General features: G+C 32.1%; 1 protein-coding gene across 1 annotated transcript; it reads right to left on the bottom strand.

Annotated features, from left to right (window-relative positions):
* Positions 1-9342: 9342 nt before the first annotated feature.
* On the bottom strand, positions 9343-18121 carry LOC105777142 (importin beta-like SAD2). Its single transcript, XM_012600226.2, has 22 exons — positions 17831-18121; positions 17602-17737; positions 17409-17496; positions 17141-17290; positions 16674-16836; positions 15943-16127; positions 15678-15851; positions 14815-14960; positions 14612-14735; positions 14344-14524; positions 14076-14235; positions 13859-13900; positions 13531-13649; positions 13252-13450; positions 12719-12850; positions 12035-12138; positions 11698-11877; positions 11094-11233; positions 10814-10953; positions 10455-10618; positions 10241-10373; positions 9343-10123 (listed from the first exon to the last, which is right to left on the bottom strand). Exons 1-22 carry the CDS (start codon positions 17918-17920, stop codon positions 9960-9962), a joined length of 3114 nt encoding a protein of 1037 aa, XP_012455680.2. The 5' UTR covers positions 17921-18121; the 3' UTR covers positions 9343-9959.
* Between the last annotated feature and the right edge of the window lie 53968 nt (positions 18122-72089).

Genomic DNA, 72089 nt, shown 5'->3' on the forward strand with positions numbered 1-72089 from the left:
ACGGCAAGTCTTTCCATAACAGCTTCTAGAGATGTGCTCGACTTGGGTGGCAGTTACGGAGGTCTTGGTTGGTACGATGGATTATATCGGGGGTTAGTTCTATAATTCAAGTTGGAATGATCCTTCCACCCGGGATTGTAAGTGTTGGAGAAAGGATCATAGCGTCTTTGTGGAGGTCCCGGAAAACCTCCGACAGCGTCGACATGTACCGTTGAATTTTCGTTAAGGATTGGGAACAAATCCATCGGATGTTCAGACGTAGTACATATTCCACACAGTTGGGTCCGATTATTCTTTTCTGTAAGCATAGATTGAACAATATTAGTAAGCTTATCCAATTTATCTTCTAAGGATAAAACGTTTACCCCATTAACCCGTCTTGTGGGTTCTGAATTCGGCCGATACCGTTGAGAATTTACCGCCATGGTGGATATTAGTTCTCTTTCCCTTTGAGGAGCCATATTGACAAGCGCCCCTCCACTAGCAGCGTCAATCATCTTCATCTCCATAGGGAGCAAACCCTCGTAGAAATATTGAAGAAGTGATTGTTCGGTCAAACCGTGTTGAGGACAACTTGCACACAGTTTTTTGTACCGCTCCCAATAGTCGTAGAGCGATTCACTCTCCATTTGGCGAATTCCCACTATGTCTCTCCTAAGTTCAGTTGCTCGCGATGCTGGGAAAAATCTGTCAAGAAAAACACGAGATAAGTCATCCCACGTTGTAATAGAACCGGGGGTAAGTAAATAATCATTCTCTTGCTGTATCAACTAAAGAAAAAGGAAAGGCCCGGAGTTTGATTTCATCTTCGATTACTCCCTGTGGTTTCATGCTTGAGCAAACCATGTGGAATTCTCTCAAGTGGGTATGTGGATTTTCGTTCTTCAAGCCTCGAAAAGTGGGCAAAAGATGAATCAGGCCTGAATTCAACTCGAACGAGGTTTCTCCGGCTGGATAATTGATGCATAACGGTGTTTGCTCATTGGCAGCAATGGCTAGCTGACGAATGGTTCGATTCGCCATCCTTTCTGGTTCACCGAGGTTGTCTTCTGCCTCTTTTGTTTCACAAAGTGGTTTGGTCTCAGGTTCAACCACTTCGACTTGTTTTCCATGTTCAATTGCTTCTACACGTTTAAGAACTTTCATCTCTTTACGTCGCGCTCGTGCTAATTTTTCGATCTCTGGGTCGTATTCGAGATCTCCGGATGAAGATATGGTCATGAAGATAATCTAAACAATTTGTAAGTGTTACCAGTCCCCGGCAACGGCGCCAAAACTGATGGGTGTCGAATCCACCAATATAAACCTACGCCTTAGTTTGCAAATTATGCAGTATAGGGAGTAGGGTCGATCCTCGAGACCGGTTTATCAGTAAATTGTTGCTCGCTAACAGATTTATGTCGGGCAAATTGTCGTGCCTAAGACGTTCGGGGGGATAAAAATTTGAAAACCTGAAATAAACAGAAAAATAACATCAAAAGTAAAAGTTGAAAACAGAATAATAAAAACCGTGAAATAAATATTAAGAAAAATTAATTAGAATGGGCTTAGCTTTAGGCACGAATTTTCCTCGTCTTTGAACCGATCCTCGAAATTGGATGAACTCCTCTTTTCCAATAAGCTAGTTATAGCTACCAAGGACGCCTCGGACACCAACTCTTCCTTGTGTAAATTAGTTATGGAACGTCCAATAACTAATTCTTACCGATCGAACAACCACGAAACGTTCGTGATTTAGAACTCTGTCAGCTTTGCGTTCTAGAAGAGCCTAGCTCGAACCAATGCCCTCAACCGCGTGGGAGATTTTAATCCGGTTACTACTTCCCTTGACGGAACCAAAAAGCAATCTCCACTTGGCATGCCAATGTGTTCACAGAAAACCGATTAGAAACGTTCCTTTCAGAATTCCAACTGTACGTCTAACCACACTAAATCAAACGACGTCTTTTTTGACTTAGTGTTGATCTGACTTTAAAGTTGACAAAATCATACTCTTAATTCGGAGAAGTAATAAGTACTGGAATTTTAGGAGTTAAATGGCTCGGGTTCATAACCCATGTGTTTTGACGAGGCTAATTTTTACCAAAGTGAAAATGGGTTTAGTTGGCTAAGGTTTGGGGCATGTTGGTATTTGATAAATTAAATAAGGTAGAAAGGGTGAAAATATGGGTGATGTGATTGAGTATGGAGGGTGGAAAAAAAATATTAAAGTGGGGTGGTTGAAAAAGGGAATTTGAAAAAAAAGTTGTAAATGGTAAGTAGTAACAAGCTGGAAGTTTTAGGAATTGAAAGTTAAAGAAACTAAAGACAATAAATAAATTTGTGAAAAGTTGAAAATAAAGGTGAAATGGATGGTAGGCTACTGGAACTAATAAATTGAAGGAAAACAAACTAAAGAAACAACAAAGGCTACGTGAGAAAGGAGAGAATTGACAGATAAAAGCTTAATATTTTTGATTGATGAATAAATGAACAATACAAGCTCTATTTATACTGGTGGATTTACTAAATTAGGAGCCAACTAGTCATAGGAAATTAAAGAAAAAAACATCCCATAATAAAATAAATCCCAAAATAATCCCCCACTAAGTCAAAATTTCAGCTAATTAATCTTGGAAAAATTTTGCTTTGGCCCTCTTTTTTCGCTTCTTTCTTCAATCCAGCCCAATTGTTTCCTTTTTCTTCTATTTAGCCCCAAATTACATTCCTGCACAAAATTCAATAAATATGGCAAAATTAGTGGTGCATTCTCATAAATTAACCAATTTAGTTACATAAAATATGTAACTTTAGCATTTAATCACTACTGCATGGGAATCTAAAACTATATAATATAAAATTTATTGAGAAGGTCGTAATAAATATAAATTTCCAGTTTCTAGAAATCATTTACTATACAATTTATTCAAATTTTCTAGGTTCGAGTGTTAGTTTGTCTTTGGTGATAGTCTACTTTTACTTCCACGGGTTTTTTACAAATAAGAATCATTTGGATTGTATAGTACCATATTCAGGGTAAAGTTTTGCTAGTTACTGCTTGATTTTGTGTATGTGTGTGTGTTTTTCCCTACCAAAACAATTTCTTTCTTCTGTTGGTAGAGGTGGCCTTTTTTATCATTTATAAAGCGTCATTATGACTGGAATCTAGTCTCCTTTGAGTAGTAGATAACATTTTCTGTTTTCTTTCAGGATGAAGACGAAGAGGATGAGGAGCAAGGAGGACTGAGTAAGTCCGGGAAAGAGTTGAAGAAGCTATTAGGGAAAGCTAGTGGGCTTAATGATATTTGTTTTCTTAGACATTTGTTTTCTTATCGTAAGAATATTTTTAACATTGTAACTTTTAACATTATTGTAAGAATATTTTGAATTATACTTTAGTTATCAATTTATATCATATATCTTTCGTTGAATTTGAAGTATCATTTAGATTATTTGTTTTTGGTTGGATTTCATGTTACAGGAAGGGTTGTATATGGATGAAAATTGAATGTTATAAATCTGCCAAAGTTAATGGCGTTTTTTCATAAACGTCGCTAAAGAACGGTACTTTTAGCGGCGTTTGTGATAAAAGTGCCGCTAAAGGTCATGTTCTATAGCGGATAAAAGCGTCGCTAAAGGTCATGCTCTTTAGCGGCGTTTGTGATAAAAGTGTTGTTAAAGGTCATGTTCTATAGCGGTATTTTTGTCACATAAACGCCGCAAAATTTAGAGGCGTTGTCTATAGTGGCACTTTTTTGCGGCGCTTTTTGCTGCAGTGATTGTGTTAATCGGGATCTTAGGTTAGCCTAAACACCTATCCTAAGTTTCGAGAGTAAGCATTCCTATTCCTTTTGCCTCATTTTGCAAAATGGTGATTATGTGTTATGAGGTGTGGTAATTGATGCAGCAAAACATGTGATACGTGATTTGCGTTAGTAAGTGTTATGTGATTTACTGGTTTTAATGCACTTATATGTGATCTAATGAGATTGTGGCTTATTGAGCATTGCGTTAGCATTTGTAAGTGCATCAAATGTGAGTATGATAAGCATGTTATGTGAAAGTGATAGTGTTGCGTATATGATGATCAATAAAAGAGGAATTGTGTAATAAAATAATAGATAATTATGTGTTAATGTGGATATGTTGGCCTTGTGATCTCTTGAAACTGTTGGATATACTTGGCATGTAATAGGATTGTGAGACATGTCAGACATTTTGAGGCATTAGTGTGTTGGAGATTCATTTATTCAATTTGTGCGATGGGGTTCACTTATGTTTCATAGTCTCAAGGAGCCAATAAATCAAAATGGAAATGTATAATTTTTTACTCAAGTGTCTTGTGAAAGAATATATATTTGTCCTATGTGAGAAAATGAAACATTAAAATGATGATTTGGCATGACGAGAAAGTGTTTGTGTACTTACTTTTAGTATGCTCTTGCTTAATTTATGTTATTGTGTATGCTCGGTGTTACTTTTTAACATTCACTGAGCTTGTTTAAGCTCACACCCTTTATTTAAATTCTACATAAAAATAGTGCATTCGGGGAGTGTGAAGTGGGCAAGGAAGTGATCCGCGCAAGGAATCGTGGTTGAGTATTTTTTATGGTTTTGAACACTTTGAATAAAGGCAACGTGGATTGTTATTTTGGGACTAGACTCATGGATTGTTGATAATGTTTTTGGACTTTTATTGTGGATATTTTGATGCTTAAGAATGATATTGATGATACATGCTATGTTTTCTTGATGAATATTGTTGACACCATTTTTTTGATAAAAAGGGGTCGACTTGGATTTTGAAAATAAAAACAAAAATGGGAGTCGCCACCAATCCTTTTTGATGAGGTGTGATCGTATCACCTCAAAAAGTAGTTGTCTTTAATAAACGATTTGATTTTATTAAAACAACGATTTTGGTCCACGAAATTCAGAAAAACAGGTTTGGGAGTCGATTACATACGAGAAAGGATTAGCACCATCGTAACGCCCAAGATTGGTACCTAGTTGATTAATTAGTGTCTTAGTGTCGAAAATTGAAAACTTTAAAGAGATTTAAAATACGGTCCTCGAAAAACTCGAATGACATGGATTAAGATTTAGGAGGATATTTGGCTATCTGGTCGAACGAGAAATCGAAACCCTGCACATTAGGGCACGTTTTCTCGAATTTTCAAACGCAAAACATTGCCTTATTTTGAAATTTTTTAAAAGGATATTTGCCTATTTGGTCGAACGAGAAAAATCGAAACCCAGCACATTAGGGCACGTTTTCTCGAATTTCCAAACGCAAAACATTGCCTTATTTTGAAATTTTTGAAAGGATATTTGGCCATTTGGTCGAACGAGAAAAAATCGAAACCCAGCACATTAGGGCACGTTTTCTCGAATTTCCAAACGCAAAACATTGCCTTATTTTGAAATTTTTAAAAGGATATTTGGTCATTTGGTCGAACGAGAAAAATCGAAACCCAGCATATTAGGGCACGTTTTTCTCGAATTTCCAAACGCAAAATATTCCCTTATTTAGAAAATTTTTTCTTTTTGAAGTATGGTGTTAATATGCATAATGGAATAATAAACATGATAATGTGAATAAAGATAATATGAGCAAAAACAAAAATAAATAAAAGAAAAATCCAATCAATTATGTATATACAATAACAAGGGAATAAAAAACTAAAACATTTAAAAAAAGGACATATAAATAAATAAATAAATGAACAACAAGTAAAACAATAATATCAATGACGAAAATAGATAAAATTATAAAATGTAAAAATATGTATGTATATATGAAGGAAATATACATGTATATAGATACATAAAATTATGAAAATATGAGAAAGATATGTATATATATACATTTTAAAATTATTAAATATAAAAGTTTATGTAAGTATGTATATATATGTATATGAAAATATGGTACGTATGTAGATATGTATAGATTATAAAATATATATAAAAATACAAGTAGGTATATACGTATATATATAGATAAATTATAAAAATATGTACACATATATCTATGTATGTATATATATTATAAAAATGTATATAACGATATATATAAATTATAAAGTATATAAAATACAGAAGTATGTAAGCATATAAATAAAATGTGCATAATTATCTATAATTAAATCTAAGATTTAAAATGAGCAAATAATAATAATAATAATAATAATAATAATTTGAAAATACGAAGAGCTAGAAATAAATAATGATTAATAAAATGATACGATGAGATAAATATGCATATATATAACAAAAATAAACAAATAAAATAAAAATAAAAAGTAATCCAAAACTAAGTTATATAATAAAATAATAATAATGAATAAATAAATAAATAAAAGGGAAAATAAAAACTAATAATAAATAATATCATATTTATTGATAATAAAACAAACAAAATACAAAAGGACTAAATTAAACCTTAAAACAACATTCGGGGTTTAAATCTGTAAATAAAGAAAAGTAAAGGCCCGGGACTGAAATAAAGCGTGCTGGAAGGACGAGGGACCAATTGGGAAATATCCCCAGTCCCAATACGCAATATTTCGACGAGGACCAAAATGGAATACGAAGAAAATTACATGGCAAAATTTAAAAAAACAAAAGGGACCACATTGCTCAATGGTGCGAAAACAGAAGGGCCTAACGCATGAATATACCCTTCACCGCAGAAACACGCGGATCCTAAGGGCGGACGGGTCGGGTCACGGGCCAGGGCCAAAACGATGTCGTTTTGGCATCTGCGCCCCACTTGCAAAACGGCGTCGTTTGGTGTCCTTATTTAAACCAAAATTTTCTTTAAAAAATCATTTTCACACCTTTTTAAAAAAAATTCAAACCCCTGTTCTCTCAAACTGTCTATCTGGCCTATGGCGCCGGCGAGCTCGTGTGGTGGCTTAAATTAGTATTTTGGAAATTTGAGCATGTTTAAAATGACCAAATGGTTCAAAATGGACATTTAGGCTCATTAGGAAACCTTAAGATGCTGGTTTGTTATATTGAGTAATGATTTGTTGGAGTAAAAGTATGGTTGCTAGCATGATGGTTACATAATATGTCAAATTTCGCTATGATATGTTATGGTGTATGTGAGCATGTTCCAGTTGTTGTTTGAAGGTAATATAACACATTTGAAGTGAGAAATAGCGTCAAATGCATGAAATGATATGTGTAGTAGTGTTTAAACTTGAAAAATACAAGTTTTAAATTGGAATTGTAATTGATGTCTCGACGTCATTCAGATGACATCCCAACGTGGGATCGACGTTGTGACCCCTTCCAGAGCTCGTCCCAACGTGCTGCGTCACATCTTCTCGACGTGGCGTCTGGCTTGTCCATGACATGTCTTCACAGCTTTGCAATTTAGTCCTTAGATTTTGGTGACATAATTGGAGTCCCAAACGTTTACGTAATGCTTTGAAAATTCATATACCAAGGTATTAGATGCTTAATTTTGTAAATCTACTGATAATTATTTAATTAGATTATCTTTAATACTTTTTCATTATTTCGATTTAGTCCCTAAGATACTTGTTTTTTAAAATTAACTAAGAATTGCTAATCGAATTAAACCGATTCTTTGCCAAATGTTCCTAAAAATATTTTAGAATTAAAATGTACCTTTAAATCGATGAAACACGTGTGTTTGCATAATTTAGACATGTAATGACGTTTTTGCCCTTATGCCTCGTTTGAGTAAATTTTGTTAGAAAAAGCATGCAACTAGGTTTCAATTGTTTATTCATGTCTTATATATATGAGTTGAATGCATGCATGCGACTTACATTGCAGTTTGAAAAAGAAAACAAACAGTTAATGATGTGTGAAATGTTATGTTGTGTTTTGGGCCACTTCGGTGACTAATGTGTCGTGTCGGATTCAGGTCGGATTGTCCCGGTCAGGTTTGGGGCGCCACAATCTTACTAAACGGTTGCTCTAAAGATAATATTCTCATAACCCTTTATCAATTAATTATTAATGTTAATCAGTTCTCACATACTTAGCACAATCCTAAACATCTCTTACTGAATGGTTGCTCCTTACATACTTCGCGTAATTCTAAAAGGTGGTTCACCTTATATCATCAGCGTAATCCCAAATGGTTGCTCTGCCTTCAAGGCAAGCCTAATTTCAAATGGTTTCTTCAGTTTCAAGGTTAGCATGATTCTAAATACTAGTGAATTCTTGTTATGATGTTATTCCAAATACTTGCGAATTACCACAATTTTTTGTGACAAGAAATACAAACGATTGTTATGATTTAATTTTAAGTAATACGCCAAACAAATTTTATAACTTAAATTCAATATTTATTTTGTAATACTTAATTTTTAGTTTATCAAATAATGACCTAAATCATATATTATATAAAACAATGTTCTCTTGCTTTTTTTATTGGAAACTCTTCCATTAACACAATTGCTTTACAGAAGTTATAATTACCAATTCCAATGAAATTTCTTGCAATATTATTCCAAATTAATAATTCAATATAAAGCCAAAGTAATTCAAGATATTCCAAGTATTTTTTAAAGAGACTTTCTCAAACAACCTTAATATTTTGAATTTATTTTTAATTCCAGTTTTTATAACGTCTCTACAAGAGCTTAATTTAAAATTTATATTTCTATAGAAGATACTTTATTTAAATTAGAATTGAATATGTTTTGTAGTGATCAATTCCGCACATTGTTTCAATGTTAAATTAGAATACCTAATATTTTCATATCAGTAAAAATTTTAATCCGTACCAATCATTTCAGTTCGTTCCGGACAATTCGAAACATAATACATCATTCAATATATGAATAATATTAAAAATATATAAAATTTTTATTATTTTGCTATAAAAACTTGACTAAATAAAAAACTGCATCAAAATATAATTTTAAAACAAATTTAAAAACTGGACATTTTCAATATTAAAATATAATTAAGAAAACTCATTCACTCGATCATCAGAAAAAACATTTCACCTTGACAAATTTTTATTATTAATTTTAAATTTATTTGAATGATAATTTTTATTTATTGATTATATAATTGATGAATATTTTAATTTATTTATATCCATATATAAAATACATTTAAAAATAATGATAAATTCAAAACCGAGCTACCAATTTCAGTAGAAAACAATCTTTTACCAATGCGATACTGTCCTTGATTTGTTCGCCTAACACCATAGTTAGAATCTTCAAACTTTTATTCAAAATAATTGTATGAATTTAACCATGTTTGCATTTTAGTAAATTCTGACAAAATGTAAAACCAGTATGGGAAATACATGAGACATGATTCTCAATACTTATTGTATTTAGTAAAAATCTGACAAACATGTAAAATCTAAATTTCTTTTCATGAAAAATAATATATTCCACAATATAAAGAATAAATGTCATTATATCTTCCTTACAAATCATCAACCTATAAACCCTCTGAAACCAAAACTCTCCGTAACCCAAACCAAAATAATAATAATATTTTATGATATTGGTAAAACTATACCTAACAAGGAAAATCAGAAAGGATTTTTTTTTTTTTTTGGGGGGGGGGGGTAGACTACCAGTTGACCAATATCATCAAAAAGAAAAATGAAAAAGAAAAACCATCTGATATACTACGCAATTGACACTCCCTGAAAGAAGATCGGCCTCCCAGAAACAACAAATCTGGGAAAACCTTAACCAATAAATTGACAAAACGTGAAGAAATAATGGAAAAGAGCGGCTGGTGAAAAGAAATGAACAAGAAAGTGGTTGAGACGGGCATCTTCTGCCCAAGAATCTGCCAGTCTCACCAAACCAAAATCACAAACTATGTGCACTTGAACCTCAACCTTATGAGGTTCAATCAACTCTACGACCATATGAACCAATGAATGCTGTAAATGAAATGAGACTTTCATCAAACCACTTCTAAATGAATGAAACTCAAATTTTAATCCAAAACTCAACTCATGATGCAACAGTGGCAGCAGATGCCTTCTCCATTTTCTCCTTTCCAATCTCTGCTCTCCTCTGTTCAGCATGCTGAGCAACACCGTTCGCAAGAGCTTGATAATGAAAATCCAGTGTCTGTGTAAGGTTCTGGAACCTCATAGGATCCGATACTTGCAAAACTAGATTTAAAATTGGGGGTAAGTGAAGAAAAAGGTCCTCTTTTCAGACAACGAAAAGAAAAAATCAAAAGAAATAGAAGTTGCATTTAAGAAAATTTAGGCTAATCAAACATTTACCTTTGACTGTATCCACAAAGAAAACAAAAGGGTCCACTTCATCAATTGGAGACTGTAACTCCTCATCATCACTAAAATCATCATCGGAGTAGTCATCATCGTCATCATCATCATTTTCATGGAAAGCCTTAGCCTATAGAAAACAAAGTCAGCTGAACTTCAATATTGAAAGTCCAGGAATCCTTTTTCCAGAAGGATCAAAATAAGGAAATACCTGTGCAGCTAATTTTTGAAGCCTGATGCTATCCGCTTCATCGCCCTCCTCTGCATCAACTCCCATTTCCTTGTCAGAACCATCAGCATCGTCGTCGTCGTCATCATCAGACTCAAAACCATCCATACCATCATCATCTTCAGCCTCTTCCTCCTTTGCAGCTTCTGCTCAAATATATAAGAGGAAAATCCAATATTATGGCAAAAGATGGAAAACGAAAACCTCCAAAAGACAGCAATGCCAAAGTCAAAAGAACACAGTTCGCAAATGAAGTTCACACACAACAGCTACTCATAAGTGCAGGTGCGCCTGTCCATGCACACCTAAACACAGAGAGAGAGAGAGAGAGAGAGAAAGACCTGCAACTTGATCCTTGTATGCAACAAGGAGATCAAGGGTGGCCCTGAACACACGTCCAAGAGCCTCCCCATCTAACTGTTCACCAGGAAGTGCAAGCAGTGAAGTAAGGCCCAGGCAGCAAACTTTCTTATCATGTTCCCTATAGAGCCCAGTTAACTTGTAAAGTCAGAGCCAGACAATACCAAATGTAAAAGATTCATTATAAGATTAATAATGTTACACGCAAGGCTTGTAAGGGGATTGATGGAAGATGCTCAAAGCAAAAACAAGACTACCGACCGCTTAAAATTAACCCGTCGACCACTCCTCCTAACTTGCTGCAACAACTGAAACCAAAGGTTGAACACTTCCAATGTAACACAAAACTTGTTCAATATGCTGAGTGTCAAAACCGCATTATAATATACTGCATTGGCAATCTGGGTTAAAGAAAACCAGCATTGTGTTAGAAAATCACAGGAAAATGCTGTTCCCGGGAACAAAAAGTGTTCTGAAAGAAAACCAAAGCAACTTGCAAAACAATAGCAGTATTTATGCCCAGAAGAGTAAATTGCTGGCAATGGCCACTTCAGACCAAATTTTAACATAAGAGAACAGTCTAGATCCTAACAAGAACATTTTGATACAACAGACACTGTTACTTCAAACCTGAGACAAGAAGCAACAAATAATATTTGAGACAGATAAAACATATCAAAATTAGCTTAAATTGGCAATAAATCAATCCACTAGTGTTTTCTTATTGTGTTGTATAAATTTGATGCATTAAGTACCCTTGTGAGTGAATAATTAAGGAACATCTAATTTGTAATATTTACAAGATATAACTATCCGAAGCATGACATAAACTTGCAGAAAGTACAGCTAGGTCCTGACACCTTACCACTTGTACAAGAAGACATTTCAACCTTGATTTCTCTGTTCGACGCAATCGATCAAGTGTGATTCTCAGGTATGGTTCAACCCAATGATCTACTTGCCCTCCACAGTTTTGAAACAATACTTCTATCAGCTTTGGAGCTGGCTCAATGTCGTTGTCCTCTAAATTTTTATCTGTCATGATCTGCCAAAGAAAAGCAAAGAGCATACGCCTTATAAACTGAAGGGACTGACATAAAGAAAAATTACAAGATAAAAACAGAAGAATATTTAGTTCATTTTCATTTTTGCTGGAAAGTTGTCCATCTACAGGCAGCTTTTATAAACACAAATAAACTCACAGAAGAAATCATATTCCAAAGACTTTGCTGGTAGTCTGGTTCCTTGCAATTAAGAAAATGAGCAGTTCCCCTGGATATATAGTTGTCCAAAGGAACCAAAATATCTGCATGAAAACAGTTACTACTTAGAAACAACTCAAAAATTACAGATAAATTCAAAACTAGATACTGATAAACTGAAATTGGACAAAAAGAAAGTCTGAAACACCCCACTCTCTGTTGTTATCATATAAAATACTTATAAGGACCCACGAGAACCAACAGAAATGAAATGTGCACATTCAATCATAAACAATCTGAAGGTCCACATTGCATTGGCAGTCCAATCCCAGATTTACACATGTTAGTCTCAGAAACTATTCCAATTACCAAAACTTGGAATAATGAGGATTGTTTTGTGTAAAAATCCATGAAAAATATATTCAATATCAAGCAAGTAAACTAACATAATTAATTCTATCAACAAATTTGACACAAAATAATTGCAATTTATTTGGCAATGAGGATATTAGAAACAAATGCATTGAACACAAGTTTCAGATCTGTAATATCACTAACTTATCATACCACTGACCGTAAAATTTTTAAACTGCTGAGTGTGAAGTCTAGTTAAAAAATTTAAAAACATTCATATTTGGAATTGATAAAGGAAAAGAAAAGCGGAAAAGGCAAATGGAACCATACTTGGAAAGAAGTCTATAGCCCAATCAGCTAATGCTTCGATCATCAAAGGCCAAAGGCTCCACATATCCAATGAAATAGTTGGAGAAAAGAAGGTCATGTATGAAACAATCTCCAAGACTTCTTCAAAAACCTCTGCATAAGACCATGAAAAAGAAATTGACAAAATACAATATTATACAAGTCAATTTTGGTAAGATTGAAATGCTACAGCTGAAAATCTATTCAATTTCCACTTCTATATTTCACTTGGCGGATTTAGAAACATCAGTTCTTTTAAACAGTCTTAACCCTAGAGACATAATGGTTTGACGGTATCTTTACAACAATGCTATTATATACAAATTTAAGGGGGAAAAACCAGAATTAAACCAAGGCAAATTCCCATTTCACATTCAAACTTTAGATTGTTTCATCAACTCGTACTAAATACTCATTACTTCTTGTTTCTGCCTGCCCCAGAGTACGCATCACTATTAAGAAAATAAAAACATAAAAAAGCAGGGATGAGAAAAAAGGGGGAACACATTACATACCTTGTCCATCAGTTGTCAACATTCTTCGCATGATTGGAAGCAAAGTTGGCTCCACCTGAACAAAAAGGTGTGGAAGCCTACTAACTGATTCAAGTATCGTGCTTATGGCACGCAAACAACCAACTGCAGCCAGAGCACCAGGATCATCGGCTTCATCATCAGCTTCTGCAGTGTTCATACACCTCCAGAACGCAGCTGCCTACAAACAGATAAATGATAGTTTTAAGTACAGACTATTCAAAATTTAGTACTTATACAAATGATGGCAACATGCATTACCAAATTCTGACATAAACCAAGAGCATAAGGCGCCATCTCCTCTCCAAACTTGTCAACAATAGTCTCCAGAGTAAAAACAAGGTCCTCATTCTCAACTTCGTTCATAAGTTTAAAGATCTCTGAAGGAAAAGAAATAGCAAATCGTTGACTAAGTTGAATAATGAAAAGTAACTATTTGCTCTGTGAATGTTGACTAGAATAGTGTATGTGAAACAAAAGTTGAGAAAAGAACAAAAACTAGAATGTTCCAAAGAGCCCAGTAAATTTTGAACAACCATCAATAATCAGAGACCATTAATGAGACAAACAACTTCCAAATACCACTTACCATCAAGTAATTGAGGAAGAATAGGACGAATCTCATTTAAATCTGCATGCAAAACAAATTCGTTTCTGTTAAGCCCTCAATACTCGGGATAAAATTAAAAGGTGTGAGTAGATAGAACCATCAGCCATCAAACTACAGATTCAGATTTGGCTCAAGCTAGCTCAATCCAAACCCAACTTGTACAAAATACAATAAAGAGAAAAGTAAAGCTATATACCTCTGCAAGCTTCTACAAACGATCTTAATGCAAAAACTGAATCAACACGAACAGGAAGCTCTGCATCACGCAACCCGGAAACAATACTATGCAGTGCTTGGCGGAAATTATTCTGGTCAGAGAAATTTATATGGGCATACTGTCCTGCTACCCATGCAGCCTAATATCCAGACCACAAAAGTACAAAACTAAGAAAATTCTCACATACAAATATCTCCTGGAAACCTTGATTAAGAAGTCTTCAGGAATAAAGAAAAGGAAAATAAACCTTCGCTCTAAGATGACCAACAGGACTTCGGAACTCTGGAAAAACATGTTGCATCAACATATGCTCCAACTCAGATTTGTAGGGCTCAGTTTGTTTCAGTTTATCACAAAGTGCTCCAACAGCAAGGAGGGCACCATCTTTCTGTTGATAGGGTTTATATTCTACTGGTGCTGAATCATATCTGGAATAAAGAGTAGCATGAATATACCAAAATAAAACTAACATCAAAAGATACCAATATTCCCAGTCTCAGTTAGTTCCAAAATACCTCTTGAAAATTTCCACAATGAATTGAATAAACTTTTGAAGATTCTCTTTTCCACGTTTTCTTACTAACTCACTGACAAAATCCATGGAAGCGGTCCTTGGACTATATAAATCTTCAATTATATCTGCAATACAAAAATTTAATGTATGAATCAGTCTGACCAGTGCAGGGTTTTGTAACACGCACCAGGTATAGTAGCTTACCGTAGCCCTTCCTTACATACTCATGTGGATCTTCTTCCCAAAGCTTTTGATCGTTGTCATTGAAGCACATGAGAGGGAAAACTATTTCGAAAAGGAGGACATCAAGCTGTGGCTGCAACAAAGTATACATGCTATTCTTCGAGATGCTGCACATAAAAAAAATTTTTTGGTCAAAATCCATCACTAGCATTTCTGAAAACTTTAAAACAACTTGCATTATAGATGCATAGAAAGAGTGAAATCTGCGATCTCATCTATAGTCTTGAATATTGACACAACTACTAAGGCCACCAATAAACAATTCTACAACACAAAGCAAGAGCACAGGAAATATATTTATAAATGTAGTATAAAATTATAATAAAATAATGATTTTTTATCAAGAAATGACCCAATCAAACTTCATAATTCATTACTATAAGAAAGAGAAATAGAATTAGGCATGACAAAAAAAAAGACTAATTATCACTACTACAAAGAAAAATCACGATTTTATATGATTCAGAAATGCTTAGGTAATCATAAATCCATCAAGCTCAGCACATTGCTCTCTATCTCCAAGCAAACGCTATTCTTTCTGTTAAATGCTTAGGTAATCATAAATCCATCAAGAAGCTCAGCACATTGCTCTCTATCTCCTAGCAATAGAAAGAAAGTAACAGGTAACACTGGAAAGAAAATAATTACTGCAATGCTATTGTTTCTGTTAAATGCAGGCTACCTCTAGCCTAAAGAATTGTATGGTCCAGTTATCCTGAAATAATAGCCAGGCAAACAAAAGAATAAATGAACATCTTACACCGACTAAAGACTGTCAAAAGCACCAGCTATTGGTATGACTTATGCAGAAAGATATTGCGAACCTGCTGCTTAGATATTGAAGAACAAGGTTGGTAACTCTGTCAGGAAGATAGCCTCCAACACGAACAACTCCCAATAAATTTAAGTGGCATTCCAAAACTTTTCCTGCATAATTCTTCTGAAACATTTGAGCAAAAGCCCTGTTTTCTGGATTCCTAAGCTTCAAATCTCCAAACCTATCAAATAGCCATCAAAATCACAAAATGCCTAATAACATGAGCCCTATCATAAATTACTTCAAACCATGTTGCAATTTTAAAAACATACCGAGTGAATAACCTATTTAAAATATGTACGGTCCATTTCTTCACCTTCCACCACCCCCATGATTTCCTGAGCTCAGGATCTAAAGGCTGGCCTTCCTGAGGTACAGGCCTCTCCAGAACATTTAAGAAAAGCATCATCCAAGCATTGAACACATTTGGATCAAGTAACTGCTTTGGAATCTCCAACTGAAAATTAGACAATAGCCCAAAGATGGCATATGAATCATACAACTCTCATAAAAACAAGTCACAGGAAACAAGCTGTAGTAGAAATATAATACAAGTTTGCACAAAATATTTGGCATGTGATTTTTCCTGCAGCTCCAAAAATCAGCAAAAATTTCTTTTCTACATTGGATTAATTAGCATGCTAGTAATAGATTAAGAAACTTTGTACATCTGAACTAAAAAGAAAGTAAAGACTGCCTATTATTTTATTGGTGATAACATAAGGAGAGATCAAGAGTTCATAACAATAGCACTATATAAGATAAACAAATCCGTATCAAAACAGTACAAACCATGATAGGTACAATCTCAAATAAGAAAATTTTCATTACATAATTATGCCAAAAAGTTGGAAGTAAAAATAAAAACAGAATATGGAAAACAGGAATGAATATAAAAAAGAAGTAAAATACATGTCAAAAGCTCCCCTTTAGCACCCCATTAACAGATCAAGTGATAAATACAAAAAAGATGCACTATAAAACCAGTAAATTAAAAACTTACATAGATTGATGACCAGAAAATTTTGCAAATAAGCTTGATCAGATCTGCTACTTCCACTGATGGTTTGTCAATCTGCACAAGTTTATTAAATATATTGAGAAGATGAGGAAATGTCTCTTCAACAATGTGTTGAACAGGAGTTCTCTCCTCCTCCGACTTGAACCTAGAATAATAAAGAAAATGATGAACTTAGTATTACAATAAAAAAAGAAAAAAATTTCAACCACCAAATTAAGAGAAACAATTAGTTGTTATTTGTATTAAAACATTATAACACTTTTAAATGGAGAAAGCTGCCTTCTAGCATATATTGCAACCAAGCATTAACGCCATGGAAAGGTGCTAGTTGAATTAAACAAATACTTCCATCACCTTGAGTGAGCAACTTGTATTAAGAAAATTAAGATATGAAAACGACAACAAAGAAACCATGCAGACAAAAAGAGAAAAATATGGTGTATGCTTACTCATATTTCCTAGCAAGAATCCGCAACACAAACAAAGCCCCATAAACCAGCTGATCTTGTAGGTTATGCTTTACCCAGTCGAGAAGACGCAGCCAATGCTCCGGATAGTCAGCGTTGATAATGGTCTTGAGACACTCACCCAATTGCACCCTGCAACAAAGCCAATATGATGAATCTTACAACTTACGCATGTAATCTGCACGCACTACCAATGAAACAGTAAACAATTCAAAGAACAATAAAAAAAGGGGCCAGCAAAGAATTTTACCTCAACAAAGGAGGAACTTCAGCCACATACACAAGAATATTATCGCGAACCACATCCTTATCACTTGGAGAAATTTTTTGTTGCTCATCTACATTTATTAAAAATAAAAATATACATACGTCCATATTCATAGATATAAACATAAACATCAGAAAAAAAATACAAAGAAAAGAATGATTGAAATTTTGAATACTTGGATCATGAGGAGCCCAATTCTTAGCAATGAAGTTCTTAAAATGAATAGAAGCAAATTGACGAACCGCGATATCGCGATTATTATCAACGATGATCTGCAATAGTCTCACCAGATGCTGAGGCATATACTGGAACTGAAACCAAACAAAATCCAAAATCCAATAAATCAATCATTTGATCTAAAAACAAATTATCAAAATCAATTACTAACAATTAAAAAAAGAAACCTGATTAAGACTTTGTTCAGCAGCTTTGCGTTCAGCAGGATTGGAACTAAGAGCAGCTTGAAGAACAAGAGTAAGACTGGGAAGATCCATTTTTTTAATCAAAAAATTTTAAAAAGGAAAACAATTCTAAACCCTAGCTGCTCAAATTCAGTACAATGAGATGAGAGACTAGGGTTTAGACTTGAGAGAAAGAGATGGAAATTGAAAAAAAGAATAAAATAAGAAAAAGAAGAAGAAAGAGATGGCAGTATGCGGAGGGAGACAGCTAGAGGTTGAGAGAAAGAGCGAAAGGGGGGGCTATTTAAAAAATTAGGGTTTACGGTTTTTTGTTTTTAACTTGAAAAAGCAACACTTTACTTGGTTTTACTTTTACAAGCAGTCAACTTTCTAACGATGTCGTTTTGACGTTTAGCTCCAGAGTCCAGAGTTAGCAAAGGAGAAACCGCCCGCACGTGTATCTCTCGGCGACTGTGTTCAGTTTTCTTGTAAGAAAATGATTATTTATTGGGTTAGGCCTATTTAGTAATGCTTAAAAAAAGCACTTCACTCGTATTTTTTAAAAAAATATGGTTAAAATTTATTTAGCATAAGAAAAATTTTTTCTAATTAAATTTTATAAATAATTAATATTTGTTGTTTAAAATATTTAAAATTTATATTTCATATATTAAAATATTAACAACAAGTTATAATAATTTTTATATTCTTACTAAAATATAATAATATTAACTAATTTAAATATTATTTAAATATATATTTATTACTTGATAATAACATGTCTAAAATGAACATTTTATTTCTCAAAATCACTTTTGACAACAATACTAAACACTTAAATTTTAAACCAAACTTTTCAAAATCACTTCTCAAAGTACTTTTCCACAACACTTTTTAAAAGTATTTTTAAAAGCATTGTTAAACTAGCCCTTAATAATTAATAATATTGGGTATACTAACAAAATATCACTAAACTATTGCCTTTGTTCTATTTTGGTCACTAAACTATTAATTTTTTATTTAATCACTATTTTTTAATCAAATATTTTATTCACTTTCCAGTTAGTCATCGTTAGATAAGTGACGAAAAGCTAATGTCGGCCTTTTTATTAGTTTAATAACAAATTTAGCTCTCAATATACATTTTATCATTTTGATCTTAAATATAAAATATTAAAAAAATTTACCCTCAATATTTACAAAAATTATCAATTTAATTCAAATTCTAAAAATTCAATAAATTTAACCATCAAAACTTACAATATTTTTCAATAAATATAACCTTCAAATTACCATCAACCTGTTGGAACATTTTCAAATATTTATAGTATTTCAATAATTATAAACGAATAGGTGTAATTAATTAAAAGATTATATTATTTGATTTTTGAAAAAATTTAACTATTTAAATAATATTATTTGAATAGTTATAATATTAAATGAATAATTATGTGTTTATTTTAAAGACATTATTATTCAGAAAGACACCTATTGATGAAAGATGTCTTTATGAAGAGAAATGAAAATTCCTATAAATAGGAATAAGATTTCATTTGGAAAACACACTAACAAATTCTAATTTTCTTTCTTTTTTTTTCCTTTATTTTCTAATATTATTAGATTATTTTATAAAGTATTACTGCAGAAATCCTTTGTAGAAATTGAGTTTTTGTTATACATTGCTCAGTGCGCAGTGGACTATTCTCGTCAGTGCAAAACGCAAATAGTCATTGGCTTCATCGTATTCTCAAGGTTAATTTGTTTGGAACTCATTTGCACACCGATGTCGAAACCACCTTTTTGAAAAACAAAAATTTAGTTGTCGACTTATTAAAAAGGAAAATTCGGGAGTCGCTACCGATCTTTTATTGAGGTGTGATCGGATCACCTTGAAAATAATTTTAGGTCTGTGAATTTTGAGAAAAATAGGTTCGGGAGTCGGTTACGCACGAGGAAGGGTTAGCACCCTCGTGACCCCCAAAATTGGTACCGAATTGATTGTTTAATGTCTTAATGTCAAAACCTTGAAAAGATTTTAGAATACAATCCTTTAACGAGAAACTTTGAATAAACCAAATTGAATGATAAGACAAACTCATTTCGCAGAAATAAATTGCCACACTCAGTGAGTTAGAATGCAATCAATCCAATCTTTGAAATTAGATTTGTCCCTTTAAAAGAATGTGTTTTAAGAAGGTTATTCGATTATTTAAATTAATCGAGAAATCAGAATCCAGTAAGTTAGGGTTCAATTTTTAGAAATTCTTAAACATCAAACATTGCCTTTATTTTAAAATCGGGATAACAAAATGTCATATCCAGTAAGTTAGGATCCAACATTTTGAAGTCTCAAAAGCTTTATTTTAAAAGTTGGGGGTTTTAATATAATAAACACTTGGCTATTCAAATTCATCGAGAAGAATTGAAGCCTAGTAAGTTAGGGCACAATTCTCTCGGGAGCTATGAACATAAAACTTTTTAGGAATTATGAAATAAAATGGTTATAACACTTTAATGAATTTTAATTCTTACAAACAATATAATTGAAAAGCAATATATAAAACAAAAGATAAATAGCGAGCTAAATTTATACTAGAAACAATCAAGCAAGTAATATGCTAACACAAACATTCTTCAATCATGTTATACAAACATCTATATTAATAATTGTGCAACCAAAAGATTAATAATCGATATAAAAAACTTCAAAACAATAAAATAAAGAAACAATAATAACAATACATAATATGAACATTTGACACAATTTTGATAGTTGGACTAAAAACAAGTAAAAGGTTTGAATAAATTTTAATGAAAAATAAAAAGGAAATAAAATCAACGAATAACATAAAATTAATACCTACATTTTGATTTATGAAAATAAAATCTAGTATAAATAATAGTATATACATGATAAAATATATAAAAGTTAAATAAATGAAATAAAATAACAACTTTAAAAGGAATAAGATTTCTATACATAAAAAGATTTGAAATTAATAACATATTATTATATATATACGTACGTATACTAAAAACACTATATATACATATATATAAAAATATTAAGTATTATTTAAAAAATTGAAGTTAATTATATACATTTATACATACGTGAATCAAAACAAAAAGGTATGTACATTAAGGTAATCTCTAAAACATATATAAAATATTTATAAAATTAAGTAATGAATGTATAAAATAATAATGCATAATAAGAAATTTATAGAAAATTAAGTTAACTAATATATATATATATATAAAGAATATTAAATATAATAACAACAAATGAAATTAATGATAATAAATTAATTATTCTAATGAAAGTAGATCTATTTTGAGTTCAAACAAAATTCTAAGGGTTAATTTTAAAATAAATGAGCAAACGCCCGTGTTGAAAACCATTGAAAATCGCAGGGACCATTATAGAAATTTAACATAAAAATCCTCTTTGGCTTACAGACTGAAATACTCAAAACGGCGCCGCATAACCGTGGATCAAATTGCAAACAAAATCAAATAAGCGATTCAAATCAAAAGATTGAAGAAAATCAAATTGAAACCCCACAAAACAAGAGGGGCTTGTCGCGCAAATACCCCTCCCCATGCCAGAACACGCGGATCTAGCCGCAATCTGGGTCGGGTCATCGGGTAAGCTCAATACGGTGCCGTTTTAAACCATTGAAACAAGGTCTAAACGGCACCGTTTCAATGATCAGCATTAAATAAAAAAACTAAACATAAGAAACCCTAAACAATCCTTCTTGCGCCGCATCAGAAACCAAAAAAAACCCCCTTCCATTTGTGCCATTCAGAAAAGATTTGCTTAGAGGCCTTTAAACCATCGCCTGACTCCGATTGCGACGGAGCAAATGAAGATCCGGCCAAACAGGTAAACTCCTCGCTCTCTAACCTTATTTTCTCTTTTATTACAGTATTGTTAATGAACAAAAGAGCCAAGAAAAAGAACAAAGAAATGCGAAGAAAAAAAATGAAATCACCTTCCCCTTTCTGCTATATGTTCTCTTTCTTTTCTATTGATTTTTCAAAAAAAAAAAACCCCCTTTTTAACAGTGTTGTATTTGGCTTTATATAGCCGAAAATACAAAATATAATAAAGAAAATAATTCAAAATCCTCTTTGCTATCTCTATTTTTCTATTTCTTCCTTTTTTTTCTGCTGCTTCAGTTGCGTTGCTCGTTTGTTTGTCCTTTGCAGGTGCGAGGCCGTACGGTGACATACACGCGCAGACTTGGTACTTGAGGCGCAAAGACGCTGAGGATCTGGTTAATTCATGGCGCAAGACCGTAAAGTCTTGAAGGCTAGGGTTTCACTTGGAATCGGGCCATGTAAACTGGGTTAGAGTATTTTGGGCTCGGGTTGATTTAGGATAATGTAATTGGATTGTTTATTTGCAAATGGACTTTTAATTTTTTTTTTTTACTATTTATTGGGCCGGGCAATATTGGGCCATTACAACCGAAGATAGGTGGGGGTGAATATAACCTTAAAGATAGTGATTTGATACACGCCTTGGAGCCTTGTCCTATTTCTTCTTTTTCTGTTTGAGTTTCGTTCATGTGTTCGAGATTTTCTTCACCGAAAATTTGTACTTACACAACCAAGATTAACCATTTATTAAATTCATATATTTTCAATGGAGAATTTTATTTTTACACCAAAATTGGATAAACAAACCAATAATGATCACATATTTTCTCTTCTTATATTTTTATTTATTTAATCGACACATCACAAAAATTAAATCATCTAGATTTATTTTATTTAATCTTTCTATAATTTTTCATCATCTAATTAATTGATAATATATATTTATAAATTATCAATTTATAAAATATAAATCCTAAAAATGATAAATGCTCTGGTTATAAGCAATATCAAGGATATGTTTCTATGTGCAACGTCAAGCACCAGCATCATTTTTTTTATCTAAATTTGTGAAATTAAATTTTTAAATGACAATTTTTTAGAGTTAGAATTAAATTTATAGTAATTGAAAATTTATCATTTAAAATTTTTTGAATTAGAACTAAATTGATAAATTTTATAAATTTTGAAGGCTAAATTTATAAAAAATTTATCGAACTAAATTGAAAATTTTGTAAACATTAAGGGCTAAATTTGTTGAATATTTTATATTTAGAATCAAATCGATAGAATGTGTAAATATTGGAGCCCTAAATTTGTTATTAGGCCAATAAAAAACCCACATCAATTTTCTCGTCGCTAATCTAACGGCAGCTAATGAGAGAATAGCAAAATATTTGATTTCAAAATTTGAATGGCTAAATCAAAAAATTAATTATTCAATGACTAAAATAGAACGAAAAAATAGTTTAATGATATTTTATAGTTTCCCAAATATATAACATTTTATATTGGTATTTGACAATTTTATTTAATACACCTTTTTTAGTTGGTTTTTATTTTTAGAATTGGTATCTAAATTCAATATCTTAATCACCCAAAATCTTACTCTTACAGAAAATCTAATCTAATATTTAATCATATAATCTATATACCATATATATTACAAGGTTATTAAATTTCTAATGTGTCACACTATAAACTTTAGCATGTAGTAAAGAAAATGAATATATATTTGAAGAAATGGTCCTAAAAGAATAATAAATTGATTATTTCAATGTTTATATAGACTAATTCAATTGATATTAATATTATTATTATTAAAAAATAGATATGATCATACAAAAGTTAAAGTTATGAAAGTATAGTTTTATATTAGAGTAAGTAGATCATTTCTTAAATATAACAATTATAATTATAATCATAATTGTCACATGTTAAGAAAAACCTTAAAAACTTTTCTCTTTTTTTCTTCAAGTTGTTTACTTCTTATCTTTTGTTTTACTCAACGACGATGCCAGCCTCCGGGTTGAATATCGTCCGCCTTTTTCCTCTCCCATCAACAATTTCTTTCTTTCTTCTTCTCATTCACTACACGTGTCTTCTCTCTTTTTAATTTGCAGATCTATTTTGTGGGTATTTTTGTTGTCTTTACCAGTTGTGATGGACAGATGATGGTGTCTGTCGTTTACTAAAACTCCACCGGCCACCAATAGTTTTTCTTAGAAAGTAGGTGGCTCTTCGTCAACTTATTAATTTGGTTTGTTTTGAGAGTATTTCAGAATAATAAATGATTTCACGTGTCGATTTGGACCCATATTGTCTTAAGTTTTATATGTTTTTTGTTTATTTTTCCATTGTTTAATAAGTCTTCAGTTTTAGAAGTTTTTGTCTACTCTTTTAGCACATTTTTTAGTCTTGTTTATGTATGTAATCTTATTTTTACAAGTGATTTTAAAGATGATTTTGTTGTCGTCCTTTCTAGTTTGGTGAATGCTCGATTCTTTTGTCGATTTTTGCTCATCGCTTTGGACCATCCAGGGCTGATTTTGTATTAAGCGTTTGCAATCACTCCAGATATGTCATGCTTGAGTTGTGACATGTCATGCTTGAGTTGTGACAAAGCCAATTGTCAACGTGTCATAATGTTCTATTGATGTTGAGGTTAAAACCGATGGAGCTTTTACTTCACCGTCTATGACGAGTGTTTGTTATTTTTTTTCTTTAAATTGTATGGTTCCATTTATTGAATGAATTAATGAATTTACCTTTCTAAAAAAATTATAATCATAAGTCTAATTTTAGGAAAATAGTTTCTTAAACTTTATAATATTTTATTTATAAAAAAAATAATTATTCACAATTTGTCAATTATATATATTTGACAGTATGAATTTAATTTGCTATATGGCATATTGCAATAACTCAATTATAATTAATTAAAGATAACAACTAATTAAAATAAATGACATAACAAAACATTAGACTTATGAATGATTCATGTATAAGTTTTCCTTTTAACAACTTTGGATGATATCAACTAGATGTGCTCATGGGCCGGACCCAACCAAAAGTTTAGGTATGTTCACTAGGTTAGGGCTCGGCCCGAAAAATGAGCCTAAAATATTACCTAAACTTGGCCCAGATAAAATGATTAAACCTAGCCCCGACTCGGCCCGCCCATATTAATTTTTTATATTATTTTTATATAATTTTTAATATATATAATACATCAAAAATACTAAAAACATTAAAATAAATATTTCCCAATAAATTTTGGAAAATATGTATACTTAAATAACACTAAGATAGATGCAACTTAACAAACAAATGCCTCTTAAATAATAACAAAATTAACAATAAAACAAGTGTAATACAATATCCAAACAATAACCATAAAATAGTAGTAACATAATAGTAAAATGGTAGTAAAATAGGAAAAACAATAAGAAAATAACATTAAAACAACAAAAAATAGTATATCTTTTTGTCATTTTGTGAATTCGACCCAGCTCATTTTTTAAATAGGCCTATATTTATATATAAATTAATTTAGAGCATGTATTATGATTGTTGTGAAAAAAAATAATTATTCACAAGTTTTTTTTAACAAAGCTCGAATTTGTTAAAAATCACCAAACTTAACTGAATCAAACTGCAATTATTAGTTTCAAATATTTCAATTTTTATTTAATATTGTTTTGGTTTCGATTTCAAAAGTTAAAAATCAAATGGAGTGGTTCGATTCAATTTTTGTCTAAAAATCGAACCGAATCGAACTGCACAAAATACACCCCTAATTATGAGTAGTTTTAAGCATTATATAAAAAACCATTTGTGGAGGGGAAAATTATAACATAAACCCCTCTACCTTTTTATATAATTTTTAAGTGTTATGCAAGTTGTATTTTCATAATAAATCTTTTTATTGCTTATATTCAATAATTCAATTTACAATTTTACATAATAAGTGATTATAAATATTAAAGCCAATTAGAAAATGTCTTTCTAAATTTATCATTATTTTTCTCCAATTAAATACACAAGTACATTTAAAGTAGATGTAACGTTACAATAAATTATTCAGTGATCTCAATTTTTAAATTTAGTTAACAATCTAATTTCAATAATTAAAAATAAAATATATATAAAAGTAGAATTTCACAAAATTTACTATTAAAATATTTATATTTTAAAATAATTTCAAAACATTGTTTATTTAGATTCAGTTTAATATCAATTAACGTTGAATATTATAAATTGCTTACACCATTTACCTTAACTCCAATCTATTTATTATATAAAAACAACATTATTTTCATCAAATAACACATTACTTTCATCATTTTCAAATTTTACAAGTTCATTTTCTTAATTAAAAAAGTACTCCTTTATCATTTTCCAATACGAAATTAATTAATAGATTTTAATAATCACTACTTATAAATTAAACAAAAGGTTAAATAAAAAAACATGCAAGAACAAGTTTAGGTAACCATTTAATTATTTCTTTAAATTTAGCATTTAATTTAAACTAAAATAAAATAGTAAAAATGTTAAGTAATTAATGTTGTCTATATTCATATCAGAACGATATTGTAGCGTGAGACATAAAGAAATCTAAGCTCACCGTATTGAAAGTAAATACCAATCCAAAGAGACCCTTAATTAACTAAAATTTCATTTTATACTTTTGAATTTAAACATCTATAACAATTCACACTAACTAAATAAAAATTTATTACATTTTAAATGATTTATTACACATTTTTGAAATTTATTGTTACTTTTAACTTCAATTTAATTATACTCTTTTAAACTTCATAAAAATAATATATATATATATACTTTAATAATTATTTTTCACCATACAACAACAAAACATACTACATTTAAAAATTTTCTTACCAATTTAAAATTTTGGAAATTACTAAAAGATTAATACAAATAAACTAGTATAATACTTTTTTTAAATATACACTATGGGTAAGAAAATATATAACAAGGTAAATATTTATGTTGATGTTCTCTTTAATTAACACGTAAATTAAAAAGTGAAGAAAATTATTTTTAAACCAAATGATTTATCATTTTATTAAAATTTAAAAAAAACATAACCTCCGACAATTTTAAAATTTAAAAGACATTTTTAATAAATTACAATTTTAAATTTTAAAATTAAAAAACCTATATATCAAATTTAAAATTGAAAAGTTGTATTTTAAAATTGAAAATATGACCAATTTATTGTTTTTTCTTTTATATTATATTATATTATATTTATTTTTTACTAAAATAGGTAGAAGAGAAACTTATTTCTCAAAGTACTTTCTAGCACTACCACAACAATTAGGATTGTCGAGTTTAATGTATTATCAAATCAACACATTTATCCGTGCATAAAACTTCTACATGTTAGTAGAAGGAAGCACACATAAGTATTATACACAATAACTCGACGATAGTGGTTGTCAACTTTAGGGTTAGTAAGTTCACCCTTCTTTCGCAATTGGCTCAACAATTATAATTAATACAATGGAAGTCGACTATGGTGATTGTCGACTTTCATTTTATAAAAACTCCACTTATTCCTCTTTTTTTCTCACCCAAATTCTTCTAATACTCTCAAACTCTCAAGTTATCAAGACATTTAACCATACAACTGTTAGATTTTTTTTATTATTATTTACTTAGCTCCAGTGAGAAAATGATCAACCAATAGCCAATTACGCCTTGGATATGGTAAAATATCGGGTTTAATTTTTTATAATAATAATAATTAGTTATTGTATATATATACGGACTTTTCTAGTTGTAAAGTTATTTGTTTGTGATTTTTAAACAGTCAATAGACCAAAATTTCCTTCCCTAATAAAACTTAAAGTTCTTAACTCCCGATGATCTTATCAAATGACGCTTGGAGGATGTCGATTTGTATGGGGTGCCTAAAATGGAAAATTTTATTATCATTCATGAATTAGCTGCTGCCATGATCGAAAGATGGAGGCCGCAAAATTTTACATTTCATTTGCCTTGTGGGGAATCGATCATTACTCTGGAAGATGTCGCATTAATAATCGGCCTTCCAATATATGAGATGACAATAATTAGACCTAATTGCATCGACACGGAGTATTACTGCGAGCAATTATTAGGTGTCATGCCATTAAGGGAGAATTCAATGGAATTAGACGGTGTCGGTTAAACTGCATGTGGTTGAAGAAGCTTGTTGATTTAGCCCTTCTAACGCTACCAACGCTACCACTAAATTGGAGTTGGATTGATATGCTAAATTGTGGCACACGCTTTTGTGTTCTTCCTCCAACAATTAGACACTGAACGATCTATTTGAGGTAATGGAGCTTCTCCCAGTAGATAATGGGGTATTGTCTTTACTAAACCATTCTATATGCATCTCTGAAGTTGCAAATTCAATCCTCAACCCTTGCACCCTATTGGTGATGTAAAAATGATTGTCGCACAATAACACTTGCTATAGAAACCTAATTGCCCAATTATGCTCCCCACCAAAACGCAAATCAATGCAATGAAACTCATCCATATTATACGGATTTGTTAGAATTTCTTGGACCATCTCAAACTACATTAATACTCGATTTGACTTATGCCACTTAATGCAAGAAAAGTATATAAGTGGTGTGTAAATAGTAAAAACATCATTATGCATATAAAATAGTTGGTGAATGAAGGGCGATATTAGATATTGGTTGACGAACTAATTTATTTCTTTTAAACTAGTCTAGATATAACACCCCTCGACTGACATGATTGTTGGGTCCGAGCTATAGGATGCTACATACGTTGTCGGAGCAACAACTATAAAAAAACATTATAAATTTCAATTATCACAATTATCACATGCTATAGAAACTTTTTTGAGACTCAATCAAGCTTATGAAAGCTCATTTGTTATTCCGAACATAAAATAGAACCAAATTATAAAGTTTTCAAAATTTCAGATTAGGTATCAATATCCCTGACAAGTACCAATACCATTTTGAGCTTTTATGTTTAGAAAAATTGAATTAAAACCAAAGATATCAATACCAGTCATAAAGTACCAGTACCCCTTTCAAGGTATCAATACCTTACCTCTGTATCGATACCATTTTTAAGTTTGAAGTTTTGAAAAATTAGAAAATTTTGCTAAAGCATCGCTACCCTTTTATTAGGTATTGATACCTCATAGAAAAATGTCAAAAATATGCATTTTGGTACTTATTTCATGCCAACCTATCAACTTACCCAAATGGTGCGTAAATGCACACTTATACCTGCATAAAATCAAACCAAAACCATGACTAAACAATTCTTTTAACCAATTCCAAATATCCATTCCAACATTTCCACAATTTGGCATCAAACATATTAGTCCAACTTATACCAATTCAACCTACTCATTCATATATATAATCCTTTCAATACCATCATATAAACTATTATAGTTCAAACTCAAATATGCTACTATAAGCTACCAAGCATAATTCAAGTTCATTTGCTAAAAACTAATCATTTCAACAAGATATCAACATTACCAATTCAAGCATAAGATTGATCGCAACTATACCAACTTCCAAAGTTAACCAAAAGCATAGCTCATATACACATGCCATAAAATCAAACTTCAAAGCGATTAAAAGAATACCAAATTAATAACAGGATAGTGCAAGCTTCTAGTAGATCTGGTTGACATGTTCTGCAAGTTGGAAATCTACAGGAAAAAGGGAAAACTACAGTGTAAGCATTTTGAATGCTTCATAAGTTCATAGGTGCTTAAACAATAAACTTACATCGAGTTACAATCAAATATATCAAACTAATTAACTTGTAAAAATATGCCTAACATAACAAATCACAACAAAATGCGAGTTCATCATATGACCAAATCGTATAACAAGTCAACATTTAACATCACAATTCAATTCAATACCATTCACATGAAATCAATAATTCAATACTGTTTGCATAATCTAATTAATAGTTAACCATTTGTAAACCAAACTTATATTATTCCATTGTCATTTTTCATTTTCATTAACCATTTAGCCCGAAGAACTTTAATAAACAGATTCGAATACAAGGGTAACTACATTAGACCAGATTACTCATCCGAGTAGTAACTACACCACATCAAGGCACAAAAGTGCAAAGCCCATAGGCTATCATATATAATCATATAAAAATATGTCCTTCCACCACACCAAGGTCTCCGAAGAGACATTTAGTATTCTGCAAGAAATGTTGAATCTTGATATGATCTGTAATAAACTCTGTATAATCACATACTTCGTACCATCACGTATAACTCGTACCAATGTGCAAATAACCTTATTGATATGTCAACCGTATCTTATCCTTTATTACGTTCATTCGGGCACATTTAGCACATATAACTCTTTTCTTTACAATTTAGTCCACATCTTACCTTTTTGTACCAAATCGTAAATAATTCAATTTACATTCACATGATAGAAATTCATAATTCAAGTATATATTACAATTACATATAATCATACCATATGAACTTACCTATCGAAAACAAAAACAAACAAAACGTCGATGACTAATCCACAATTTTGCCTTTTCCTCGATTTTACTCCATTTGATTCAATTCTTGATCTATATGATAATTCATTTCAATTGATCAATTCCAATTACCTTATAACATCCTATTACATGCATATGGTAGTTCAATTTCATTTTTTGAAAGTTCTCTAAAGTTTCACATTTTATTCGATTAAGTCCTTAATTTTAAATTTGAGCCTCAATTTTGAAACCGATCTCAATTACATTCTTCTATAACCTTATATTAGCAATAATTATAAAAATATTACACTAATTTCAAAATTCATGAACTTTAGTCCCTATGTTCAAAAACTAGCGATTAAACTTTACAAACAAGTTCTTTTTCACTTCTAAGCTTAAAATCTAACAATTTAACACAAAAACTTCAAGAAATCAACAATGAAACTTCTGGAAACTTTAAAATTTTTACAAATTGGTACATAGGTTAGCTAAATCAAGCTCTCGAGACCTCAAAACATAAAAAATTATAAGAAACAAACTCGAAATCACTTACCAATTGAGGAACTAAAGTTTGAAAGCATGAAACCCTTGTATTTCTTCTTAGCTACAGTGGGGAGAAGATAAACATGAAAATGACCATTTTTTTCTTTAATTTATCTTTTATACTAAGATTTAAATTTAATTAACATTAATTAATTAAACTAACCATAATTAGATTAGCCTTAATCATCCTTAATCAATAATAAGTGGAAGATGGCATCATCATCCACCATTGAATAATTAAAATTGTTCAAATTGCTCAATTGGTTCCTAAATTAATTAAAAATCCATAGCTATTAACTTTTTCCACTTTTATAATGGAGTCATTGTACCTTAATTAACTATCCAATTAACAAAATTAAAGGATCAAACTTTAATTAAACTTTATACTAATCTGGTAAATATTAAATAATAAGATTTATGGACTCGCTCGTTGGAAATGGGGTTTTGAAACTACTATTTCTGATACCACTGAAAAACAGGCTATTACAATTCTTCCCCTCAAGAAATCTCATTCTCGAAATTTTTACCTGAGAATAGATTAGGTACTATGATTTCATAGTTTCCTCTGACTCCTACGTAGCCTCCTCTATACAGTGTCTATGCAATAACACCTTCACTAGAGGTATACTCATTTGTTTCAGAGTTCTTTTACTTCTCGAGTAAAATTTTTTGCCGATTCTTCCGAATTCGACAAATCTAGCTGAAGTTCTACTTCTTTGGGGGATATTATATAATTTGGATTTGATCTATACCATCACAACATCGATACGTTAAAAACATTATGAATCTTTTCAAGTTCCTGAGGTAAAGCAAGTTGATAGGCTACCGAACCAACCTTTTCTAGAATCTCGTACGACCCTATGAACCTCGAACTGAATTTTCCTTTCCTGCTAAAATGTAAAACTTTATTCTAGGGTGAGACTTTCAAAAAAACTTTGTCACAGTCTAAAACTTCATATCTTTTCTCTTCAAATCAACATACGATTTCTAAAAATATGAGGCAGCTTTCAAACAGTCTCATATAACTTTAACTTTATCCTTTGTTTCTCGTATCAAATCAGTCCCTGCCAACTTTCTCTTGCTTAACTCTGACCAATACAACCATACAAAGCCTCATACGGTGCCATCTTGATACTCGTTTGATAGTTGTTATTATAGGTAAACTCAACTAACGGCAAAAATTTCTCCCAAGTGCCTTCAAATATAATAACACAACATGCAACATATCTTCAAGTATTTGAATCACCCGTTTTGATTGTTCGTCTATCTAGGGATGAAAAGTTATACTGAAATTTAAGTTAGTACCCAGGGCTTCATGCAACTTACCCCAAAACTTGAAAGTAAGTCTCGGATCTCGATCAGAAATAATAGACAACGACACACTGTGCAATCTAACAATCTCAGTAATATACAACTCAGCTAAATTTTCAAGCGAGTAATTTGTCCTAATAGGAATAAAATGTGCGGACTTAGTTAATCTGTCAACTATTACCCAAATTGTTTTTTTCTTTTCTGGTGACAGCGGTAAACTCCATACAAAGTTCATAGTAACACACCCCCATTTTCACTCCGAAATCATCAAAGGTTGAAACAAACCTAACGAAACCTGATGCTTGGCTTTCACTTGCTGACATACTAAACATTTTGTCACAAACTCTTAGATTTCTCCTTTCATTCATGGCCACCAATACAACTGTTCTGATCGTTATACATTTTATTGTGCTTGGCTAAATCGAATAGGTACTACTGTGAACTTCATGTAAAATATATTTCAATTCTGAATTTCATGGCACACACAAATAGTTTCAAAAATATAGAGTACCATTATCACCAATGCTTAATTCATCAGCCTAACCACTTTCAACTAGTTTCTATTTTGTAAACAAGTCTGAATCATCTTTCTACAACTCCTTAATTCTTTGCAAGAATACCAATTTAGCTTTCAACTCGGGTAGAATAGAATTGTCACGTTGCAAATTTAGATGAGTATTCATTGCTTTCAAAGCAAACATAGATTTATGACTCAAAGGGTCAGCTACAACAGTAGCTTTACTTGGATGGTATTTGATAATCAGATAATAATATTTCAACAACTCGAGCCATCTGCGCTATCTCAGATTTAACTTTTTATGAGTCAGCAAATATTTCAAGCATTTTTTATCTGTCAAAATGTGGCATTTCTTGTTGTATAAATAATGTCACCAGATTTTTAAAGAAAACACAACCTCAGCTAATTCCAGATCGTGCGTGGGATAATTCTTCTCATACAGCTTAAGTTGTCGAGAAGCATAGACTATCACTTTCCCATATTGCATTAGTACACAACCTAATCTGTTAAGTGAAGCATCACCAAAATCAATGAATTTTTTCTCGGATTCAGGCCGTATCAACAATGGATTTTTTTGTTAACATAATTTTCTATTGATCGAAACTCTGTAACACCCTAAACCCAGCTCGATCATTGGGTCTGAGCTATAGTCTATCACATTCGTTACCTTTGCAACTACGATCAATTCACAATTTAATTATACCATTTATATGGTTAAAATCAAACAAAACATACATTCAATACGATATATAATAGTTCTTGAGTCTTTCACGAGCTTACGAATGATCTAAAACTAATCTGAGATCGAAGTAGGACTGAAATGTAAAAATTTCAAATTTCATGATCAATGTTGTGACATGAAGGGGCTCCTCATCGTGACGTAACATATTGACTTGGATAAAGGCCTTCTCGTAGCAACGATTAAATTCATCGTTACGATGACATTCGTGTGACATCGCATCGTCACATACTGAACTTGCAATTCCAAATACTTCAATACATAAAAACTTCTATAAAGCTTTTGACCATATCAACAATATTTATATGTTAGATCTAGTGCCCTAAGTGTAGTATTTTCGTCTAAGTACACTTGTAATTTTTTTGTACAAATTGGTTAATAAAATTATTCATTAATACATTAATACTTTGTATATTGTCTTCACATGATTTTTGGACACAAATCAAAACAAGAAGCAAATGTTGCTCATTGGTTGTCTAAATGTTTAACTGATACTAAGCGGTATCCCGTAGTCAGATTGTAGTATGGAGAGATAACTTGTATTAGTAAACGAACCTAAACATATCATTAGTTTAATTGGAAATAAGTAAACCAATTAAAAGACTAATATGTCATCTATCAAGTCCAATCAGGGAGATGCCTTGTCTTGGGCATCAAAACGGATGACTCCTAGAAGATAAAGACATAGATGTGACTGACTGGACTGACAGTACATCAGACAAGACCCAAGTAGAATAGATTCTAAATCTGTTTATGGATTTATTCACTTGTGACGTTCATAGTGTGACATACCTAAATCTTGAATGTATGGCGGACTATGTATATATGACTTGTACACTTTGATGTAAGTAAAAGCTTGAGTTTAAATAAATAAGGAATTGAAAGCTGGTGCGTTAGGTGTACAACTTCTGTAGTATGTAGCGTCATTCACAATAGTGGAATTCATAGCCCAAAACATGGGTAAATGATATTCTCTTATTGGCATTACATGGTTAATGAAAAGTAAATGTTGCCACGGGTCATCCGTCTTTGTGATGGATGACTTAACAACTATTTGATAGAGATGAACTTTTCATGAAGGAAAATGTAATGATTACCATGAGATAAAATAGGATCATATTGGGAGAACGAATATTATCCCAAAGAGACCAATGATAACTTATGAGGGTAACACATTTATGACAAGGTCATGGGACGAGCACTGAGTAGTTGCTTTCGTAATGTTATGTTGTTGGGAATAGCTCAGTCACGATACTATAGTTGAATGACTTCATGAATAAATGTGTTTATAATTAATAGGCGAAAATTTAGAACTTAAATATAAATCATTGAAGCCTCAACTACATATGTCCAATCAGCCCTTCCGCTAGCTCTTTGAAACAAAAAATGAATTACATGTTTGAATAGAAATGGACGGAATGAATAGGAAAAGAGAAATGAGAAAATTTTAAGAATTATTATGATTTTCTCCAAAATGGAGAAATGGAATCATTTGGAAATGAATATAGGTTTCCAGAAATGGAAATGATCCATTTGTAATCCTATATAGGGTACTTAAAAAATGATCGAAAGAATGAGTTTATGTTTTCAGAATGTTTTGAATCTCGAAAATAAAAATAATCCATTCGATTATAGTGAACATATTGAGTTGTGAAATATTGAACATATTTTCTCAAAATTTTACTAGGAAATATTTGTCAAAATTTTGCTGAGGGTAAAATAGGGATGAGAAAATTGTTTTATATATAAATATTAAATTTTATTTTGGGACATAGAGAAACTGAATCGGGTTGTATCATATAATTGAGTACTGGGTCAAAAAGGCCAAGAATCGAGTTGGATCACATAATAGAGTACTGGGTTAAAAAGGCCAAGGAAGTACTCGTAATTGGACTCGATGTGACAGAGGCCTAAAAATCCATCATGGACTTGAAGGTTGTGGCAACCCTAGTAGGAATACAAGGGTGTACTATCCACCCTACTCCTATTCTAAGTATGATATTTTTCTATTTGAAATAAACCACTACAACTCAACAAGGGTTCTACCTTCTTTCGCTATAAATAGATAACACTGACTTCCTTCGGATGTACTAATGTCCAGAGTATGAATACTACAATAAAATATAGAACTATGAGGCGGTATTTGCGAGTATACGAGTCTAGTTGTAATATAGTTTTACAATGGAGTAGGTGAGTACTCCAGGGATCGTACCCAATAGAGGTGAGTGCTAGATCAATTCTAACCGAAACACGAAAATATCTAATTAGTGTTTTTAAATTTAGTTATAGTACGAAGGATATAAAATAAAGGATTTTTGGGGTTTTTATAATGAAAATAAAATTGCATAAAAAGATAAAATTCAAGAGATTATAAAGGAAGAATAAATCAAATCTGATTATGGGTAATTAGCTTGCTTCGGTAACATCCATTAACTGTAGCTTCGGGTTCTTCGTCAATCAACTAGTCGCTACCCTAGCAAGATCTTCCGATCTTCTACTAACACAATGAGTCAGTAAGAACTACTTATCTTCCAACCTCACAGTCTAGACTGGTTAGGGGTTAAGGTGTTCACAGATGGGCAATACCAATTTTGGGTTGATTCCCACCTGGATGACTTCTCGGGGTTTTCAAGCGTAGGGTTTGTTTCACGTTCTCATTTTCCCTAATAGCTGATCCATTGAGTAGCCCTACAAAACAATTAACAGATTGTACCTCCACACGCTAATCCCCTATAGAAGGGTTAGTTCCTCATGACGTTCATAAATAATATATAATCAATGTAAAGAGAAAGCATGCTAATTAAATCAACAAGATAGATTAAGTGAAAGAGCCTGATTGTATTGATATTAAGTGCAAATCCACAGAGTTTAATGATTCCACGATCCAAATCTCTTGAAAGAAGACAACGAACAAATAAACTAAACTCTAGAACCCTAAGAAAATGAAACTAAATATAAAGGCAGAAACTAGGTTAATCAAAAAGTGTTTTTAACATGTGTCAAATAAGCCTATTTATAGCCTTTAGGTGGTCGTCGTCCTTAACCCTAGGTTAGCTAACGTTCCTAAGCTTTAATTTCGATTGTACGGACCAAAACACCCCTGCTTCATGTCTAATTTCTGTTCTAAAGTTAATGTCGTGACACACCAGGACTTGTGTCACGAGATAGCAACCAATATGCTCCTTTGTAGCCATATTTAGGGGTATGTCACAACACCCTCAACCTATGCCATGAGATCGAAGGAAAACTTGAGTTTTCTTCATTTTATTCTCTATGTTGTGACATCAGCCCTTCTGTGTTGTGACATAGCGTCCAGTATCGTCCTAAAATGCCTTCTAATAGTCTCATGTGCACTTAAAAAGTACGTTAGCTCTCCCTTAGGCCTTATTCGACCCTTAGGGTCAATAAAAGACTTTATTTACACATTTTATTGAATGTAAGTAAAACTAAAGAAACTTAACTAAAATGTAATGAAAATACTTTTATTTAGGCTTCTTAAGTGTGAAAGCTAGTTTAATTTGCTACACCAAATTTTGGTAGATCAAACTCCACTACACTTAAGTCGTTGATTGTCATAAAGCAACATAAACAAATATGAAAAATAAACATGACGACCCTTGAGCAAGTATAATACAAGTATTGACTTCAGAGCATATGACTTAGGCATTTCATGTTTACTAACGACTTCAACATGATGAATAGTTGACTTACCACCTTTGACCTTAAACAGATAAGTTCAGTATGTTAGAAAATATACAAGTATTAAAGGTCTCTCCTAGAGGAATCCATTAACAAATCATGCAAGTACTTTGATTATCCAAGCAGAATACAGATAGTCGTTTATGCACATGTCTAGTATGATGTCTATTCATGTATAAGGATATTTAGGTCACATAAGACTTTTCGACTTGTAACATTCTGAAGCTTAGGACATGTATAGAATTGAAAAATAGTAAGGATCAAAAAGTTTACAAACACGAAAATAGTTTGGCACATTGTATTGATCGTTATTCTTCACCTTTAGTGACCTTTACCTGCTCACCACTTTATTTCTCCTTCTCTCACCTTCCTTGTCTCTCCATATAGGAAATCATAGCATGACATAGTAACTACGGCTAGCCTACGAGTTTTGGTGTACTAATGAACTATTTTTTTCTATTATTGTGACTTTGTCACTGTTCTTTTTCAATTTTTTCACTCAAGAATGCTTTTTGGCTTTTTAGGTACTTTTTCTACTCGTATGGATTTTCTTTTTTAGATTTTTATTTTAGTTTTGCACTTTCAGGCTAACCTATAATTCCCATATCACATTAGTATTTCCTTTTTCATTTTATTTTTACAAACTCTACCATGATGTATCTACTTAACCCTCAATACGTATGACCAAATGTCTATAATCGTGCAATGCAAGACCAAAAAACAAGGGCAAATACAAATTGATGTTTTCAGGATCGGGGCCTGTAATGTGGTTCATCAAGAATTGTCACTAGACTCAAAAATTGGTCCTAAAGGTGAAATATAATTAGTACAACTTTTTGGCTCTGTATGTGTTCCAAGTAATGCCTCAGGTCATCCCTAAATATCTCAACATGAAAAAATTTAATCAACCAAACAAATAAAAATTCAACTATTTATCATTCGTACTAGTATGCTCATTTCCTTGTATTTTCTATATCACTTGGTACAGTTGATTGCTTAATACCTATTTATAGTGTAACATATAAAATTTAGTAGCCTAATAATCATAAGTTTAAAATCACCTATCATCATGACAAATTTATTCATAAACACAAGCAACCTATGTACTTGCTCCTAACCAATCCCTTGTATTTCTACAAGCTCAAGCACACAAAAGATAAGAAAAATCAAAGAAAATTTTAAAACAAAAAATTTCCTATGGTACCCCCACACTTTAGTTGACATATTATCCTCAATATGTAGCCCATAAAGAGATAAGGAGAAAAGTTACCCGATTGATTGTGGTGTCTAATGTTGGCTACTTCCTCCTTTAATCGTGTGAAGCTTGATTTGTTTGTCTCCTCCATGTTGGGGTTTTTTTAATATGAAAGATTTAAACAAACTTCAAAATAAAGAATTGTGTATTTATCCCTATCCTAAAAACATATTTGCATCACCCTAAAATTTAATTCAATCCCTCAAAATAAAAAATACAAGTAAAGAAATAAGCATTCAAGTTTTCCTAAATTTGTCTACTCCTAATCCTACTAGATTACTCTTGAGTATTAGTCCTCATCTTCCTGAAATCCTTTTTTTCTCCTTTCCTTTTTTTTTTGTTTCCTCTATAGAAGAACAATTTGCTTGAATAAATCATCATCGAGTGATTTCCTTGGGAGATTCATTGTTTTATCCATCTATTCTATGATTACTCTTACCCTTTTACATAGCTCTGAAATTAAATGTGGGAAAAATATTCCCTTTCCTAAATTTCTAGTACAATTAACCATGTTTTTATATAACTAGGTTCCAATACATATTTGCTTCTTCTAAAGGATCCCATAAGTTATGATCACTTGAATTGGACTAGTCTCAGACATCTTTGTTATAGGCCATATTCTTGAACATACAAATTTCATCCACATATTGGCTTTTGGTGTCATCAGCTCCTGATTAAACATTTTAGGAATTGTTATTCCCATTCAATACGTCCACATCTCTTTCCTTGCCGTTAGGAATCTCAATACTTCCTCTATATCAATGTTTCTGAATTCCTTTAAATTTGTTTTATAGAGATAATTGCGATAATAATATGGTGTATCATAAATTTGGCAAATACTCATCTTAGTTACTGGAACATTAAACCCTATGACCTTTTCAAAGGAGCGCATCTCGTAGAATGGTTTGGCTGCTTCCTTTTGTTTTAATGTTAGATAAAATTCTTGCACCATAAGAATTATTAAGGGTTCTTCGACTGACAAACAAAATTTTGCCTATCCCCCTTCAGTTGTGTTTTCCCATATTCCTTTGCAATTCCTCATTAAAGGGTCATATTCCTGTTCTTGAATAAAATTATATAGCTGTAATTGTTACAGATACTTATCCATGTCACCTTCTTGAAACTCAATAGCTAGGCTTGAGGCACTTGCACTAAAATTGGTCATTTGATGATATGTTCTTATTATATCTGCAAATTACCCTTTATTGTTGATAAAAGAGAGTTGCCTGCAATTTGATCTTTGTTAATGGTATTATAAGGTGGCCATAGGTCCTATTTATAAATTAGGAAGAAAGAAGAAATTATTCAAGAGTTATAATCTAGTTTTACTAAGCAGTTAAAAAACAAGAATCTTAATACAATTAAGCTACAAAAACGTCAATAGTTAAGTTAGTTCAGAAAATAGGGTTACGTTGTGGTGTCGCGACATCCCTAGGTGATATTGCAACATCCCTGGGTTATTTTGTGACATTCCTGGGTGATGTCGCGACATCAAGAGAAGATTCCTGAATTAGAATTTTGTTCTTTGTCGCAACAATCTGGCCAAATTCCTCCATTTTCTAGTGAAATCATCAATTGGGTTACCTTTTTCCTTATCTTCCTTCTTGTTTGTTGGTTTTCCTTTGTTGTCTTGGAAATCCCAAAGGGCACTACACTGCAAGGTTTATTGTTCCAGTGTAGTATTAATAGCCCCTCCAAAATAATGTTTTACTTGTTGGCCATTAACAAGGAAGGTTTGACCCCCTTTTCTGATTAACTCTATTGCCCTATGAGTGGGTTACCTGCTGTATTGTATATGGACCTATCCATCTTGATTTAAGCTTTCTAGGGAATAATTTTAATCGTGAATTGAATAATAGTACTTTATGCGCGATAAAAATTCTCACTTTCTGATCTTTACGTCATGTTGAAGTCTACTCTTCTCCTTATACAGCTTAGTATTTTTATAAACCATAAATCTGAACTCTTCCAATTCTTGGAGTTGGAATAGTCTTTCCTTTTTAGCTAATTCAGGATCCAGATTTAATTCTTTGATCGCCCAATATGCCTCCCTCTCCAATTCGATTGGTAAGTGACAATTCTTACCATAAACTAGCTGATATGGGGACATGCCTAATGGAGTCTTATATGTTGCGCTGTAAGCCCACAATACATCGTCTAGCTTGGTTGCCCAATCTTTTCGACTTGGGTTTACTGTTTTCTCTAAAATCTATTTTATTTCCTAATTAGAGAATTTTTCTTTCCTATTAGCCTGTGGGTGATATGCCATTGTCATCCTATGCCTTATGCTATACTTAGCCAATGCTGCTTCGAACTACTTGCCACAAAAATGAGATCTTTTGTCACTGACCAGTGCTCGTGGTGTACCAAACCTGGCGAATATGTTTTTCTTGAGGAATCTTACTACCGATTTTGTATCATTAGTAGGAAGTGTGACAACTTTAACCCATTTTGGGACATAATCTACAGCCAGGAGAATATACTGATTCCCGAAAAAACCCGAAAAAGGTCACATGAAATCAATTCCCCATACATCAAACACTTCGACCTTGATTATTCCTGTTTGTGGCATTTTGTCCCTTTTAGATATATTTCTAGTTCTCTGACACCTATCACACCCTTGGATGAATTCATAAGCGTCTCTATTCATTGTTGGTTAATAAAACCCTGATTGCAGTATTTTTTGATCTATCCATTTTCCACCGAAATGCCCTCCACAGGGATATGTATGACAAGCTTGTAAAATATCTTGTATCTATTCCTCTTCTACACATCGTAGGACTAATTGATCTGCACATTTTCAAAACACATATGGTTCCTCCCAAACATAATTTTTTGATTCATGAGCTATTCATTTTTTCTGCTGCCAAGATGTCTTTGCTGGGAAGGCACCCTTGCAATATAGTTAACATAATCTGCATACCATGGTGTTAGATGATTACTTGGTTTTGATTGATCAATGTCTACTTTGAATAATTATTCATCTAAAAGGTCTCATTAATATATTCAATTTCGTCCTTTTGTGAATGGTTTTCAATTCTAGATAGGTGACCTATAATTTGATTTTTAGTCCCCTTCCTGTCCATTATCCGTAAATCAAATTCCTAAAGTAATAAAACCCATCTCATTAGTCTGACTTTTGTTTCTTTTTCCTTCATGACGTATTTTAGTGTAGAGTGATCAGTATACACATATACTCGATTCGCCATTAACTACGGTCGAAATTTTTTACACACATACACTACTGCCAACATCTCTCTCAATTGTAATGTAGTTGCACTATGCAAAAATTAATTTTTGCTAGCATAATGAATAACCCTAAATAAATTATTTTGTTTTTGTCCTAATACTACACCTACTACATAATCGCTAGCATCACACATAATAATAAAAAGTTCCAACCGATTTAGGGTAATGATTATTGGAGCAGATACAAGTTTTTGTTTTATTACCTCAAAAGCTCTGACGCAACTTTGGTCAAATACGAAAGATGTCTCTTTTTTGAGAAGTTGATTCAGAGGTTTAGAAATATGAGCAAAATCTTCTATAAATTTCTGATAAATTGCTGCATGGCCTAAAAAATTTCGCACACCTTTAACATTCATCGGACTTGGAAGATGCTTGATGACTTCAATTTTGGCTTTTTCAACTTCCAAACCCTTTCTATATATTTGATGCCCTAAGACCAGTCATTTTACCATGAAATGACATTTTTCCCAGTGGAGTACTAGGTTAGTTTCCTTGCATCTTTTTAACACTTTTTCAAGGTTATCCAAGCATTCTTGAAAAGAGTCTCCATAAGAAAAATCATATTTTTCTAACATATCAACAAAGATCACATTCATGCATTTCATGAAAGTTGCTGGAGCATTACATAGCCCAAAAGACATTCTCTTAAAGACATACGTACCAAAAGGGTTGGTAAAGGTGGTTTTCTCTTGATCATCAAGATGAATTGGGATTTGATGATACCTTGAGTACCCATTAAGAAAGCAATAATAGTCCTTTCCTACTAACTGATCAAGCATTTGGTCGATAAATGGAAACAAAAAATGGTCTTTTTTTTGTTGCATCATTTAATTTCCGATAATCAATGTATACTCTCTAACTTGTAACTGTTCGAGTGGGAATTAACTCATTATTATCATTCTCGACTATAGTTTGACCTCTCTTCTTTAGAACATATTGGGTTGAGCTAACCACTCACTATCAGAAATAATGTAGACAATTCCTGCATCTAGCCATTTAAGCCATTCCTTTTTGACCATCTCCTTCATGGCTGGATTAAGTCTTCGCTGAGTGCCTACCACAGGTCTTTTTCCCTCATCCAATCTAATCGTGTATTGAAAAAATGCAAGACTGATTCCTTTAATATCAGCAAGTGTCCATCCTATCACTTTTTTATTTATTTTTAGGACATTTAAGAAAGCTTCTTATTGTTTCTCATCTATACTTGCGACAATAACTACTAGTAAGGTATTTTGTTTCCCCATATTTCCATACTTTAAATGATTGGGCAAGGGCCTTAGTTTTAACATTAGAGGTTTGACAATAGATAGTACCATCTTAACTGAGTTTAGGATTATTTGCTCTGCTTGTTCCTTATTATGTCTCCACCAGTCCAATTGAGTTACCATGTGGTGATTCTTTTGTTCCGCATTGTCCCCTTCCTCTTCTATTTCATAAACCTTTGATTCTTTCGCATTGAGCTCCAATTGATTGCATTCTTGCTCTCTATATTCCACGGATTCCAGTCCTTGATTTCGTATTTCAGGACATTCTTCCCATGTTGATTCATTGATGCTGTATCTTTCCAGTATCTCTATTACTTCCTCCTGAGTTTTCGTCCAAATACTTCCCCTAGTCATGATATCAAATTTTCATCTCTCCTGACTATCTAACCCATAGTAAAAATGCAGTATTTTAATTGCAAAATGTATTCCACCGCCTAATATAGACCTCAAGATTGCCTTGAATCTTTCCCATGCTTGTCCCAACATTTCAGTGATGTCCTACTGGAAATAAGATAATTGAGTGTAACTACTTAATACCTTAGTCATAGGCAACACTCGGCGAAGGAATAATTGTAGGAAATTGTTCTATGTTGTGATAGTGTCTAGAGGAAGTACTTTTAGCCACATTTTTGCCTTTCCATCTAATGCAAATGAACTTAATAATAACTTTATAGTTTGAGATGGAATTTTTGCATAACTAACAGTACTGTATATAAGGTCAAATTTCCTCAAGAATGTGATAGGACCTTCATTGACGTGATTGGCAAACCTAACATTATTAGAAATCCATGTTAGTAGAGTAGAACTTTATTCAAAATGTGGACTATAGATAACAAGTTGGGAAATGCTAGACCTTAGCCAATTTACATCAAATAATGTCCCCAGGACCTGTATATTGTTAATAACCAATATGTGAGTCGTACCTATAACTTAAAAATATTCTAATTATTCTAATGAAGTGCAAAAATTAAAATCAATCTAGTGACGTTGCCTCCCCGGTAATGGCGTCAACAACTTGACCATCTTCGAACGTACTAATGTCCAGAGTGTGAATACTGTAATAAAATATAGAACTATGAGGTAGTATCCGTAAGTATACGGGTCTAGTTGTAATACAGTTTTACAATGGAGTAGGTGAGTACCTTGAGGATCATACCCAAGGGAGGCAAGTGCTAGATCAATTCTAACCTAAACACTAAAAGATCTACGCATAATTGCAAAAAAAAAAAACCCTCAAGGTTTGGGGGCTTTTCGTTTTGTGCCCTTAACCTTTTTTTTTATTGACACCCTTTACGTTATGATTTTTTCAGAAATCAAATCAATTTTAACGGTAAACGTGAGTTGACCGTCAGTCAAATGGCAGGTCAACGAAATAGCCTATGTGGCATGCTACATAAGCGCCAACATCATAAATGACATCATCTATAATTTTTTTTAATAATTTGTTTTTTCATTTTGTTTCCATCTTCTTTCTCTTTTCCTTTTCCCCTTTCCCATTCCTTGTAGTTGCTCTTACGGTAAAAAAAAAAAAAACACCCACCACCATTTTGACCAACTTTCATTTATGGAAGCCATTATTATTTGATGTGTTTGTTTTATTTTCTTAGATAATCACTGTGAAATAATGGTAGAAACAAAAAGAGAAAAAGGAAAAAAAATACAGAAACTATCAGAAATAGGAAAAAATTCCTTTTCTTGACTATCATAGTCTGTTTTATTTTGCTGTTAATTCATTTCAATTTCGTGTTCTTCGCGGTGATCTTGAGGTGGGTTTCTGGGTTTTTTTTTCATCAATGGAGATTATACCCAACATTTCAAAACTTTATTTTTTTTCTTTTAAAATTTCTCTCTTTGAATTTATAAATTATGGAAAAAAAATTACAGAAACTATTAGAAATAGGAAAAAAAATATTTTTCTTGACTATTATACTTTCTTTTATTTTGCTATTAATTCATTTCAATTTCGTGTTCTTCGCGGTGATCTTGAGGTGGGTTTCTAGGTTTTTTTTTCATCAAAGGAGATTATACCAACATTTCAAAACTCTATTTTTCTCTTTTAAAATTTCTCTATTTTTTCATCAAAGGAGATTATACCAACATTTCAAAATTCATTTTCTTGACTATCATACTCTTGTTTTTCCTGTTAATTCATTTCAATTTCGTGTTCTTCATGATGATATGTCATGGTGATCGCCTTTTGTTTTTTTCTCTCGTGGTTGATCTTGTTGTTTGTTGCTATGTCATGAAGTGAGGAAAGTGAAGCGAAAATGGGTGTTTGGAAAGAGTTAAAATCTGGGAAAGTGTTAAGAAATTTTTTTTTATTGTAACAGGAGTTAGAGGAGAACAAAGAGAGAGAAGAGGAAAAAAGATGGAAAAAATTTTAAAAAAATTGTTTTGATGACGTCATATATAACATCATGCTTATGTGGCATGCCACATAGGCTATTTCGTTGACCTGCCGTTTGACTGACGGTCAACTCACGTTTACCTTTAAAATTGGGCTAATTTCTGAAAAAATCATAACGTTGAGGGTGTCAATAAAAAAGGTCAAGGGCATAAAACCAAAATCCCCCAAACGTTGAGGGTTTTTATTGCAATTATGCCAAAGATCTAATTAGTACTTTTAAATTTAGTTATAGTACGAAGGATAAAAAATAAAGGATTTTGGGGGGTTTTTTTATAATAATGAAAATAAAATAGCATAAAAAGATAAAATTTAAGAGATTAAAAAGGAAAAATAAATCAAATTTGATTATGGGTAATTAGCTAGCTTAAAAAGGAAGAATAAATCAAATTTTATTATGGGTAATTAGCTCGCTTCGGTAATCTCCATCAACTGTCACTTCGGGTTCCTCGTCAATCAACTAGTCACTACCCTAGTAGGATCTTTCGATCTTCCACTAACATAATGAGTCAGCAGGTACTGCTTATCTTCTGACCTCACAGTCCAGACTGGTTAGGGGATAAGGTGTTCATGGATGGGCAATATCAATTTTGGGTTGATTCCCACCTTGATGACTTCTCGAGGTTTTTAGGCCTAGGGTTTGTTTCATGTTCTCCTTTGCCAAATAGCTGATTCGTTGAGTAACCCTACAAAATAATTAATAGATAATACCTCCACTCGCTAATCCCTCATAGAAGGATTAGTTCCTTATGACGTTCATAAACAATATATAATCAATGTAAAGAGAAAGCATGCTAATTAAATCAACAAGATAGAGTAAATGAAATAGTCGGATTATATTTATATTAAGAAAAAAATCCACAAAGTTGAATGATTTCATAATCCAAATCACTTGAAAGAAAACAATGAACAAATAAACTAAACTTTAGAACCCTATGAAAATGAAACTAAATATAACGGAAGAAACTAGGTTAATCAAAAAGTGTTTTTAACATGTGCCAAATGAGCCTATTTATAACCTTTAGGTGGCCGTCGTCCTTAACCCCAAGCTAGCTGACGTTCCTACGCTTTAAGTTCAACTGTGCAGACCAAAACACCCCTGGTTCGTGTCTAATTTCTGTTCTAAAGTCTATGTCGGGACACACCGGGACCTGTGTCGCTACATAGCAACCAATATGCTCGTTTGTAGCCATCTTTAAGGGTATGTTGCGACACCCTCAGTCTGTGCCGTGAGATTGAAGGCAGACTTGAGTTTTCTTCATTCAGTTCCCTATGTTACCACATCAGTCCTCCCGTTTTTTTACATAGCATCCAATATTTTCCTAAAATGTCTTTTGATGGTCTCTTGCACACTCACAAAGTACATTAGCTCTCTCTTAGGCCTCATTCGGCTCTTAGGGTCAATAAAAGACTCAATTTGCACATTTTATTGAATGTAAGTAAAACTAAAGAAACTTAACTAAAATGTAATAAAAATGCTTGTATTCAGGCTTCTTAAGTGTGAAAACTAGTTTAATCTGCCACATTGAATTTGGACAGATCAGACACTGATAGAGCTATTAATACGACTTTGAGAGATTGTTATTCTGCCAAAAAATAGTGAGAAATTATTATCAACTATTACATATACTTTTTCTAGAATAACAATTGAGAATATTTGTTTTCACCCTAAAAGGAGAGAAAACTTTTACTAGTTTTGTGTTTCGACTCAATTGGTTCGAGCCCACACTTGAAGTAGTTCATGGTACAAGAAGAGTAGAGAAGATCGTTTGGTTAAAAACTGGGAACAATGAATGTCCTCTAAGCTAAAAATAGAAGTACGCATTGGGTTATGGTTTATTGTTATAAATATCACAAACTGAGTCGGTTTTTAAAATTTTAATTTTCTGTTGTGCAAGAAAACCATTTTCAAACAGGATTTTTCGAACACTATATGGCTATAATACTTTCCAATCATATAATTAGAATTTTCCATTCCATCAAATTCATTCAATCACCCAAAACAATTCACCTTCTAATGCAACTCAACTAGTTCAAACAATTCAAACCATTTTAGACTATGATCTTTACATACCAATTCATTCATAATTATACCATACATATTCACACACATAAGCTTTATTTCATACCAACTCGAACATATCAACCATCCTATTTAAACTAAGCAAATACCTTATCCTTTACAAATTATACAACAACCATATAGCATTCAAATACTTATGCATATATATATATATATATCTAGAATCTATCACCATTCAACATACTAACTATTCATACCACTTTGAACACATTAATGTATATTTATATAACTTATACACATCATATGATCATTTAGCCAAAACTAAACATTAACACCCACTTCAATAGTTACAAAAGTTTAGACTCAAAACAACTTGACTCAACAATCCAGGTACATGCCAAGTTAATAATGAAAAAGGAAACAAACAAACTTTGCTGAGTTCAGGAGTGTTGCTTGGATGCTAAATTAATGTTATGGAAACTCGAAGAAAACCTAGTCTGCGCACGAAAAACAAAACCGTACACTGAGTAATTAATTCAGTGGTATTTATATAATTCAAATATATAATATTAACATTAAAAAATCTATCCTAAGAAAACATGTATAACTATATGCACATATTTGCCATGTACTTATAATTTTGAGTTACCAAGCTTTATATCTTCAATATGAACATGTTAAGTGTAAAAAAGTAACACCAATTCATCCCACTTCAATACAAACTATATAGTCATTTCATTATGCTTATAACAACAACAATTTAAACATATCAATATTAAAACATGCCCTTACCAGTCCTATTTCCGATTTACCACTTCTAATATCATCTAATTCATTCGTTTTTGGAGTCTTCAGACTCATTTGAATCTGTTTCGGCCCCTAGGGCTCGATTTCATTTTATTCATATAATCTATCGTATGATTACAACAATTCAATTGCATTTAATCACAAAATGCATTGATATAATCCTGTTAACCTGATTTGGACTTTCAAGACTGATACTTGGATTAGTCAATCCGCATCTCCAAGTGGTATCGTAATGTATCATCGACTAACTGGAAGTATAGACTTGTACATGTAATAGAGTAACCAATCAGCAATATCATCACATAGTTCAATTCACATCTCAATTCAACATGTAATATAACATATTTCCGCTCAATTTCATACTAATTTCCTGTATCAGTTAAGTCATGCAATATTCAGTTCTATTCGTTTTAGTCCTTATCTCGACATTCAATTCTGACCATAAAATTTCATTAAATAATTATTAATAACTTACCCTAATTTTGTATAACGCAATATATCATGAATATGCGGCGAATAAATTGGTTTCGGGTCATAGAAATACGAACTGAAAGCTCACGTCACTTGTAGTCGACTTTCGCCTTTCCTTTCCTTTCCTTTTCAATGATCTCGCATCATATCTAGCTATGAATAATAATTCAGTAATGGTAAAAATATCAAATTCAATCCAAATCACATATTTTTCAAAATATTCAATTTAGTCCTTAAAATCGATATAGTCATAACTTTCAAATTTGAGCTTCGATTTTAAAACCAATCTCAATTACATCCTCCTATAGCTCTCTATTATCTATAATTACAAAAATATTACACTACTTTTGAATTTTATGCACTTTAGTCCTTATGTTCAAAAACTAGGAATTAAACTTTACAATCTAGTCCTTTTCACTTCTAAGCTCAACATCTAACAATTTAACACCAAAAGCTTTAAGAAATCAACAATGACAACTTTTGGAAACTTTAACAATTTTGCAAAATAGTACTCGGGCTAGCTAAATCAAGCTCCCATGATCTCAAAAACGTAAAAATGATAAGAAATGGACTTTAATTCACTTACCATGCAAAGGACAAATAGTTTGAAGCTAAAACAATGGCTTATTGGGTTTTCTTTTGTTTTTTATGGTGGAGAAGACGTAAAAATGGATGACCATTCTTTTTATTTTATGTTTTATATACTTTTTCTTGATTTTATTTTACTTATAATATAGTTTAAAGTTATTTAGAAAAAAAAATTACTCCTAGTAATCCACTTTATATCTAAAATGGACTATTCGCCATTTTAGACTTTGGTTTAATTACCATTTTAGTCCTTGAGTAAATTAAAAATCCATAGTGATTAATTTTTACCACTTTGATGATTTAGTTTTTGTACCATAATTAACTATCCAATTGACAAAACTAAGGAACAAAACTTTAATTAACCCTTATAATAACCTCGTAAATAGGACTCAAACATCTGAAATGGAATTCTGAAACCACATTTTCTAATACCATTGACTTTGGTTCATTACAATTTAATTAACTTTAATTTATTTAATCAATCCACTATCGACATCACCAACCACTAACACTCACCTTGACATGGTCTAATTACTAATTTAGACCTTTAGCCATTTTCTAATTTAAAATCTATAATGATTAGACTTTACAATTTAGTCCTTGAACCTTAATTCATCACCAATTTGGCTAGGTTACCTATCAAAAATTCAATTCACCTATATAATAAGTTTGTAATTACCTTTATTTAAATTTACGGACAAAAGTTACAAAAATGGGGTCCGAAACTATGTTTTTTGGTACCGTTGAAAATTGAGCTGTTACAAACTCTGTTGACATTTTTATGTAAAAAAAATTGGCATTTTTGTATCAGTTTCGTTAACGATGAAATGGTCATCGAGAAGCCTTTAACAAACCGTTTGTAATACTTGTCTAGTCCCAGAAAGCTGCGTACCTTTGCAACATTATCTAGAGGTTTCAAATTTACAACTACTGAGATTTTATTCGGATCATACTAGATACATTCTGCTAAAATCACGTGATCTAGAAATCCAACTTCTCATAGCTAGAATTCACATTTACTAGATTTAACATACAACTAATTTTCTCGCAATGTCTACTACACCGTTATCAGATGCTGAGCATGTTCAATTTCATTCTTTAAGTATATCAGAATACCGTTGATGAACACAAAAACAAATTTATCTAGATACGATTGAAATATTCAATTCATCAAGTCCACAAATGTACTTGGGGCAATGGTCAATCCAAACAGCATCACTAGAAACTTGTAATGTCCATATTGAGTCTTAAAAGTGTTATTTAGCGCATCTGGTTCTTTGACTCAAAGTTGATAGTAACTCGATCGGAAATCAATCTTCAAAAATATAATAGCTCCCTTCAACTGATCGAACAAATTATCAATATGAGGGAACAAGTATTTCTTCTTTATGGTGACCTTGTTAAATTGTTTATAGTTGATACACAGTCTCATCACTCTAACTTTCTTTTGTTTAGTTATTTACCTTGGTGCCAGAGTATGTTTATTGAGGAAATAGTATTACTTTGAGTCGACATCTAATGTTGGTCATCAGCAGAAATTTTGAGGACAAAATTTTCCCTAAAGGTGGGGAAGTTGGTTGGCCCAATTTTCATTAAGGTCCCAAAATCAAGAAAGATTGGGAATTAATTGAAGGAATTTGTAAGCTAGATAGACTCTACTAAAAAATCTTGAATCTAGTGGCTAAATAGTAAATAGTTAGATCTCTATTTTGGTTTAGTTAAGTTGGAACTGATTTGTTACTTAGTGGAAGGCAAAATGATTATTGATGGATGGTTGTTTGGGGCTTTGATAATTGTGTGTGAGGGTTATTCTGGGGGCAAAGTTCTCCTGCTTGTTTTTCTTCTCTTCTACATCATCTTATATAGATACTTCGAAGAAGAGAAATTTGAAAAAAGTTCTACATAGGGCAGTAGTCGTGAGGTTTGAAACCGGAAGTAGAGAATCTCGTGAACTGGTAAGCCTTTTTGTCTTTCTCTACTCATGATTTTGAGAAAGAGAAGTAAGGATTTCTAAAATCTCTGAGAAGCTTTTGTATTATAATGAATTCTGGGTTTTAAAGTTTGAATACCCTAGATTTAATTGGTATTGGATTATGTTGCTTAGCTACCAGGACGAAGGTGACTTTGGCATTTAGAAAAGCTAAGCTGGCGAGGACAAAGGATAGTAGGTGAGTTTCAGTATTCCACTATTTGCGTGATATTCTGTATTGTTATGTTTGATGTGTGCTTACATGTTTTGTACTGAGTTTTGTTGGAGTCTATGGTTGTGAATGAACAATACAGCCCAAACCGTTGAGAGACGCTATAAACAACATACACTACCCCAGATTCAGGCTGAGTCAACATTGGAGCTTCCGTCAACATGTTTTACAGCTAATCAAAACTCTGTTGGCACTTATCGAACCAAAAAAACTCAACATTTTTTTGAAGTAGTCTGGTCATCAGTGAAGAAATAATCGAGAAGTTTTTAACAAAATATCGGTACTAACCTGCTAAACCCAGAAAACTTCGCACTTCAAAAACATTTTTTAGAGTTTTCCAGTTCAACACAGCTGATACTTTACTTGGATCAACTCGTATCCCGTCTGATGATACTATGTGACCCAAAAATCCAACCTATCGAAGTGAGAATTCACATTTACTAAACTTTGCATACAATTGTTTTTCTCTCAAAGTCTGTAACACGATTCTTAAATGTTGAGCAGGCTCGGATTCTGTCTTGGAATAAATCAATATATCATCAATAAATACAACAACAAATCTATCCGAACAAGGTTGAAAAACCCGATTCATTAAATCCATAAAAGCAACAAGGGCATTAGTTAAACCAAATGGCATTACCAGAAACTCATAATGACCGTAACGAGTTCTGAAAGTAGTCTTTGACACATCACAGTCTTTAACCTTCAACTGATAATACCCGGATCTGAGATCTATTTTTGAGAACACTGTGGCACCTTTTAATTGATCAAACCAATCATCGATACGAGGCAAGGGATATTTATTTTTGATCGTGACTTTATTCAACTGTCTGTAGTCTATACACAATCTTAAAGAGCCGTCTTTCTTTTTCACAAAGAATATAGGTGCACCCTAGGGAGATACACTTGTCAAATAAACCTTCTGTCTAACAACTCTTGCAACTGTGCTTTCAACTCTTTTAATTCAGCTGGTGCCATGCGATATGGTGATATCGATATCAGTGCAGTACCAGGAACCAGATCGATCACAAACTCAACTTCACGATCTGGAGGTAAACTTGGCAACTCTTTAAGAAACACATCAGTAAACTCAATAACAACCGGTAACTAGTCTAACCTCAGTTTTGAATATCTGGTATCAATAATGTATGCTAGAAACTCTTGACTACCTTTACGTATCAATCTCTATGCGAAAATAGCTGAAATGATTCTAACAACATTTTTCGGCTTATCAGACTCAACAAAAATCATCACTCCTGTCTGACATTTCAAATCAATCCATTTCAGCGTACAGTTCACCACAGCATCTTGCAACGATAGCCAATCCATACCCAGAATAACATCAAATTCTCAAAAAGGTAATAACATCAAATCAGCAGGAAATTCATAGCCTTTGAATTTTAGTGGACATTTACGACAAATTAAGTTAACTATCACACTCTTACCTAGTAGATTAGTAACTTGAATATCATATTCAATGGATTCAATAGGTAATTTCTTTTTCGTTACTAATGCAGTGTAAATATAAGAATGAGTTGACCCAGGGTCAATCAATGCATACACAATAACACCAAAGAGATAGAATATACTAGCAATCACATCAAGAGCAACAACTTCCTCTCTGGCTCGAATGACATATGTGCGAGCAGGTGCTTTAGCCTTTGACTGAACAACGGTGTCTCTTAGTGTACGAGTAGTCCCAGCAGTACTATTATGGCCAGGACGTCTACCTTTCTGAGATGGAGACATTTTCTTTTCATTCAGTTCTTCATTTTCTTTTAACTGTTTAAAACAATTCCGTAGAAATTGATCAGTCGACCCACATCTATAATAGGCTCCCGACTTAGTTCTACACTCACCAAAATGATATTTTTCACAATGTTTACAACTGAGCTTTGGAGCATTCCATGCACTTCCCACATTATCTACTGGTTTAGTAAGAGCTTTGAAATCATGTTGAATCGATTTATTTTTGTTCTAATGCTCGAGCACTGAAATAGCTCGACTAGAATCTTCTTTAGTCTTATTTACTAGTGATACAAAAAACGACTTAGAAGAACTTCTCTTGTGAAACTCTCGAATTCGCCTATCCCGTTGCATCTTCCGATTGGACACCTCTTCTATTTTCTGTGCACGATCAGATAAAAAAATAAATTCTCGGATTTTATTACCTCCAATCATCATTCAGATTTCATCATTCAGGCCATCTTTAAACCGGATACATATCTCTTCTTCAGTAGGCACAATCTCTCGGGAATATTTATTGAGATATACAAATTCTCTCTCCTACTCAACCACCGATTTATTTCCCTAACGTAACACAAGAAATTCTCTCTTTTTCTTGTCTAGATACCGTTTCCCGACATACTTCTTTTTAAACTCGGTCTGAAAGAAATCCTAGGAAATTTTCTCCCTTGGTACCATAGCCACCAATGTAGTCCACCAACTGTACACTTTTTCTTTTAGTAATGAAATGACACATCTAAGAAAATCATCAAGGCAAGTCATTTCTTCGAGAGCTTGCAAGATGTTCTAAAGCCAATACTCAAATTTAACCGGATCATCTTCTGATCTACCCTGAAATTCTTCGACACCACTTTCTAAACTTTCTATCAGAATACGTCGACTGGGCTCAGCCACAGGAGGTGGAGGTGCAACCAGAGGTATAACAGGAGGTATAACAAGGGGTGAAGGTTGTTGAGCCGGAGTATTCATTTTCATAAACTCGTTGAACCACTAGTTCATAAACCCAAATAGCATGTTTTTAAGTTCATGCTCCTATACTAGAGGAATCGAAACATTTCTAATCGTCCCATGATCAAAGGTCGGTACATTACTATTAACCTCATCATTGTTAGCATGATTAGATCCGTCTGACATCTTTACAATCTATAAGAAAAAATGGTTAGATTGAATTAAACACATCACACTATCACAAATTTATGTGGCATGTACTTCTAGACACTTCACACGTTGCATTTGGTCTGAGAACTGACTAAATTGTAGCTTTGATACCACTAAATGTAACACCACTATCCCGTATCCGTCGTCAAAATAAGGTTACGTAGAATTATCGTTCAAACGAAACATTAAATCATTCATTTCATATATTCATACAAACATAATCTAATTACATTCAATCACATACGTAACACCCCTTAATCGAGCCTTCGAGGCCTTAAGAATACTTTAGAAACAGTCTAGGACTAAATTGGAAACATTTGAAAAGTTTAATAAAAAGTTAGAAAATTTGGACTGTAGGGGTCACACGGCTGTGTGGCCAGGTCGTCTGACTCACATGGCTGAGACATACGCCTATGTCTCAGACCGTGTAACAATCAAAATAGGGACACACGGCTGTGTCCCAACCCGTGTCCTTACCCGTGTAACTTTCTAAGTTGGGTCACATGACCAAGCCACACACTCACATGACCAAGCCACACACTCGTCTGCCAGGTTGTGCAACTCTCGAAATAGCCTCACACGCCCGTGTGTCAGGCCGTGTGCTAGGCCATGTAATAACCTGGCTTGTATGCAATGGAACCTATGGGGGACACATTGCCATGTCGCCAGGCCATGTGACACATACGACTAAGTCACATGCCCATGTCTCAGGCCATGTGGACATGAATTTGCCCAAAATCAAGCCATTTTCAACACCAAATCATGTAACCACCTAAAGACCTTTTGTACATATGATCAAGGCATCAAAACATAACCAAAACCTACATTGAATGACCAATTCAATAGTCTAAGATCATTCAACCAATATGCCATACAAGGCACCTCAATTGCAAACATTCAAACATACCTAAACATGTATACTTTACCACATTTCAATCATACACATCTAGTTCAATACCATCTAAAAAACACACCATATCTTGGTCTTATTGAAACCAATTCATCACATACCATTATGGTCATCCAAACAAGCATTATAACATAGCCACCTTAACACATACTAATATGACACGAAAAGTACCAAAAAGGGTATAAACCAAGACAACTAATACATTCAAGATCATACTTAACTATTTACATATCCAAAACATTAATATCAACATTCAAGCATATTACATGCCATATAATCTGAAATAAATATTCCAAAAACTTTTGAAATATGCTGGATAGTGTAACTTGAGTGCTGATCTGATCGTCCAACCTTCAGTAAATCTACAAGAACATTAAATAACACAAGTAAGCTCAAAGAATCTTAGTAAGTTCGACGTATTAAAATGATAAATCTTACCAAAGTAAATACAACAATTCAACCATAAAGGTTCCCTATCATCCACAATCTCAACCGATAAATTACATACGTTCAATTCAATACTCAAATATATAACAAATCCATCAAATTCATTAAACAAATTACCTTACCGCAATTTTCAATTCAAAAAATGACTTACTGGTAGGAGTTCATCGTCAATCCATCCAAAATACACCAGATGTTCACACGAGCCAATCACTCCAAAACACACCAATGCTCATAAGAGCTAGTCCAACCAAAACACACCAATTCTCATAAGAGATAGTCCCTCCGAAACACACCAATGCTCATAAGAGCTAGTCTAACTGAAACATACCAAACAGAGAATATAACACGAGAGTTCGCAACAAATTTTGAACCTCAATTTACTCGGGAAATATATATAAATCAATACAAAACCATCTCCACTCTAATCCCCCACAACACACCATATCACGATTGCACTCTATCTCGCGTTCAATCTAATCTGAACATCAAATTCAATAACATATCTCAAATAATCATTCATTATCAACAATTGAATATATATTGTATCATGTTATACAATTCAAAAATTCATATAGATGTTAAATTTTAAATCATATGAACTTACCTGGACTAAATTGTAGTAATTGTATAAGTTTAGGGACTATTTTGTAATTTTCATTTTCCACAAGTATCTACGAGATCTTAATCTAAAATATAAAATTTCTCAATTATCAGCTTACATTTCACATTCCAATCTATTTTACAATTAATATCCTTTTATTTTCTAAATTTACACAATTATCCCAAAATTTTACAATTTTGCAATTTAGTCCCTTTACTCGAAATTCATCAAATTAACAATTTTATCAAATAAATATTCCATCCAAATATACTAGGCCCTTAAAGAGTCCCTAATTAACATTAAATTCACTATCAAACCCTAAAATTTTGACATTTTCATAATTTAATCCTAAAATCAAAATCTAACAAAAATTACTTTACAAATTCATCAAACAACACAATCAAAGCTGCAAATACTTGGTATTCATCAAAAATATTAAAGGTTCATCAATTGAAACTTCTAAAATTTTTAACTATTAAAAAAAATGAACGAACAGGCTAGCCGGACCTAGTTGTAACGATATCAAAAACATAAAAACTACAAGAAACGGGCAAGAATTTCACTTACATGCAAGGTTTCTATGCTTAGTAGATTCTCAAGCCACCATTTCAAGACAATTTCGGTTATGGAAGAGTGAAAATCAAGAAGAAATGTATTGTTTTACTGTTTGTTATTTAATTTTATTATAATTATTATTTTGCCATTAAAAGCTTAATATTTTTATCATTTTAATATTATTCCTGTCCAACACTAACTACTAGGAACTAATTGTTATATTGGTCCCTCCTCATGTGGTTAATAAACTATTTAATCATTTAATTGAACTAATTACTAACTTTTGTACCTTTTACAATTTATTCCTTTTTATTTAATTAGCTATCTAAACATTAATATTTCCGAACCAAATTTTAATACGACTCTAATGACTCCATAAATATTCTAAAAATAATATTTAATAGTCGACACGACAGAAATTTGTGGTCCCAAAACCACTGTTCCGTCACCATTGAAAATCGGGTTGTTACAAGGTATCTGTAAGTCCACTAAAAGTAGTCGAAAATTCGTATATCTGCTCGCGGGGTCATCTTATGATGGCTCAAATTAGCAAGGTAAAATAAAAGTATGAAGAAGAAGTCAGACAACATCAAGGCTCAAATAGGGTGTTAGAAGAAGAGGGTGATTACATCTAAATCTATCCACTTGTTCACCTACAATTCATTCAAACAGAACGTATGGGTGTTGTCTGCGACAATCAAACTGCAGAGTCTCCTATGATACACAAGGAGTTGATTATGTGCATCATTTATTAATTTCTCGAAACTTCAAAAGTCACTTGCTAACCCTATTGTATAGATTCTCACTAAGTTCAATAGAACTTATGAGCATTTTACCTTAAATGTAGGTTCAAAATCTATTTTGGAATTTGTGGGAAGGAACCAAGCCAGACCTCATGGAATTCATATGGACTTCTTCGAAACAGTATCATGAGTATAGAGGGGTTCCCTTAGAGGCTATGCCTCAGGGAGTGATTATGTAACTAAGTGATAATTGAACTTGTTCAAAACGATATACCTAAGTAAATTTAGTGGATGGGGATGTTCATAAAGTACATTAATCTACTCAATTAGTAATTTGTATAACATGGGGTTTCAAATGATGATTATTTGTGGGAATGTATGACTCGTAAATAAATTAAAATAAAGTTGTAAATGAATTAATTTAGAAAGGTTGTTAAGTAATACAATTTGATTGTGACATTTGGTACCTAGACCTGGTGATCGGGTTGAGTATAGAGTGTTATAGACTGAATTTGTACCTATGATTTCCGATAGGCGGATCCTTGTCGTTCTCGACTTTCAACCAAATAACCTTCCTCCCTATTCTCGTGCCATGAACTACTTCGAGTATCGGTTCGAACAAAAAGAATCAAACATAAAACAAAAAATATTTTCTTTACTTTCAGTGGGAAAGTAAATCTTTCTTAAATAAAAATCGGTAGAATTGCAATTCTCAGAAAATAGAATTTATTCATGGAATAAATTTCTACTACTTTCTGTCAGGATAGCAATATTGAAAACTTCAGAGAAACTTGTATTTTTATTTTTTTGTTTGTTTGTTTTGAAGCCTACAAATGCCATCTATTTATAAAGAGAGTTGCTAGAATCCTGGTTGAAGTGGTAGAATTCAAATAATATTAATTTGATAGAAAAAATCTCCAACTCTTTATTATTTAAGGAGAAGGGGTAAGATGAGAATACTAGGGTTTGTCATCCATTGTATTTTTTCCTGTACTGGATCCAATTATATGTACTTCTTGAACTTTAACCCAACACTCTATAATTTATTTCAACCCAATACAAGTTTTTTCTATTTCCCAAATTAAATATTATTTGTTGAATTAATTTAAATAAATTAATTTTTCAAATAAATAATTTTCTCAACCCAATTCTAATTCATTAAAATTATGACAACTTTACCATAAAAGAATCTATGAGAAAATGTATTTAAATTTTTTTACATTAAATTAGATTCACAATAACCAATTAATTTTTTTCTGTCTTTGGATCCAATTATATGTACTTCTTGGACTTTAACCCAACACTCTATAATTTATTCCAATCCAATACATGTTTTTCTATTTCCCAAATTAAATATTATTTGCTCAATTAATTTAAATAAATTAATTTCTCAAATAAATAATTTTCTCAACCCAATTTTAATTACATTAAAATTATGACAACTTTACAATAAAAGAATCTATGAGAACATATATTTAAATTTTTTACATTAAATTAGATTCACAATAACAAATTATTTTTTCCTGTCTTTGGATCCAATTATATGTACTTCTTGGACTTTAACCCAACACTCTATAATTTATTCCAATCCAATACATGTTTTTCTATTTCCCAAATTAAATATTATTTGCGCAATTAATTTAAATAAATTAATTTCTCAAATAAATAATTTTCTCAACCCAATTCTAATTCTATTAAAATTATGACAACTTTACTATAAAAGAATCTATGAGAAAATATATTTAATTTTTTTACACTAAATTAGATTCACAATAACTAATTAATTTTTTCTTGTCTTGGATTCAATTATATGTACTTCTTAGACTTTAACCCAACACTATAATTTATTCCAACCCAACACATGTTTTTTTCTATTTTCCAAATTAAATATTATTTGCTCAATTAATTTAAATAAATTAATTTCTCAAATAAATAATTTTCTCAACCCAATTCTAATTTCTGTTAAAATTATGACAACATTACCATAAAAGAATCTATGAGAAAATATATTTAATTTTTCTACATTAAATTGATTTACAATAACCAATTAATTTAAATCCATTTTCGAACTTCAATTATTCAATTAATTAAATAATAATTTGAAAATCCATAAATTAATTCTCAAGTCATTTTCATACTTAGTGAGAAAACCACATTTATTTCCGAATAACCCATTTCTCTAGCTTTATCATTTCTATCCATTTTGTTCATTTGATTCATCATGCAATTCATTTCTAGTTTCAAAGGGCTAGTGAAGGGACCGATTGGATATATGCAATTGAGGGTCAAATGATTTACAATCAAGTTCTAGCTTTTTGCCTATTAATTATAAATTCATTTAGTCACAAAGTCATTCCTCTATAGTATCATGACTGAGCTCTCCCCAACAACATATCATTACGAAAGCAGCTTGATCAGTGTTCATCCAATGACCTTGTCATAAGTTTGTTACCCTCATAGGATATCATTAATCTCTTTGGGATAATAATCTCTTTAGGATATCATTATCTCATGGTAACCATTATATCTTCCTTCATGAAAAGTCAATTACTATCAAATAGTAATCAAGTCATTCATCGCAAAGACGAACAAGCCGTGGCCACATTTACTTTTCATCAACCATGTAATTCCAATGAAGGATATCATTTACCTATGTCTTGAGTTATGAATTCCACTATTGTGAATGACGCTACATATTGCAGAAGTTGTACACCCAACGCACCAGCTTTTAGTTCCTTATCTATTCAAACTTAGGCCTTTACTTATATCAAAATGTACAAGACACGCATACATAGTCCATCATCCACTAAGGATTTAGGTATGCCACACTATGAACGGATTCATGATCTATTCTTCTTGGGTCCAGTCTGATGTATTGTTAGCCCAGTCAGTCGCATCTATATCTCTATCTTCTTGGAGTCATCTGCTCTGACGCCCAAGACAAAACATCTCTCTAATTGGACTTGATAGACAACATATTACTCTTCAATCAGTTTGCTCATTTCTGATTAGACTAAAGACATGTTAAGGTTTGTTTACTAATACAAGTTGTCTTTGTGTATTATGATCCGACCATGTAATACCACTTAGTATTAGTTTAAACATTAGACAATCAAGAGCAACATTTTCTTCTACTTTGCTTTGCATGTAAAAACCACGTGAAGACAATATAAAAAGTAAAAATGTAATTCATGAATAATTTTACTAACCAATCCATTCGAAAAAATTACAAGTATACTTAGACGAAAATACTACACTTAGGGCACCAAATCCAACATTTGCTTCTATTTCTAGACTATTACGTGCTATGTTTCAATCCTAAAATCAACTAAAATGTAGCTCTAATATCACTAAATGTAACACCCCTCGCCTGACCTGGTCGTCGGTCTAAGCTATAGGACGCTACATATGTTGTTGGAGCAACAACTGTTAAAAACATTATAAATAAATCATTTAAACATTCAAAGATTCCATAATCACACTTATCACATGCTATACAATTTTTTTCAAGACTCAATCGAGCTTATGAAATCTCATTTGCTATTCCAAACATGAAATAGGACCAAATTGAAAAATTTTTAAAATTTCAGATTAGGTATCGATACCTTTGCCAGGTATTGATACCATTTTGAGCTTCATTGTTTAGAAAATTTGAATTAAAACCAAAGGTATTAATACCAATCATAAAGTATCGATACCTTTTTCAAGGTATCAATACCCTTTTAAAGGTATCGATAGCTTACCTCTGTATTTATACCAATTTAATGTTTGAAATTTTGAAAATTTAGAAATAAAGTTTCTAAAGTGTTGATACCCTTTTTTAAGGTATCGCCACCTCATAGTAAAAATGTCAAAAATGTACATTATTGTACCTATTTCATGCCAACTTATCAGCTTACCCTAATGGTGCTTAAATGCAAACTTATACCTGCATAAAACCAAACGAAAACCATACCTAAACAATCAATTTAACCAATTCCAAATATCCATCCCAACATCTCCATACTTTGGCATCAAACATATCAATCCAACTTATACCAATTTAACCTACTCATTCGTATATATAATCCTTTCAATACCATCATCTAAACCATTATAATTCAAACTCAAATATGCTACTATAAGCTATCGAGTATAATTTAAGTTCATTTGCTAAAACTAATCATTTCAACAAGATATCAGCAATACTAGTTCAAGCATAAGATTGATCATAACTATACCAACTCCAAAGTTAACCAAAAGCATAACTCCAATATACATGCCAAAAAATCGAACTTCAAAATGATTAAAGTACTACCAAATTAATAGCGAGATAGTGTCAGCTTCTCATAGATCCAGTCAACACATTTCACAAGTTGGAAATCTACAGGAAAAAAGGAAACAACAAGGTAAGCATTTCGAACGCATAGTAAGTTCATAGGTGCTTAAATGATAAACTTACCTCGAGTTACAATCAAACATATCAAACTAATTAACTTGTCAAATATGCCTAACATAGTATATCACAACAAAAAGTGAATTCATCATATGACGAAATCGTATAGCAATTCAACATTCAACATATCAATTCAATTTAATACCATTCCCATTAAATCAAAAATTCAATATCGTTTGCATAATCCAAACTCATATCATTCCATTGTAATTTTTCATTTTCATTAATCATTTAGCCCGAAGAACTTTAATAAACAGATTCAAATACACGGGTAACTACACCAGACTAGATTGCTCATTCGAGTAGTAACTACACCGCACTAGGGCATCGAAGTGCAAAGCCCGTAGGCTACCATATCTAATCTTATAACAATACGCCCCTCCACCACACCAGGGTCTCCAAAGAGACATTTAGTATTCAGTGATTCGTAAAAAATGTTGGATCTCGACATGATCTGTAATAAACTCCGTACAATCACATACTTCGTACCATCACATGTAACCCGTACCAGCGCACAAATAACCCTATTGGCATGCCAATTGTATATTATCCTTTATTACGTTCACTCAATCACATTTAGCATATATAACCCTTTTTATTTATATTGTAGTTTATATATCTCACCTTTTTTGTACCAATCTTAAATAATTCAATTTACATTCACATAACAGAAATTCATAATTGAAGTATATATTACAATTACATATAACCATACCATATGAACTTACTATTGGGAAATGTGCCCATAATATAGTAAACATGCAATTGTTTTCTATTTATTTGAACGATGAATAAGTAAATAAAGTTAATTTCACATTTCACTACTATGTCTTTTGTATTTATGTCTTTTATATTTTGCATGCATAGCGAAATTGTCACAAGAAAATATTAGCTCATTGATTGTCTAAAGTTCAAACTGAAGATAAGTGGCATTGTAAAGAACGTTTACATTACGAAAAAAACGACTTACTTCAGTAGATAATTTAAATGAGCCCATAATCCCGTAAAAGAATCAAAGCGAGAATTTGTTTCAAATACTGAGAAGGATTATTTTGCCGTCTACAATTCTAATTGGGGAGATGGCTAGTCTCGGCTATCAGAGCAATTGACTCTACGAGTAGAGACATAGATGTCTTCATTGGTAGAATGATACATTGGACTGGACCCAATATGAATTAATTTTGAATTCGTTTGTGAAATAATTCACTTGTGACATTCATGGTGTGATTTACCTAAATCTTGAGTTAGTCACTGACCATGCATATGCAACTTATGTGCTTTGATATAAATGCAGGTTTATGCTTTAAAGATGATTGAGCCCATAGCCGGTATGTTGGGTACATGACTTGTGTATAGAATGACTTTACTAGCAATAGTGGAATTCATAGCTCAATTAAAAATTTAATGATATCCTCTCATTGGTATTGTGTGGATCGATAAATATGGAACGTGACCACATAATTCTTGTTCTTGAACGAGCAATTTATCACAATCATTTGTTGACAGTGATCATATTAATCATTAAGAAGACACAATGGTGACAATGAGATAAAATAGGATTGTATTGAGTGAACGAATTTAACTCAAAGGACTCAAGGATATCATATGAGGGTAATAACACAAATGACGAGGTCATTGGACAAAATAGTTGGATGAATTGCTTTCGTAAAGAGTATACAATAAGGAGTTTTCAATCATGGTACTTCTTGTGGACTAACTCTATGATTAAGTAATTGCCAATTATCGGAACGATGTTTCTAGACATAATTGCAATCACTAGAGCCAATTTGTATACATTCAATTGGTCCCTCGGCTAGCTCAACAAAAGCTCGATCGGATTGCATTTGTATTAGAAGAAAATTCTATGACTTCGGGAATAATTTAATTAAGTCGATTTATTCGATGTGGAATTAAATGAGGTGGTTTGAGAATTGTTCAATTAGAGAATTTGATTAAAAAAAATTCTTGAAAAATTAATTTGGAAAGTCTAAGTGATTTTCGAAAAAATTAATTTTGATCAAGTAAAATTAAATTAATATGATATTTTTGGAAGTTAATTTTCAAGTCAAACGATTGACCCAATAGGTAATTGAACCTGAAAATTGGACCTAAGATCGTAAATTGGGCCAGGGAACCTAAAATTGAGACCAAAACCTAAAAATTGGTTAAACCGAGCTCAGTATGTGAAATCAGGCCTACTGTCTAATCGGTGGCTAGACCGAGCCAGTCGAGTCATCATTGACCCGTACCGAATCGGCAGAAGCCAAACTGGCTCGGGGTGCCATAACGGTGTCGCACCTGCATCACCATACAAGGCGATGCTGGTGGCTGGGACAGCGTTGTCCCAGTGGCCAGCAGCAGTTGATCATCGGTGGTTGAGCAGTGGAAGAGTTACACTCCTACTAAGACTCTACCAAAAATTTTGATTTCAAATTAACTATTCCAGAAATAATATTATTTTAATAGTTTAATATTAAGTTTAATTTAATAATTATTTTATTAGTATTTTATTAATTTAATTTTAAAGTGATTATCTTAATTTTAAATTTAATTTAAGTTTTATACAAGATAAACATTCTATTATCTTAATTGTAATCATTGAATTTTGTCCAGTTCGATTTCGCTTTTTTTAAAAAAATTCAAAAAATACAAAAATAAAAATTACATTTTAACCCTAAACTTTTTAAAATTGCATTTTAACCCTAAATTTCATAAAATTACATTTTGACCCATAAACCTTTTGAAATTATGTTTTGACCTCTAAACTTTCTCAAAATTTTGTTTCGCCCCAAAACTTTTCTTTGCATTTACAAATTGGTCCTTCATGGAAAATCCCCAATAATCAGTGATTTCGATACCGCCTTACGATTCCGCCGTAGGCCTAGGGCATGGCCTTCCCACTGCTACACCGCAAAAAAGAAGCAAAACCAACTATAAAAGGAGTTTAAACTCAAAAAAGAAGGGCCCCACGAATCAAAAAAAAAAAAAAGAGAGTTTCAAAACATTTTTCAAAGAAGAAAAGAAAGAGGAGAAAGAGGAAGAGGAAAGAAAGGAAGAGAGGGAGGAGCGCGGCGTGCAAGTGGCGTGAAGGAGGCCGAACGAAGAAGAAGAAGGAGAAAAAGAAGAAAAGAGAAAGAAGGAAGGAAGAAGAAGGAAGAAAAGAAAAAGAAAAATATTTTTTAACAATCGGGTCAAACCGACCCGACCCGACTCGACCGAACACTGCGACCCGACCCGCCACTGCATACCCAGGCCAAGCCCAAAGAAACCCAAAGAAAAAAAAACAAAAAAAGGGCAAAAGCAAAAAGAAAAGAAAAGAAACAGCCAAAAAAGCCCAAGTTCAGCCCAACCCAACGCCAGCCCAACAAAGAGCCTAGCAGGTGCCACCAAATTTAACTCCAAAGAAGAGCCCAATAGCAGCCCAAAAGGCAAGAAAAAAAAAAAAAGAAGAAAAAAAAAGAAAAAAAAAAAAAAAAAGAAGAAAAAAAAAAAAAAAGGAAAAAAGGGTTCAATTTGTGTAACTCGTTCAACGAAGCTCGTGTTTTGGATATTTTCGGTAATTTTGTTTATTTCATTTTTAATTTAATATTCGTATTTTTATGCTATTTCGTTTTAATATTAATAGCACTTTATGCATTTTTATATTTTTGTATTTATATTTTTAATTTAATTTAATTTTATTTTATTTTAAATTTAAATAATTTTAATAAATAAGGCAATGAATCGACTTAACATTAAATCGTTGATTTCATCGCTATGTTGGGTGAATATCATCGGTTTGTGTTAAACACGATACGCCCTTTTTAAAAAAAATCGAAAATATTCTAAAATTCTCATTTTTTAAAATTCTCGTGTTTTAATAGAATCACGATTAAATATTAAGTTGAATCGATTTGGCACTAATTCGATGATTTCATCGCCATGTAGGGATGAATATCATTTATTCGTGTTAAATACGATACTTCTTAAAAAAAATCGGGTTTCAAAAATTTTCGTGTTTTCAAAAATTCTCATGTTTCAAAAATCTTCGTGTTTTAAAAATTCCAGTGTTTCAAAAATTTTCGTGTTTTCAAAAAAATTTCCCGTGTTTTTAAAAATTCCCGTATATCGAAAATTTTCTTGTTTTCAAAAAAAAAAATTTCCATGTTTCATAAATTTCCGTGTTTTCAAAAAAAAATTCTCGTTTTTCAAAAATTTTCGTTTTTAAAAAAAATTGACCGTGTTTCATAAATTTTCGTGATTCAAAAAAATCTCGTGTTTCAAAATTTTCGGGTTTTTTTAAAAACAATTCGTGTTTCTAAAATTCTCGTATTTTAAAAAAATCGTGTTTTCAAAAAAAGAAAAAGTTGTTGTGCGTTAAAATTATCGTGTTTCAATCGGATCACGATTAATATTAAATTGAACTCATATTTTTGAAAATGAAGACAACGCGCGTTTAACGAGATACCAATTTTGGGCGTCGCCAGGGTGCTAATACCTTCCTCGCAGAATCGACTCCGAACCCTAATTTTCTCGGATTTTACGTGGACCTAAAATTACCTCTTTTTAGAAAAGTTTAAAAATAAATTTTTCTTCTAAAAATAAAATTTTGTAGGTGTCCGATCACACCTAGAAAAAAGATCGGTGGCGACTCCTTTTTTTTAAATAAAATCGAGATTCAATTTTCAAATTTACAAAATTACATCGACTAGCGCCCGTACCCGAAATTTTTAGGTCGCTACATTAATAAGATTTTATATTAACTTTAATCTAATATTTATCTTGATAAATATTATATTAATTTAATGTTAAAGTGATTAAGTTCAATAATAGTTGAACTCTCTAAATTCTCACTACATAAAGAGAGTATTGGGTCATTATTTACACACTTAAATTTAAGAGAAAGATGTAGGGATAAAATTCTCTAAAGAGATAATTTCAGAAAAATTTCTAAAGATATTTTTCTGATTTACAACTAGACCCAAAAGTTTAGAGAAATTGTAAAATTACACCACTGGTAATTTTTGTGAAAAATTTCCTGATTCAAAGCGAGCCCACACTCGACAGAAGCTTGAGGATAGCAGAGAAGACTACTCGGTCAAAGCGCTCATCCTAGACGAATAAAAAAGGTACAATTTTGATTAAGTGTTTATTACTTTAGATATCACATGCAAGATCTTGATTTGGAAAATTTTTAAAACTCTAGTCTTTCCCTAAATTTATTTTCCGTTGCGTTTTCCAAACCCGTTTTTCCAACACTTACCTGGAAAAAACAAAAACAAACAAAATGCCAAAGACTAATCTGTAATTTTGCATTTTCCTTGATTTTCCTCTGTTTGATTCAATTCCCGATCTATATGATAATTCATTTCAATTGATCAATTCCAAATACCTTATAACATCCTTGTTACATGCATATGACAGTTCAATTTCATTTTTCAAAAGTTCCCTAAAGTTTTGCAGTTCCTAAGACCAAAATTACCATAACTTTCAAATTTGAGCCTCGATTTTGAAACTGATCTCAATTACATCCTTCTATAACCCTCTATTAACAATAATTATAGAAATATTGCACCAATTTCAGAATTCATGCACTTTAGTCCCTATGTTAAAAAACTAGCAATTAAACTTTATAAACTAGTCATTTTTCACTCCCAAGCTTAAAATCTAACAGTTTAACACCAAAAGCTTCAAGAAATAAAAAATGACAATTTTTTAAAACTTTAATAATTTTACAAATTGGCACACGGGTTAGCTAAATCAAGCTCCCGGGACCTCAAAAACATAAAAATTACAAGAAACAAACTTGAAATCACTTACCAATTGAGGTACTAAAGTTTGAAAGCTTGAAAACCTTGTTTTTGTTCTTAGCTACGGTGGGGAGAAGATGAACATGAAAATGACCATTGTTTTCTTTAAATTATCTTTTATACTAAGATTAAACTTTAATTAACCTGAATTAATTAAACTAACCTTAATTAGCTTAGCCTTAATCATCCTTAATCAATAATAAGTGGAAGATGGCATCATCATCCACCATTCAATAATCAAAATGGGTCCAATTTCTCAATTGGTCCCTAAATTAATTAAAAATCCATAGCCTTTAACTTTTTCCATTTTTACAATTTAGTCTTTGTACCTCAATTAACTATCCAATTAACAAAATTAAGGGACCAAAATTTAATTAAACTTTATGCTAACCTCGTAAATATTAAAAAATAATATTTACAGACTCGCCCATCCGAAATGGGTTTCAAAACCGTAGTTTTCGACACCGCTAAAAAATGAGTTGTTACACTAGACATAGCATATAAAATATTTTGATAATGTAATTTATGCATAATCCTTATGATTCTCACATGCAAGTGATTTTTCGTATTTTATGTAATTTAAAGTCTGCTCTTAGAAAAATTTACCTATTTTCCAAACATGGCCACCTCCACGTTGAAGCTTTTATAAATATTAAATGGATTGGATTTCTAGATGAAATAAGGTATACTTTTGGATATTGCACTTTTGCAGGAAGAAACCTAGTCACCTGGCAAAGCAAAAAACAAATTATAGTTGTTTGTTTAAGTGTAAAAGAAAAGTACAAAACTATGATTGGAGATGTTTGTAAGCATTTGCATTTGCAGAAAGTGATGGAAGAATTAAACTTATTAGGAAAAAGACTATCTTTTTACTGTGATAACCAGGTTGTCGTTAATATAGCTCAACATCTAGTTTAGCATGATCAAACAAACCACATGGAGACTTATTTACATTTTATAAAAGAAAATTTAACTATTGTGCCTTGAACTTGTTCCATTTGACTTCTGATAAGTAGTTAATTGACATGTTCATCAAATGTGTTAATAGTAGAACTCGACATAATTTTTTTTACAAGTTGAAGATTTGTGATATGTATGCACCAACTCGAGCAGAGTGCGGGCCAAACTAGAATCTAACTACCAATTTCACATATTTAATAGATTGATTTTTAGCTATTGACATATATTGAACTTGATTTTAGGATTTTCTATTTCAGGTGACAATAGTGTATATAAATACTCGTGTAAACATAATACAAAGAGTAGCATTTTCCTCTTTCAATTTTGTTGCTCTCTACTTTCTAAGTTCATAATCTTAGTTATCTAAGCATATAAAGAAATTATCCCTTACATGAAATGACTAGGTCTAGACATTTTAGCACATAAATACTGCTTAATAAAAGTAAATAAATCACGTAAATAGTTATCTTAGGAAAATAAAACTTTAAATCAAAATGAAACTCTCCATTGGAACTACTTTCCATATTTTTGCTAGAATATAAAACTCATCGCATTCAAATTTTATTCCTACCATGCTTCTCTTTCTCTCTCATTAATAGTAGATTTTTTTTCTGTGCAATAGAAATAAAGCTCATTTGCCTTTCAAGTATAACACTTTTTACTTTGTGTTTTCTTAAATCTTAGATTGTTTGGGTGCAGACAGAATTATAAGGGGAGATTGCGTGGTTGTTTGACTCAAGGGAATTGCTTTATTTTTGGGGATGAATTATAGAGTTAGTCTAGGGATTGTTTTATTTTATTAATCTACATCAATACCAACTGCTATCTTGTAACAACTCGTTTTTAGTAATTCCAAAAATGATGGTTTTGAAACCTCATTTACTGATGATTGATTCAATAAGTTTTAAAATTTGATCTCTATTGGTCTATTATATTGATTATATGAAATTCTAATTTAGTAATTTAGTTAAGTATGTAGTTGATTTTAGTATCGGGACTAAATCACAAAGAAGGTAAAAGTTAGTTGTCCTTGACTTTTAGGAGCTAAAAAGGTCTTATAAGGTAATTTTTCCTCTTTAGATATTAACGGAACGTTGATACATAGGTTTAAAGGAAACACATGTAAGTTTAACTGAACACCTTTTGAAATGTTAACTATATAATACTTTGAGAATTGTGTTAGTGGGTATTTAAGTGGGAAGAAAGAGAATGATCTTCATCCTTATCTTCTCTACCGAACTCTCACCGTAGTTGGAAGAAATAAAAGCTTTAAGAATTTCTTTAGCTTTCATCTTTGCATGGTAAGCTAATTCAAGCCTATTTGGTTTGAATTTTGTGTTTTTTGAGATTGTTACGTTTCAATCTAGATAATTGTGGTGTTTATTTCTAAAATAGTTAAAGATTTCATGAGATAACCATTATTGAATGATTGAAGTATTGAAGAGTGCTTTGATGAGAAGTTTAGATATGAAAAAGGTTATACGTAGTTAAGTATAAATGTCCAAAACTAGATCAAATGCATTGTAAGCTGATGTATAATGTTTAATATTTCGAGTAATAGGATTGAACTGACTTGTAGATATATACAGAGAGTTGACAAATAATATCTGGTTAATAAAAATTGAATTAAATTATGCTATAGATTAATATTTGAATCCTCCAAGAGAAGACCGTGGCAAAGGGAAGGTTGTCGAGTAAACTTCATTTGTTATGTGTTACCATTTTGCCAGTTAACTTCATACGATGTAGATGTTTAATTTTCTTTGATTTTTCTCTTTAAATTTATAGTTGATGAATTTGTAAGTTAGATTTAGTTTTTTTGAGCTTAGAAAAGAGGTATTGAATCTTGATGAAAGAAATGTGAATGAGACCATGTTATGAAGCGTCCTGATGAACTTAGTGAAAGACTTATGTCACAGGACTAAATCTTTTGTCTCACGATTCGTGTGGCCTTAGGTGATCCGTTCGTCCAAAGTCGCCTAAGTTAGCCTCTACTCAAGTGAGGATTCCTTTAGAATTCCTTCAAGGGACCAAATTGTATAGCGGAAGCAAACTATGCCAAAAGAAGCCACAAAAAACAACAAAAAGCCACAGAAAAGAATACACGAGAGGTGTTTGAGTAAATGCTCTCAGAATTCTATTACTCTTAAGAATTCACATGCAATGCAATGATTTCCATGTGAGAGGGAGGCTCTCTATTTATAGTTGAGCTCCTCCAAAATCGACGGACAAGATTAAGTTACACCGACGAACGAGATTAACCATATCCCTTGATTTTAGGGATTTACAAGATATGCCATATCAAATCTAAACTAATCTTTACAAGATATGATTCCTATCAATCTTCTAAGATTAGTTACCAAAATAGCCTAAGCTGCCATATCTTTATTATCGGACCAACCAGGCTTCAACCTGACAAGCTTCTCTAATAGTTCTTTGAATCAAGCCAGTTCTCGTGGGCTAAATGATCCCCATTTTATCGATAGACCTTCATGAGGCGTATCTTGTGTAATGGTCACAGGCTTGGCACTTTGGCCCCTAAAATTCTCCCTCAACCAACGCCCTCGTTGCGGCTCCCAAAATGGCACTAACTTGATTCAGCTTGGAACCCTTTCGTTGCCTTGGCTTCTTCCCAACTTGCCTTGCAATCGAGTTGTCCCTTCTATTGGAACTTTTGCCTTGGCTTTCGTTGCTTCTTAACTCGAACAGTTGCACTCGTTGGTACATCTCGTTGGCAAGAAGTCTTTGCTCTAACTTGCCCAAATTTTAACTTGCTTACTTTCGAATCCCCGTGATTCTTACACATTGGCTTTGTATTGCCACAGTCCCTCGGCCTCATTGTTTATGAACTTTGAAAGGGCCCCTAAGACCTTGCCAAGCCAACAAGTCTGAATTTAAAACACTATCAAAGTGTTCACAATGTACCTCACTCGCAACATTTACTCATCCCGACTGCTTCTGCATTGCTCCTTTTTTCTCAGAGCCCAATGCTTAACCCACCTTTCCCAAAGGTGTCGACTCCACAGTCGATTCTATAAGCTTCATATCAATCTCTTTCGCCACTAATACTTCCGAAGGGGCTTTCATAGCATTCCGTTTCATCGAGTCAATGTTCTTCCCATATGAAACATCCTCGACTAGTTGGATTGACGATAACAACTTTGTCCCAACCTTCATATCCCGATGCACCAGCACAATAATTTTTTATAACGGCCCGGTGACAATATGAATTTGATCGGCCCATGGCTACAGAGCTGCCTGAATCCTGTCAAGGAAGTTTAAGGTAAGCACATAATCAAAATCATCTAATTGGATTACCTCAAGTTATTCCTTACATTTCCATTCACCGATTTGTAGTTCCACATTTCGAACTACTCCCACAGTTGGGACCTCCTCAGAATTTACCGTCTT

Source organism: Gossypium raimondii, chromosome 10 (genome assembly GCF_025698545.1).
Source record: "Gossypium raimondii isolate GPD5lz chromosome 10, ASM2569854v1, whole genome shotgun sequence".
Classification (NCBI taxonomy): domain Eukaryota; kingdom Viridiplantae; phylum Streptophyta; class Magnoliopsida; order Malvales; family Malvaceae; genus Gossypium; species Gossypium raimondii.

What these genes read in the sequence shown, in the direction of transcription:
- LOC105777142 (XM_012600226.2), bottom strand. Translation starts at nt 17,920, where the DNA reads ATGGATCTTCCCAGTCTTACTCTTGTTCTTCAAGCTGCTCTTAGTTCC. An exon ending in ATTCTTGCTAGGAAATATGA is followed by an intron (nt 16,837 to 17,140) that starts GTAAGCATACAC and finishes TTATTATTCTAG; the next exon opens with GTTCAAGTCGGAGGAGGAGA. An exon ending in AATGTCTTCTTGTACAAGTG is followed by an intron (nt 11,234 to 11,697) that starts GTAAGGTGTCAG and finishes TCTTTAACCCAG; the next exon opens with ATTGCCAATGCAGTATATTA.